The sequence below is a fragment of the Syzygium oleosum genome, unplaced genomic scaffold (assembly GCF_021117445.2).
Source record: "Syzygium oleosum isolate NSW1041296 unplaced genomic scaffold, Sole_v2.1 Sole_v2.40, whole genome shotgun sequence".
NCBI classification, from domain to species: Eukaryota; Viridiplantae; Streptophyta; class Magnoliopsida; order Myrtales; family Myrtaceae; genus Syzygium; species Syzygium oleosum.
In genome coordinates this window covers 721,155-793,243 of record NW_026607524.1, presented here as the reverse complement: position 1 = coordinate 793,243, position 72,089 = coordinate 721,155, and the positions used below count along the sequence as shown (strand labels likewise).

The 72,089-nt window shown below is 37.2% G+C and overlaps 3 protein-coding genes across 5 annotated transcripts; all 3 read right to left on the bottom strand.

Moving 5' to 3' along the window:
• Positions 1–8,674: 8,674 nt before the first annotated feature.
• On the bottom strand, positions 8,675–22,021 carry LOC130134332 (zinc finger CCCH domain-containing protein 48-like). Of its 2 annotated transcripts, none has more exons than XM_056305948.1 (8): positions 21,755–22,021; positions 11,121–11,759; positions 10,740–10,925; positions 10,528–10,629; positions 10,085–10,231; positions 9,702–9,884; positions 9,195–9,292; positions 8,675–9,095 (listed from the first exon to the last, which is right to left on the bottom strand). In XM_056305948.1, exons 2-8 carry the CDS (start codon positions 11,559–11,561, stop codon positions 8,960–8,962), a joined length of 1,293 nt encoding a protein of 430 aa, XP_056161923.1. In that variant the 5' UTR covers positions 11,562–11,759; positions 21,755–22,021; the 3' UTR covers positions 8,675–8,959. The 2 variants fall into 2 exon arrangements, with proteins under 2 accessions (XP_056161923.1, XP_056161924.1); XM_056305949.1 differs by lacking the exon at positions 21,755–22,021 and adding an exon at positions 12,260–12,397 and having other exon boundaries at positions 11,121–11,562.
• Positions 18,588–21,760, bottom strand: LOC130136000 (zinc finger CCCH domain-containing protein 48-like). The gene is made up of 7 exons (XM_056305947.1): positions 21,114–21,760; positions 20,733–20,918; positions 20,519–20,620; positions 20,076–20,222; positions 19,690–19,872; positions 19,173–19,270; positions 18,588–19,073 (listed from the first exon to the last, which is right to left on the bottom strand). Exons 1-7 carry the CDS (start codon positions 21,552–21,554, stop codon positions 18,905–18,907), a joined length of 1,326 nt encoding a protein of 441 aa, XP_056161922.1. The 5' UTR covers positions 21,555–21,760; the 3' UTR covers positions 18,588–18,904.
• A 4,155-nt stretch (positions 22,022–26,176) lies between the features above and the next one.
• Positions 26,177–52,962, bottom strand: LOC130135945 (ABC transporter C family member 2). Of its 2 annotated transcripts, none has more exons than XM_056305848.1 (28): positions 52,685–52,962; positions 50,986–51,439; positions 49,857–50,035; positions 49,494–49,533; positions 48,707–48,863; positions 46,700–46,814; positions 46,540–46,620; positions 41,791–41,815; positions 40,964–41,020; positions 40,546–40,611; positions 40,201–40,275; positions 39,512–39,619; positions 39,247–39,381; positions 37,321–37,427; positions 37,141–37,234; positions 36,337–36,504; positions 34,960–35,100; positions 34,165–34,365; positions 33,836–33,934; positions 33,558–33,710; positions 32,583–32,971; positions 31,706–31,886; positions 31,119–31,442; positions 29,469–30,225; positions 29,217–29,338; positions 27,482–27,727; positions 26,903–27,317; positions 26,177–26,498 (listed from the first exon to the last, which is right to left on the bottom strand). In XM_056305848.1, exons 2-28 carry the CDS (start codon positions 51,316–51,318, stop codon positions 26,401–26,403), a joined length of 4,866 nt encoding a protein of 1,621 aa, XP_056161823.1. In that variant the 5' UTR covers positions 51,319–51,439; positions 52,685–52,962; the 3' UTR covers positions 26,177–26,400. The 2 variants fall into 2 exon arrangements, with proteins under 2 accessions (XP_056161823.1, XP_056161822.1); XM_056305847.1 differs by having other exon boundaries at positions 52,799–52,962.
• Between the last annotated feature and the right edge of the window lie 19,127 nt (positions 52,963–72,089).

Sequence of the window (72,089 nt, the reverse complement as noted above, 5' to 3'; positions counted from 1 at the left end):
CCTAACTGTTAGTATTCTCAAGAATGGCCAATTCCGAGTGAGATATAACAGAAAGTGCATTGATGATAATATCATTTCATAGATCTCGAAAGTGGCTCGAAATTAGAATGTCACACTTCTCCTTCTGATACAAACTTCCTTTTAATGCTTTCTGAGATAACAACCAGGAAATGGATTATCAATATTACTATAAAAATTAATAATGAATTTATTTTAGAAAACAAGAAGGAACATGATCTGTAAATTGCTGTATGGAGATGATGCACCAAGTCTTACCATAGAAAATGCTTGCCAAAGTATGTTCTCCTGAACTTTTGCAAACTAACTTGGCACATAGCCTAGTGGTGAGATAATTGAGTAGCGTGAGGACGTTTAGTTTTGGATATGGAATTCGATTCCTACGCTTTGCAAACATACAAAGTAAAAATCTAAGAGAGATGTGAGAATTAAAGTAGGACAGTTAAAAAAAAAACTCTAATTCCGTAGGTTTTCTCCATCATTTGGTGAAGAACAAGATGAATGAGTGGGGCTCACAGAGATCTTTTCCCTGATTTCTCAATCCCCACCCATCATGCTTCATAGCTTTCCAAACGAGGAGATGAAAAATCTTTCTTTTAGGTTTTCTTTGTTCTTATCTTGACTACTTTTGGATTGGGATATTGTGACATTGCCACGTCTTATTGTCTTCATATATTTGCAATCCTTATGGAATTTGGGTATATTTTCTATACATAAATGTTGCGTTTGCAATCAAATTGAAAACAAGAAAGAACATGATTTGTAAAATTGCTGTATCGAGATGATGCACCAAGTCTTACCATTGAAATACTTGTCAAAGTAACACTACAGAACTTTTAGATTAGAATTTGCTTCAGTAGTGTTGTTATTGATCTATGATGCTTCGCATGCTTGTTTCAAGGGATATTTTTTCGAAGATTCTAAATGAAGATGCAATAACAAGGGCATGGGAGGAATTACTAGCCAATTGCATATTAATTTATTATTTGCGAGTACTAATTTAGTAGCTAAGCTTCTTCGAGCATTTTGCCATCATAGATTAGTCCCAATCTCTTCATCAATATCATGCTTTCTGGCAAAGTTAAAGACAAACTCTTCAGCAGATGATGGCAAAATGATTGTAGAAGCTTAGCCACTGAAGTAGTACTCACAAACAATAAACTACTATGCGATTGGGTAGTAATTCCTCCCATGCCTTTGTTGTTGCATCTTCATCTGAATCTTCGAAAACAATATCCCTTGAAACAAGCATATGAAACATCATAGATCAATTACAATAAGACTAAAGAAATAATAATCTAAAATCTTAGTAGAACATACTTTGGCAAGCATTTTCTATGTTAAGAGTTGGGGCGTCGTCTGCATATAGCAATTTGCAGATCATATTCCTTCTTGATTCATTTTTTATTGTAAAGCAACATCTATGTACAGGACACGTGATACTTTCTCCTGCAGCAATCCTTAGCTTAAGTTTTTCTACAGCAACCTCATCTCTGCGATAGAGCAATTTTGCTACATAGTAGGGATGGTAGAAGTGGCTACAAGTAGCGGAAACACATTGGAAGACCTAACAACGAATTAGTGTCAGAAAACATATTCATATAACTAAGCTATAGAACAACCACAATCGACATATAACATCACTTGAGTAGAATTCTAGAAGCCTTTAGTCAAGTAAGGGGTCCAATGAATCCACGTCAAACCCAGAAAACTTGATGATTTATCATATTTTTGGTGTTAAATTTGCAAGCATGGAGAAGAATGAATGAGGGAGCTTATCTTAGTCACAAGAAAATATTAAGAAAAGCCACATCAGCATTTTTCATTAGCCAAGTTGGACGGAGTTAACAGGAGGACTCTATTACATCTGATGAGTTTTAGGACTTAATAATTTTATAATTCAATTGCACTTTTGTGATAAATTTTAGAACTTCCGTTGCATTTATCCCCTTTTTAAAATACTTTTGTCTGGCAGCGTGAAGACAAAGCATCGAGTCTTAAATTTTTTTGTAGATGAGAGTTATAAGGGGTGGAGTGTTTGCTAATTCTTTGATTTGTAAGGAGGTGTTGAGAATGCATGTTCAAGTCAATATTAAAGTGGTGTTTGTATTATATACTCTTGTGCAGGCTCTTATGTTTTATCACTACACTTTTGCATATACACCCTGCCGTCGAACTTGGACCGCAATTAGGAAAATACTTAGGATGGTGTTGAGAATGATATGACTACGACCGCGAGACTACGTAGTAGAGGTTGTCCTTCTCATCCTCGAACTTTCTTTCTTGGTGTCAAAAGTGTTTATCTCTATCCGCGAGATTTCGTGACAATATGATAACCTTTTGACTGAATTTTAGTACCTGAGATTGCAACTAGTCAGATCGCCCTCTTGATCCCACTTGTTAAGGGTGCGCATGAATACCATTCTGTGCCCGAAAACTATTTCTGAACAGAAATGATTTTTTTTTATTCTGTGCCCGGAAACAATTTCTGAGTATTTGAAGGTGTTTGATAAACTGACCAAAATTTCTATTTCTAGAGTAGAAAAGAACAGAAATGTGTTTGGTAACTACACAAAATTTCTGTTCCTAAATAATATTTTAATAATATTTTGAATCGTTTAATTTTTTTTTTCTTTCTACCCATTTTCTTCTTTGGCCATGGCCGGTCGCCGGCGACCGGCCACAGCCCAGGGCCAGCGAGGGCGTCACGGCCCTCGCCGGCCGTCCGGCGGAGGCGAGCCGCGGCGAGGCGGCCTCGCCCGATCGGGCGAGGCCGAGCCTCGCCGTGGGTCGCGACGGCGAGGTCGGCCTCGCCCGGATCTGCGAGGCCGAGCCTGCGCTTGTCGCGACCCACGGCGAAGCCGACCTCACCGTCGGTCGCGACGGCTAGGCCGGTGAGGCCGAGCCTCGCCGTCGCGACCGACGGCGAGGTCGGCTTCGCCGTGGGTCGCGACGGCGAGGTCGGCCGCCGTGGGTCGCGACGGCGAGGCTCGGCCTCGCCGGATCTGGGCGAGGCCGACCTTGCCGTCGCGATCCGGGCGAGGCCGCCTCGCCCGGCGGCGAGGGTCCATCCTCGCCCTCGCCTCCCGGCGGCGGCCGGCAAGGGCCGTGACGCCTGCCGCCCCGGGCCGTGGCCGATCGCGGCGGCCACCCAAATTTGAGGAAGAACAACACAAAAATAAGAAAAGAAAAAAAAGAAAAAGAAGAAAAAAAACTGATTCTCAAAATTATGCCGAGAAACAAGAAGTAACTTTTTTTTACTTCTTGTTTCTCTTCCAAAACTGTTTCTCGGCACAAATTTTTGCAAAAATGTGCCCGGGAACAAAAAGTTTACCAAACGCATTTCTGTTCCCAAACTATTTCTGGGAACAAAAAAACAGAAATTTTCACTGTTTGGCACGTTGCCAAACGGGCCCTAAGCCTTCTAGTTTTGGCGTCAAGCCTCACTAATTCATGCGCATGTCTATGCCTTGTTATACCGCTACTAACCCATTTTCTCGTGATGTTTATTTTGGCGATTTAATTGTTTTCTTTTGCTTATGCACTCGAACTCTTGATCTCTAAACTGCCCAAGTGGACCCATTTTTGAAAGCCCATTGTTACAAGAATTCTTAAAAATGCATTGGATCTACTCGTCGAGTGCTAGCTTATTTTAAATTGCATTGGGCCTTGACTTGTCATTGGGCCATTTTTCCAATAATACATTAGACCCATTTTTCACAATTAAAAACCAAAATTGCTTTCAAGCTGTCCATAATTTGCTTCTGCTTTGAAAAAATTCATTGGGCCTTTTCATGCAATACACTTGAAATTGCATCCCAGTTGATGTAGAATCTATTTTTTGGCAAAAATTTGAAAATAGCATTTGCACGTGCTTAAAACTAATATAGACTTTTTCATAAAAACTCATTTTTAAAATCGTATTCAAAGTTACATTGGGCCTTTACGCATCTCATGAATGAGTAAGGCCCACACAATTCATTCCATTTGGGTACACTTGGTAGTCGAATAACTTCGTACTGAGACTTCTTTATGGAGGATTAATTATACTTCCATTGTTTCTACATAAAAGATTAATTTATTCACCAAAATGCTTAATTTATGGGATAAATAAATTTTCTTGACGCTTGTGGTTAGTAAACGTAAAAATATTACATCGATAATATACAAGTTTGTGAGCTATCTAAAACCTCATGTGCTTGCACGTGACTTACATGTGAGAGAGGTGTTGAAATATTGTCCAACATCATTTGACAACATGTCATAAATGCTCTTTATATTCATGAAAAATCAATTCATTCTTGTGTGATTATTTACTTGTTTAGCCTCTAAAAAAGGAGTGAACACTCTTATTTCTCTTGTTCGTTCCAACTTTGATCAAATAATATTTGTGACATCGATCATCTCTTACAAGAGTTACGAATATCAATTCACCCCAATATTGTGATAAATGGGGACTTACTTCTTGGACCAATTTGATATTTGTACTGATTTCAGTTTCCTTTATTTCTTTGTTTGGGATTTGTGTAGCCTTTAGGTACAAGAAGGAAAATGGCTCCGTGTTACTCTTTCAGTTTCTAAACTCAATAGCCTAACAGTGGCCGGTTTACTTCTCTTTCTTGTTCTTTTATTCATTGCCACAAGCGGGGGCAATTCGGTCTTGGTCGGCACCATGGTCGGCCAAGATTGGACCGGAACTTCACAACCATTAATAACGCGATCGTGAAGGCTCCGAACAATATCACTAGCATGAAGCGGTACATCATGACACAGGTTTTTTTTTTTTGAGTTAATATTACGAAAAATCCAAAACTGGTATATCTGTGATATATTTACCCCAAACTAATTTTTTGACCACCAAAAATCCCAAACTTGTACATTTGTGACAAATTTACTCTCCATTAGTTTCCATTAAATTGGATTAATACTGCGAAAGAATCGCAAACTGGTACACTATGACAAACGGAGAGGTAAAACCTAGGGGTCTGTCCGGTCCGGTCCCATCCAAGAACCGGGAACCGAACCGGGAGGATCAGTTCCCAGTTTCTGGGACCGGGGACCGGACCGGACTAGTTCCAATGGAACCAATCACTTTTTGGAATGAATTGAAAATCAGTGAGGATCTTCAATTAGTTTCAATTTCTTCGTACAATTGTGAAAAATGTATAGATGTCCACACATGAATGACAAATGCCCCTTCTGAGAATGACAATATCAGAAGAACATTTACTTGCAAAGAAGCAAGAAGTGGGCTTCACCGCACATTCATCCCAGTCTATGAGAACTCCAAGCAAAGATTTGCCAAAACGAGTGACTGCCAAAAATGCCCACACTAACTTGTCAAACTACTGATGTATTGGAAGACACGGTGTCCTCTCCCGGTGCAGATGATACAGCTCAAACTCGTCTTTCATGAGTTCAAAAGGACAACCCAAAACAAAACTTGAGGGTAATCAGCAAAAAGTCATGAAAGCCATCTTCCGAGGGCAATACAGCACCTTGTCATGGAATTGGGGAAACTTGAAAGGCAGATTAATTAGATTAAGGTTTCTATTCTTTTTAAAAATTAAAAAAAATTAAAAATATATATATTTGGTTTGGTCCGGTTCCCACCCTGAAATCAGAAATCAAACCGATACTCCCGATAATCGGACCAAACTGGCCCGTCAAGTCCGGTCTGGGCAATTCCTAATTCGGGCGATCCATCTTGCTCACCCTTAGTACAACCCGAAACTGGTACATCCGTCAACTGTCACGTGTCATCTAACTTAGCAATTTGATGGTAAAATTTAATAGAAACCAACGGAAGGTAAATTTATTAAAGGTATACCAGTTTGGAGCTTTTTGTGATAAAAAAAATTAGTTTGAGGTAAATTTGTCATAGATATACTAGTTTGGGATTTTTTGTGATATTAACCCTTTTTTTTGTCAAAACTTTCGGATATATGTGATCACTGGTGTTGACGAGTATGTGTTAATTGTTGAGAACAAGAAATATCTCATGATGATCGCAGATGGCATCAACTGTACAAAGATTTAATTAATAAAGAAGAGATAATCTCTAACTTAACTTAGCCGTTCAAAGATTGAACAAAAGTGACATTTGAAGAATATGACACCAAAATACGGAATTACCACGTACTCTAAAATAAAACAAAATCAAATTTGTGAAGAAGCTAATAACTTTCAAAATCGCCTTCTTTTTTTAATTTTTTCTTGATACATCCATATAGCAAAACTTTCATTTTAAAACTTTCAAGCTACATATGGTCAGTTCATAACTTTTTTCATCGGCGTTATTTAACATTAAATGATGTTCGACAAAATTTCATAAGCTCTAATGAAGTCCATGTCTCAGTTTCTTCTTGCTAGCTGATTTCCACACATGAAGATGACCAATTTCTGGAGTTTCTATGTCATGTTGTGGCCTCATTCTATTGAAGCGCTCATGGTCGAGCAGTTTCCTTTTCTTGTTCTTCTTTTATTTATGTAATGGATTTGACATTAGTCGGGCTATGCGACGTGAATCTGTTTTCATCAGAGTGAGTATGAAGAATATGCAATTGCATTTCTATTAATGGGACACAAATAGAATTTTGAAGTATTGTTTACTCATCATTGATTTGTATTTGAATTATTGATTTCTATTGGAAATTTGTTAATGAGTGTCAAGGGGCACTTGTATATTTTGACGATTAAACTCTTTTGTAACATGTCTGACCCAAAAAAAAAAAATCTTTTGTAACATGGAAATTTATCTCAAATTTCAATAGGTTTTTGACTTGAAATGATATTTATATTATGACAATTAAACTCAAAAATGATTTTTTTAGTTGATTTGCAACACAAAGCATATAAAAAAGCTACTGATTATTTTTATTGCGAGTTATTCTTCAAATTTTGAAAATAAAAACAATTATTTAAGCGAAAAAAAATCATATAAAAATTTCAAATGTCAATATTTTTCTATTTTGAAAGGTGCCAAGTGCTTCATATTAAATAAAAGACCAAACTATGAATTTCGTAACATTTATAAAAATGAGAAGTAAGCCCTAAACAGCAATTTGTGTGCCGAAGTCATCCATTTGCATGAAGGCAATAGGAGGAAGAGTTTGAATTTCAAATAAACTTTGGTTTATTGATTTGTTTCCTGACTTTCTTCTGTGATTGAGTTTGAACTTCAAATAACAAAACTGTTAAAAAGTAAGCATCTCACATATATTCTCCCATATTTATCTCTTTCAACTTTTTTCTCTCATTGTTTTTAAACTTGAAAAAAAAAATTAAAAAGAGACAAGATATTTTGAAAATTACCATCATTATCCTTTCAAGGGGTTTATCTTTTTCGATTTTTATCTCTAATTAATTTTAAATCTGACAATATGGTATATAAGTATATCGTCATGCATAGTTTATTTTAGTAATTATAGATTTAGTTAGAAGGAGAAGTATATCTTGTTGGATAAATAAGATGCATTTTTTGAAGTATGACATATTTTAACATGTGAATAAATACACAATTTAAAATAATATTAATGTAATTTGAAGGATAGCTTATGTTGTGAAATTTTTATTGAATATTCTCAAACTATAAACATTTAAATAACAATAATTAATCTAAAAAAGAAGTTCAAGATTTTAACTCACTTGAAACATGCATATTGACATTTCATTCGATTTTAGGTCCTCTTGAAATCCACTTGATTTAAATATATCTAAATTCCTCTAAAGCATATCTATTCAGTAAAAGTTAAAAAGTGTATGTAAATTGATGTAAATTCCACGTAATTTGAAATTACTTCAACAAAATAAGAGAGAATTCAATAAGGCTTAATGTATTAGTTTGTTGTTCGATAGATATTTTAAATACAACAACTCAAATGAAATTTAGGTAGTGGACAAAAAGAGAAGATCTCGAGTTTTAATTTAGCAATTCAAAAGATTGAACGAAAATGACATTAACAATACGACGCTAAAATAAGGAAATCTACATACTCCAGACTAACACAAAATTCAATTTGTGAAGAAGAAGCTAATAATTAAAGTTGTTTCCTTTTTCTTTTTTTTCAATACATACGTTTAGCAAATTTTTGAATTTAAACTTTCAAGCCGCTTGGGTCCAATTCATATATTTTTGGTCTGGTTTGTTCTATCCCCGGTGGGTTACAACCCCAAATAATACTAATACATACGTGAAAGTACATTATTAATATATGTTACCTAGTTATTTTCCTTATGTAAATTCTACAAAATTTTCACATTTCTGCATTTCTTTGAAATCGCTTTGCACAGCTTATCTACTCTCATAATTGCTCACTGGGCAGGATAGGGAGACTCCCAGACCTAGTTTGGAATTATACCTCTTGAAGATGGAGCTTATTATTAATTTCATAAGCTTTAATGAAGTCCGGTGTATCAGTTTTGATGTATCAGTTTTTATTCCGCGTTTAAAAGTACATGGAGTGTCATAAGTTCATTCATGATTTATTATTAGCGCTTCTATTTTATTTTGCTTTTTCAGTAATAAGACTTCAACAATCGTACAGAGAAAATGATGACCACAATTCCACTGTAAAATCTCTCAAAAAGAAGAAGGGTTTCCATTAGACGACTTCTATGGTCTACTACAAAGCAGATGGATTTGCAAGTGCCCAAGTTGAATAGCAAAAGGCATATCGATTACTAATGATGAATCATTTACAAGTCCAACCGTTGCTGTCAAAAATATAATGTCTATACAAAAACGATAGAGCCCAAAAATTGGGATTGTGGTGCAGACAGTAGTAGTTACAGCCATCCCGTTTCTTGCTCTAAATCACAATCCCAGTTGCATCGGGGCATAGATGACATTGTCTTGCTTGCAAAATTTGAACTCCAATGTCAATAGCTTGATTGTTTCTTCTTCTTAGCATGACTCCATCGAATGAGGAAGCTGCTCTTTTTAGCTCTTCGGAGAATCCAACCATTTCCAAACGGTCAGCATCCCCGCAGCATCTCCTGTGAAGATTAGGCCTCCGGGAGCCGTCTGAAGAGTCCTCACTTCTCGTCTTGAGAATATCTTGCCCCTTTCAGTGAACCTGGAGTACGATGCACGAAGTCAACCAGGCAGAAGAAGAGAACAGTCTTCAGTGAGAGACAAGGACGTCAAACCGATTAGAGAAATGATTTGAACTTACGATGGGAGCTCGTACAAGCGAACAGTGTTGTCATTGCACGCACAGAGAAGGACCGGCTTACCACGTGCATCCATCAACCCTGACAGTGCAAGAATACCCTGTGCAGGACAAAATGATATTTGCAACATCAACATATGATATAACATCACTTCCATTTGACTAGGAACTGACAAAGCACCGACAGGTTGAAGATGAAATTTTATGTCTTCTCCACATAGAGCAAGCACATGGAAGGTACTTGACAGTATGGCTCTATTACAAAGATTCAATCCACAATATTCATATAGTCATTTTTAGCTGAGGAAATAAAACCGAAAAGCTATAAGACGCATCTTTGAGATCTAAGATAGAAAAATAGGTCCATCCACTTGGCGCATATGAAGTCAATAAAAGAAAACACAGTTTCACCCTTATTGTCTACCCTTTTTCCTATAGTACCATCATCAACCACAAATTACCATAATCCACACAAGTGCAAAAAAAAAAAAAATTTAGTGAGCAACATACATGGTCCTCATGATGTGTATAGGCAACTTCCAAGCTGCCTCCTTCAGTGGGAACCCCCCAGACCTTAACTGTCTGATCCAACGAACAGGATATCAAGTACTCGTCCCAGCAAATAAGTGACATCACCACATCAGTGTGTCCAACAAGTTCCTGAACACACTCCAGTGTGTGCAAGTCCCACACCTGCGGAGGAGAAAAAAAGTAAGATGTGAGGGGTCAGGACGATTACTACAGTGGAGCGGGGCACAAAAATACAGAGAGGACGTAGCAAACAAATAGAAGTGATGCAAAAGAGAACATAAACTACAAGGGCCAAGTCATGCCTCCCAACACACACAACTAGATAAAATCAGGGTGAGAGCATCTAAGACAAACCACCATACCCTTATGGTCCGGTCGATGGAACCTGAATACAACCGGTCACGCCCAATAGTTAATGATACCACACCCCGAGTGTGACCCAAGAGAGGTGCAGCCATCTGAAAAGGATCAGCTTCACTATCTCCTTTCCACACCAAGATAGCGCCATCCTAGAAGCAAAGTTTGTTCAGTTTAATCATTGAAAGCCAATATAATTCATCACAAGTAGCAACAGAATGAGGCAGTACGTGATCATATGAATGTTGACTTAGGTGGGCCACACTTAAAGAAGAAGAGAAGAATTTCAGGTCTAAACCAAAAATCCACCCTCACACTGAGCTTCAACTTTTATATCACTTATGCTGCTAATTCACGGAGGAACGAGATACAAAAGAAACAGACTAGACAAAATTCCAGCAGATAAACCACCTAAATTGACATTAAATTCTTTCTAATAATGAATTACCTGGGCTCCGGCAAAAAGCATGTTCTTAGAAACTTCCATAGCATGGACCTGTCCAACTGGTCCACTGATATCGTAGCAAGCACCATTCTGGGTATTCCATGCCTACAAGAGATACAAGAGAAAGCACTAAATTAAAAGCTCAGCAGCTCACTAATTCAAGAATTGCCAAAAAAATAATAACGAAGGACAAAGGAGACCAGCCAACCGCTCACCTTAATAGCATTAGGCATGCCAACAAACACCCAAGGACCTTCACAAGTAAAACACCCAACTTCTCCTCCAAGGTTGATCACTTGATTGCATTTACCAGTGTGACAGTCCCAGATTCGTGCTGTTCCATCTTTGCTTCCGGAGTAGAGCTTAGTAGATCCAGAAGGAAGTGCTATTCCAGAAACACCCTATCATAAAAAGCATCAGGTGAGTCCAGACCTACCTTTATGCCTGACAGGCAATGATATTTCTAAATCTTAATTAGTACAGGACGGGAACAAATTGGAGTTTCATAATACAAGCGATGCTACTAAATTTTCTACGGCTATAGTCTTGGATATAAGAGAGAACACAGAAGGTAAAAACTAATCTAAAAAGAGTACCTTTTTATGCCCGTCGAGCTTAGCCAGCATGGAAAAATCAACACCGTGATACCATGAATGCAAGAAAGGACATGTATCGCCTTTCACACAGTTGCCCGACATCCAGTAGTGGCACACTTTTTCTCCGGGCTTATGAGGGTTTTTATCTTTTGACGAATCACCTCTCTCTCTAGAAGTTGAACTCGCCGAATTCACCAGGCTAGATTCAGGGCCCTTCCCATGGCAATCCTCAGGCATGTAACTCGACTGCTTTGCAGCTCGATGGTAAACATTGCGTGTTAGAGATGCGTCATGCAAAAACCTGCAGGGATTCCGGTTGCACCTCCCTTCCAACCAGTAACTGCAAACTTTGCCGCTTGTCGGTGCTGTCGGAAGCTGATTATAGTGAGCAGCTGATTTTTGCGGCCAACCCGCAGTAGTCCTTGCTGTCTTAATATCCATGCTATTATTATACAGAAAGACGGACAATCAATGACCGAACTGAATAACCTATCCAAAGTTAACTCAAAGTATCAGAACTCGTTCTTGCAAGAAGATCCCTTGCAGAAAACCCAAGGTCCCACTGTAGCCAAGCAATCCCAAGAGTTCCAGTTCCTCTTAGCACCAACAATACGGACAGAATAAAGAACAATCCACGACCTATAAGATAATGCATAACCATCTCGATCCATCATGATTCCCCATCTCTTTCGGTTCCAACCAAATCAAATTCACCCAGAAGCAGAATAGCTGAAAACCTAGAACACGAACTAGAGACTAAAGGAAATTCGTACAAGAATGTCGCATTGTCCGAGCCTCTTCACCAAAAATTCCAGTCATCAAACCTAATGTCCAAAAACTCAAATCAAGGCAACAAATCCCAGATCCTTTCAGTCGGAAGAAAACCCCCCGATTCCTTCGGGGTTACGAAACCTGACAATCCCGGCGAATGGCTACCAAACGCAGGCCCGACGGCCATCGTCGTCGTCACCGGCGGACACCCACCATCTAGAAAACCCTCCCAAGGCCAGCGGGAGATCGTCATCGTCGAAAGAAGAAGAGGAAACCCTAACGGGAACTTCATGGCTATATACTTGGGCTAGAAACTGCTACGGAGAGAGGGCGTCGAGAAGAGAGAAGCAAAGCAAAGCAAAGCAAACCTGAGGAAACCCGCCAAGCGACGATCGCCCCTCGAATCGAAGTCACGAAGATCGTCGGCTGCGGTGGCGATCGAGAAGAACCGAAGCGATGATCGATCGATCGATCGATCGAGAAAGAGAGAGAGAGAGATGTCGAAGGAGACGAAGCCTTTGGTTCTGTTTCTTGGATAGGAAGTTTGCGCCTGGTCTTCTTCTGCTTCTTTGAATATATGAAGGAAGCCAAAGCGCGTTCACCTCACGCGGGGTGGAAGTTACCGTTGAGATTTTCTTGATTTTATTATACTGGAAAAAGAGAGAAAATAAAAGGAGTAAAAGAACATTAAATACCATGTAGAGGATAAATTGCTCGAAGATTTTAGTCTATTTAGGAAAGACCGATCAATATCAGAAATGTTTCAAATTTCGATTACAATCTCTTAGAAGATAATGAAAATAATTTTCATTATCGGTAAAACCTATGCCGGGCATTTTTGTTGGTAATCAAAATATTCTCCATTAACTCAATTTTCTAAACAACGTAAAAGATCAATGTCAGGAATTTTTTTTTTTCGAATTATTGACTTCCCGCGAAACCAACTTTCTTGCCTTTCACTCTGCAAATTATAGACCTTCAAGTCATTCGTTGCAGCCATCTTCAAAATGATTGGCAAACCGAGTTGCTCAACTCCAATTTTATAAACTAACTGTGGCACATAGCCCAGTGATAAGATAATTGAGTAGGGTGAGGGCATTTAATTTTGGGTGTGGGATTCGATTCCTATACTTTGCAAACATACAGAGTAAAAATCTAAAAGAGGTGTGAGAATTAGAGTAGGACAGTTAAAAAAAAACTCTAATTCTATAGGTTTTCTCCATCATTTGGTGAAGAACAAGATGAATGAGTGGGGCTCACAGAGATCTCATCCCTGATTTCTCAATCCCCACCCATCATGCTTCATAGCTTCCCAAACAAGGAGATGAAAAATCTTTCTTTTAGGTTTTCTTTGTTCTTATCTTGACTACTTTTGGATTGGGATATTGTGACATTGCCACGTCTTATTGTCTTCATATATTTGCAATCCTTATGGAATTTGGGTATATTTTCTATACATAAATGTTGCGTTTGCAATCAAATTGAAAACAAGAAAGAACATGATTTGCAAAATCGCTGTATCGAGATGATGCACCAAGTCTTACCATTGAAATACTCGTCAAAGTAACACTACAGAACTTTTAGATTAGAATTTGCTTCAGTAGTGTTGTTAATTGATCTATGATGCTTCACATGCTTGTTTCAAGGGATATTTTTTCGAAGATTCTAAATGAACATGCAATAACAAGGGCATGGGAGGAATTTCTAGCCAATTGCATATTAATTTATGTTTGTGAGTACTACTTTAGTAGCTAAGCTTCTTCGAACATTTATCCATCATTGAATTGTCCCAATCTCTTCATCAATATAATACTTTCTGGCAAAGTTAAAGACAACTCTTTAGTAGATGATGGCAAAATGCTTGTAGAACCTTATCCACTGAAGTAGTACTCACAAACAATAAACTACTATGCGATTGGGTAGTAGTTACTCCCATGCCTTTGTTATTGCCTCTTCATCTGAATCTTTGAAAACAATATCCCTTGAAACAAGCATATGAAGCATCATAGATCAATTTACGACGAGAATAAAAAGCAATAATAATCTAAAAGTTTAGTATAACATATTTTGGCAAGCATTTTCTATGGTAAGACTTGGGGCGTCATCTGCATATATCAATTTGCAGATCATGATCCTTTTTTGTCCTATTTGAAAGTAAATGCAGCATCTATGTACAGGACACGTGAAACTTTCTCCTGCAACAATCCTTACCGTAAGTTTTTCTAACCTCGTTTCTGCAATGGAGCAATTTTGCTACATAGTGGGGATGCTAGAAGTGGCCGCAAGTAGCAGAAACACATCGGAAGACCTAACAAGGAATTAGTGTCAGAAAACATATCCATAAAACTAAGCTATTGAGCATCCACAATCGACATATAACAGCACTTGAATAGAATTCTAGAAGCCTTGAATCAAGTAAGGGGTCCAAGAATCCACGTCAAACCTAGAAAACTTGATGATTATCATATTTTTGGTGTTAAATTTGCAAGCAGGGAGGAGAAGGAACGAGGGAGCTTATCTTAGTCACAAGAAAATATTAAGAAAAGCTACGTCAACATTTTTCGTTAGCCAAATTGAACGGAGTTAACATAAGAGCTCGATTACACCAATTTGACAAGTTTCAGGAGAGTTATGAATATCAATTCACCCCAATATAGTGATAAAGGGGGACTTACTTCTTGGACCAATTTGATACTTGTACTGATTTCAGTTTCCTTTTTTTCTTTGTTTGGGATTTGTGTAGCCTTTAGGAACAAGAAGGAAGATGGCTCCGTATATTACTCTTTCAGTTTCTAAACTCACTAGCCCTAACAATGGCCGGTTTACTTCTCTTTCTTGTTCTTCTATTCATTGCCTCAAGCGGGGACCATTTGGTCTTGGTCGGCACCCTGGTGGTCGTGAGCCAAGACGGACCGGAACTTGACAACCATTAACAACGCGATTGTGAAGGCAGCCTTCACAATATCGGCAGCACGAAGGGGAACTTCATGATATAGTTTTTTTTTTTCTTTGTTAATGCCACAAAAAACCTTAAACTGGTACACCTATAATAAATTTACTCTAAACTAAGTTTTTTTAACACCAAAAACCCTAAGCTGGTACACCTATGATAAATTTACCCGAAACTAATTTTTTGACCACCAAAAATCTCAAACTGGTACATTTGTGACAAATTACCCTCCGTTAGTTTCCATTAAATTAGATTAATATCACCAAAGAACCACAACTGATAAACGTGTGACAAACGGTGGATAAAACCTCAAACTAGTATATTCATCAACTGTCATGTGTCACCTAACTCAGAAATTTGACGATAAAATTTAATGAAAACTAGGGCTATGTTCATTTGCGGAAAAATATTTTTCCGGAAAATATTTTCCGCGTTTTCCGGTGTTCGGGGGCGGAAAATGTTTTCCGTGGGAAAATATTTTCCTTCCCCACCCCCAAATCCGTCATTGTTTTGAGGAAATCATTTTCCCCCAAATTGAAGGCAAAATTGCCCATGGGAGAGAAAATATTTTCCGTGGGAGAGGAAGTTGATCGCCGGTCACCACCGTTGGCCGCCGGTCGCCCGCCGCCGCCGCCGCCGCCGCCGGTCGCCGGTGAAAAATATTTTCCGAAACTTTTTCATATTGGTCGCCGAACACCGGAAAATTATGTTCCGGGAAAACATTTTCCAGGAAAATGACTTCCGAGAAAATATTTTCCAAAAGGAGAATATTTTCCGCCAAACGAACGGAGCCTAACAGAAAATAAATTTGTCACAGGCGTATCGATTTGGGATTTTTTGTGGTCAAAAAATTAGTTTGTGGTAAATTTATCACAGGTGTACTAGTTTGGGGTTTTTCGTGGTATTAACCCCTTTTTTTTTTGTTAGAACTTCCGGATATATGTGACCACCGATGTTTACGAGTATGTGTTCATTGTTGACAACAAGAAATATCTCATGATGATCGGAGATGGCATCAAGTGTTCAAAGATTTAATCAATAAAGAAGAGATAATCTCTAACTTAACTTAGCTGTTCAAAGATTGAACGAAAGTGACATCCGAAGAATATGACACCAAAATACGGAATTTCCACATACTCTAAAATAAAACAAAATCAAATTTGTGAGGAAGCTAATAACATTCAAAATCGCCTTCTTTTTTTAATTTTTTTCTCGATACATCCATATAGCAAAACTTTCAGTTTAATGGGACACAAATAGAATTTTGAAGTATTTTTTACTCATGATTGATTTCTATTTGAATTATTGATTTCCATTAGAAATTTATTAATGAGTGTCAAGGGGCACTTGTATATTTTCACGATTAGACTCTTTTGTAACATGTCTCACCAAAAAACAAACTCTTTTGTAGGAAGTTTATCTCAAATTTCAATAGGTTTTTAACTTGAAATGATATTTATATTTTGACAATAAAATTCAAAAATGATTTCTTTAGTTGACTTGCAATACAAAGCATATAAAAAAGCTTCTTATTATTCTTATTTCGAACTATTCTTCGAATTTTGAAAATAAAAACAATAATTTAAGTGTAAAAAATCATATACAAATTTCAAATGTCAATATTTTTCTATTTTGAAAGGTGTCCGGTGTTTCATATTATATAAAAAACCAAAATATGAATTTTATAACAATTAGTGGTAAGACCCTAAACAGCAATTTGTGTGAGGAAGTGGTCCATTTGCATGAAGGCACACTAGGAGGAAGAGTTCATGAGTTCACTCATCTTCTCATATTTTCATCCTTCCATAGGGTCTCTAATAAACATTAGGTTAAATCGAGGAAAGTATTTGCTCCTATGATCGCCATGCGGCAATTCACTTTGTCTCTGTGCCTTGCCATCCAATAAACATTGGTTTATTGATTATTATCTCCGTACTTTTTATCTTCTTATTGAGTTGAATTTCAACGGATAAAACGAAATGAAGAGAAAGTATCTCAAATGTATTCTCCAATTTCAATCTCTTTCAATTAAATAGTTTGTTGATACTTCACTTTAATTCTATGATCATTTTGTGGCAATAGCATAGGGCATAGTTTTGCCACGTGTCTCATGCTCGACCAATAAACTTCGGTTTATTGATTTGTTTTCTCCTTACTTTTTTCTTTGATTGAGCTTGAATTTCAAATAACAAAATTGTTAAAAAGTAAGCATCTCAAATATATTCTCCTGTATTTATCTCTTTCAACTTTTTTTCTCTCGTTGTTTTTAAACTTGAAAAAAAAAATTAAAAAGAAACAAGTTATTTTGAAAAGTACTATCATTATCCTTTTGAGAGGTTTATCTTTTTCGATTTTTATCTCTAATTAATTTTAAATTTGACAATATGGTATATAAGTATATTGTCATACATAATTTATTTTAGTAATTATAGATTTAGTTAGAAGGAGAAGTATATCTTGTTGGATAAATAAGATGTATATTTCGAAGTATAATATATTTTAACATGTGATAAATACACAATTTAAAATAATATTAATGTAATTCGAAGGATAGCTTATGTTATGAAATTTTTATTGAATATTCTCTATCTATAACAGTTAAATAATAATAATTTATCAGAAAAAGAAGTTCAAGTTAACTTACTTGAAACATGAATATTGAAATTTCATTCGATTTTGGGTCCTCTTGAAATCCACTTGATTTAAATATATCTAACATCCTTTAAAGCAAATCCATTCAGCAAAAAATAAAAAGTGTATGTAAATTGATTTAAAGTACACGTAATTTGAAATTTATTCAACAAAATTAGAGAGAACTCAATAAGGTTTAATGTATAAGTTTGTCGTTCGATATATATTTTAAATACAGAAACTCAAGTGAAATTTACTTAATGGACAAAAAGAGATGATCTCGAGTTTTAATTTAGCAATTCAAAAGATTGAACAAAAAATGACGTTTAAACAATACAGCACTTAAATAAGGAAATCGACATACTCTATACTTAAACAAAATTAAATTTGTGAAGAAGAAGCTGATAATTACAATCTTGTTTTCTAAATTTTTTCAAGTTGAGCAAATTTTTAAATTTAAACTTTCAAGCCGTTTGTGTCCAATTCATAAATTTTTTGTCTGGTTTGTTCTATCCCCAATGGGTTACAACCCCAAATAATACTAATAGTCTAATAGATACGCGAAAATACATGTAGAAGTACATTATCAGAATACGTTACCTAGTTATTTTCCTTATGTGAATTCCACAAAATTTTCACATTTCTGCATTTCTTTGAAATCGCTTTGCAGAGCTTATCTACTCTCATACTTGCTCAGTGGACAGGATCGGGAGACTCTCAGACCTAGTTTGGATTGATACCGTTGAAGATGGAGCTCATTATTAGTTTCATATGCTTTAATGAAGTCCCGTGTATCAGTTTTGATTTGTAAAATCTATTCATTTGAATTGCAGTATGTAGTGTATCAGTTTTTGTTCCACGTCCAGAAGTACATGGAGTGTAATAAGCTTATGAAGTCCATCTATCAGTTTCTCATTGAACAATTTTCATCCATACAGTAGTGAGCCTATGCATTGTGAATTTGTTTTCATCGGACTGAGAAGAATATGCAACAATTTTGAAGTGCCGTTTATTCATGATTTATTATTAGCGCTTCTTTTTTATTCCGCTTTTTCAGTAATAAGACTTGAACAATCGTACAGAGAAAATGAAGACCTTAATTCCACTGTAAAAACTCTCTCAAAAAGAAGAAGGGTTTCCATTAGACAACTTCTATGGTCTACTACAAAGCAGATGGATTTGCCCAAGTGCCCAAGTTGAATAGCAAAAGGCACATCAATTACTAATGATGAATCATTTACAAGTCCAACCGTCGCTGTCGAAAAATTAATGTCTACACAAAAACTGGGACTGTGGCGCAGACAGTAGTAGTTACAGCCATCCCGCTCATTGCTCTAAATCACAATCCCAGTTGGGTCGGGGCATAGATGACACAGTCTTCCTTGTGAAATTTGAACTCCAATGTCAATAGCTTGATTCTCTCTCCTACTTATCATGACTCCATCGAATGAGGAAGATGCTCTGTTTGGCTCTTCGGAGAATCCAACCATTTCCAAACGGTCAGCATCCCCGCAGCATCTCCCGTGAAGAATAAGCCTCCGGGAGCTGTCTGAAGAGTCCTCACTTCTCGTCTTGAGAATATCTTGCCCCTTTCAGTGAACCTGGAGTACGATGCACGAAGTCAGCCAAGCAGAAGAAGACAGCAGTCTTCACTGAGAGACGAGGATGTCAAACCAATTAGAGAAATGATTTGGACTTACGATGGGAGCTCGTACAAGCGAACAGTGTTGTCATTGCATGCACAGAGAAGGACCGGCTTACCCCGTGCATCCATCAGCCCTGACAGTGCAAGAATACCCTGTGCAGGACAAAATGATATTTGTAACATCAACATATGATATTACTGTCACTTCCGTGAGACTAGGAGCACAGTAAGAAACTAACAAAGCACTGACAGGTGGAAGAAAAAAAATTCATGTCTTCTCCACATAGAGCAAGCACATGGAAGGTACTTGACAGTATGGCTATAATAGCTTCAATCCACATTATTCATATAGTTATTTTTAGTGGCGGAAATAAAACCGAAAAGCAATAAGACTCATCTCTGCGATCTAAGACTGTAAACCAGGTCCATGCACTTCGCACATTTGCAGTCAATAAAAGAAAACACAATTACACCCTTATAGTCTACACTTTTTCCTATAGTACTACAATCATCAACCACATATTACCATAATCCACACAGGTGCAAAAAAAAAAATTTAGCAAGCAACATACATGGTCCTCCTGATGTGTATAGGCAACTTCCAAGCTGCCTCCTTCAGTGGGAACCCCCCAGACCTTAGCTGTCTGATCCAACGAACAGGATATCAAGTACTCGTCCCAGCAAAGAAGTGACATCACCACATCAGTGTGTCCAACAAGTTCCTGAACACACTCCAGAGTGTGCAAGTCCCACACCTGCGGAGGAGAGAAAAAGAAAGATGTGGTGGGGTCAGGAGGATACTATGGTGGAGCGGGGCAGAAAAAATACAGAGAGACGTAGCAAACCAATCGAAGTGATCCAAAAGAACAAGACAAACTACAAGGGCCAAGTCATGCCTTCCCAGGACACACGACTAGATATAATCAGGGGGAGAGACATCTAAGATAAACCAGCTTACCCTTATGGTCCGGTCGATGGAACCTGAATACAACCGGTCCCGCCCAATAGTTAATGATACAACGCCCCGAGTGTGACCCATGAGAGGCGCAGCCATCTGAAAAGGATCAGCCTCACTACCTCCTTTCCACACCAAGATAGTGCCATCCTAGAAGCAAAGTTCGTTCAGTATAATCATCGAAAGCCAATATAATTCATCACAAGTATCAACAGAATGAGGCAGAACGTGATCATATGAAGGTTGACCTAGGTGGGCCACACTTAGAGAAGCAGAGAAAAATTTCAGGTGTAAACCAAAAATCCACTCTCACACTCAGCACAAACTTTTATATCACTTATGCTGCTAATTCACAAAGGAACAAGATTCTAAAGAAACAGACTAGACAAAATTCCAGCAGATAAACCACCTAAATAGACGTTAAATTCTTTCTAATAATAGATTACCTGGGCTCCGGCAAAAAGCATGGTCTTAGAAACTTCCATAGCATGGACCTGTCCAACTGGTCCACTGATATCGTAGCTAGCACCATTCTGGATATTCCATGCCTAAAAGAGATACAAGAGAAAGCAATGAATTAAAGCTCAGCAGCTCACTGATTCAAGAATTGCCCAAAACAAATAATAACAAAGGACAAAGTAGACCCAGCCAACCACTCACCTTAATAGTATTAGGCATGCCAATAAACACCCAAGGACCTTCACAAGTAAAACACCCAATTTCTCCTCCAAGGTTGATCACTTGATCACATTTACCAGTGTGACAGTCCCAGATTCGTGCTGTTCCATCTTTGCTTCCGGAGTAGAGCTTAGTAGATCCAGAAGGAAGTGCTATTCCAAAAACACCCTATCATAAAAAGCATCAGGTGAGTCCAGACCTACTTTTATGCCAGACAGGCAATGATATTTCGACATCGTAATTATTACAGGACGGAAACAAATTGGAGTTTAATAAAACAAGCAATGCAACAAAATTTTATGCAGCTATAGTCTTGGATACGAGAGAGAACACAAAAGGCAAAAACCAATCTATAAACAGTACCTTTTTATGCCCGTCGAGCTTAGCCAGCATGGCAAAATCAACACCGTAATACCATGAATGCAAGAAAGGACATGCATCGCCTTTCACGCAGTTGCCCGACATCCAGTAGTGGCATACTTTTTCTCCGGGCTTATGAGGGTTTTTATCGTTTGACAAATCGCCTCTCTCTCCAGAAGTTGAACTCGCTGAATTCACCGGGCTAGATTCAGGGCCCTTCCCATGGCAATTCTCAGGCATATAACTCGACTGCTTTGCAGCTCGATAGTAAACATTGCGTGGAAGAGATGCATCGTGCAAAAACCGGCAGGGATTCCGGTTGCACCTCCCTTCTAACCAGTAACTGCAAACTTTGCGGCTTGTCGGTGCTGTTGGAAGCTGATTATAGCGAGCAGCTGATTTTTGCGGCCAACCCGCGGTAGTCCTTGCTGTCTTAATACCCATTCTATTATACAGAAAGACGGACAATCAATCACTGAACTGAATAACCTAACCAAAGTTAACTCGAAGCATCAGAACTCGTTCTTGCAAGAAGATCCGCTGCTAGAAAAACCAAGGTCCACTGTAGTCAGCAATCCCAAGAGTTTCAGTTCCTCTCAGCACCAACCAACAATACGGACATAAAAAAAAGAACAATCCACGACCTACAAGAGAATGCATGACCATCTCGATCCATCATGATTCCCATCTCTCTCGGTTCCAACCCAATCGAATTCACCCAGAAGCAGAATAACGGAAAACACAGAACACGAACTGGAGACTAAATTCGGACAACATTGATGTCGCATTGTCGGAGCCCCTTCACGAAAAAGATTCCAAGTCATCAAACCTAAGTTCCAAACTCGCCATCACCGCAACGACAGCCCCCCTCAAATCAAGGCAATAAACCCCAGATCCTTTCAGGAGGAAGAAAAGCCCCCGCCCGATTCCTTCGGGATTAAGAAACCTGACAATGCCCGGCGAATGGCTACCAAACGCAGGCCCGACGGCCGCCGTCGTCGGCGGACACCCACCATCTAGAAAACCCTCCCAAGGCCAGCGGGAGATCGTCATCGTCGAAAGAAGAAGAGGAAACCCTAACGGGAACTTCATGGCTATATACTTGGGCTAGAAACTGCTACGGAGAGAGGGCGTCGAGAAGAGAGAAGCAAAGCAAAGCAAAGCAAACCTGAGGAAACCCGCCAAGCGACGATCGCCCCTCGAATCGAAGTCACGAAGATCGTCGGCTGCGGTGGCGATCGAGAAGAACCGAAGCGATGATCGATCGATCGATCGATCGAGAAAGAGAGAGAGAGAGATGTCGAAGGAGACGAAGCCTTTGGTTCTGTTTCTTGGATAGGAAGTTTGCGCCTGGTCTTCTTCTGCTTCTTTGAATATATGAAGGAAGCCAAAGCGCGTTCACCTCACGCGGGGTGGAAGTTACCGTTGAGATTTTCTTGATTTTATTATACTGGAAAAAGAGAGAAAATAAAAAGAGTAAAAGAACATTAAATACCATATAGAGGATAAATTGCTCGAAGATTTTAGTCTATTTAGGAAAGACCGATCAATATCAGAAATGTTTCAAATTTCGATTACAATCTCTTAGAAGATAATGAAAATAATTTTCATTATCGGTAAAACCTATGCCGGGCATTTTTGTTGGTAATCAAAATATTCTCCGTTAATTCAATTTTCTAAACAACGTAAAAAGATCAATGTCAGGAATTTTTTTTTTCGAATTATACAATAAATATGGTATAAACATAAATTTCTCAAAGATTTCAGTCGATTTAAGAAAAAGCGATAAATATCAGAGATGTTCATTAAATTTCGATTCGAAGGTGTTAGAGAGATTTTACGGTGTGCTTTTTTTTTTTTTTAGAAGAGCTTTAGAGGGCGGAGGAAATGTTGAGGGTTGAGAAAAAACGAGGTGGAAAAAGGAGGAGAGAGGGGAATTATTTTTCGTTATCCTTATTTAAAAAGGGGCGAAAATTACTTCCGATCGTATATTTCTCATAAATATCGAGTCGAATCCAAAATATAAATGTAGGAAAACGAGGTGGAAAAAGAGGAGGCAAGCTAAAATGAGTAAACAATAGATCCATTTATAAATAAATAAATAAAAACATGTTTGAAATCAACATAGGAACATGAATCATTTTTCCTGAAAAATATTTTCGTAATGTTCATTAGTAAAGATATTGGAATCGCAGAAAATCAACAATTCAGAAAATGCTTTCCTAGTTTTGATTGTTCTCGTCGCTTAAAAAAATAAATTAATGAAAATTATTTTCATTATGGATAAAACCTATGCCAAGCATTTTGGTTGGTAATTAAAATATTTTCTATTAACTCAATTTTCCAAACAACATAAAGATCAAAGTTAGGAAAAAAAAAATTTCAAATTATTGATTTTTCACAAACCAACTTTCTCGCCTTTCACTTTGCAAATTTCATGTCATGCGTTGCAGCCATTTTCAAAATGATTGGTATATTGAGTTGCTTAACCCAAATTATGTAGGTTTTATCCATCATTTTGCGAAGAACAAAATCAATGAGCGCGCTCATAGAGATCGTTTCCCCGATTTCTCGGAATAATTGTCCAAAAAGTCCTAAACTTATTGTACGGCAATCAATTCAGTCATAAACCTTTCAATTGTGCTAATTTAGCCCTAAATATTTTAACGATTTGTCAATTTAGTCCTAAACCTTTTGAAAAATTGCCAATTTTGTCCTAAACCTATTATTTGAATATTCGTCAAAAGGTTTAGAACTAAATTGATAAATCATAAAAAAGGTTTGGGACTAAATTGACATAATTAAAAAAAATTTAGGACTAAATTAGACTTCCTAAAGTAAGTTTAGGATTTTATGGACAATTTTCTTCCGAATTCTCAATCCCCAACCCATCATGCTTCATAGCTTCCCAGGCAAGGAGATCAAAAATCTTTCTTTAGGTTTTCTTTGTTCTTATCTTGACTACTTTTGGATTGGGATATTGTGACATTGTCAATCGTCTGATTGTCTTAATAATATTTGCATTCCTATGGAATTATGGGTAAAAAAATTTGGAAGTTAAAACGACTTTTGGATTAGATTAACAGTTACTAACCATAATGGGAGATTATTGGTTTCACAAAATAGTATATAACTCAGTTTTCTATGTAAAGATACTAAATGTAGCATAAAAGTTATCCGTTACAAATAAAACTTGTTATTTCGTGATTCCGCTTGTTCAGACGAACCCATCTATAAAAAAACCCTTTGATGTTGTCTAAGGTCGTGTTTGCTATGATCGGTCTTCCGAGCTGATAAAGGTGTCTATCAATAACTCAATTCACAATATATTCATAAATCACATAGCAAACTAAGTTCATGAAGCGTTATTCCTCGACCTATTTTGCAAAACCATTTCACGCATCTGTGTCACGGATTTTCGAGTCATTGGTAGTTCATGGCATCGGCCGATAAGGCTTCCATGCTATGCTATGCTATGCTGCAGAAAGAACAGAGAATTCTTGAATTCTCTCCTGCCGATGGGAAAGAATTTCTTCTTCAATTCAAGTTCATTTCAAAATACTTCAATTGGTACTCGCCAAAATATTTCAATCGGTACTCGCAAGAAATAGGCCATTTTTCAAATTCCCATGTTTTCGGATCCGTGGAAGAGATGGGTATCGAAGTACCACTTCCATAGTTAATTGTTCCGTCACAACCAACAACCTTAACGCAACACCACAACCACTACCTTCTCCACTTTCTTCACCACAAGTATCACCGCCGCTAGGGGTGTCAATGGATCGGGTCGGGTCGGATTTTCATGATACCTGACCCGATCCTAAACCTATAGGGTCGCGTTTGACCCGACCCGACCAGACCCGAGACCCTATTCATCATATACCCCAAGAGACGGGTCGAGTCGGATCGGGTCGGTCCGGATTGGGTTTCGGGTTGAGAGAGGAGCGAGAGGGAGATGTTCTCTTTGCCGCTCGCGAAGTACAGAGCCCCCCACCCGGGGATCCGATTGAGGGACATCGACAGGGAGAGCGACCAGAAGGACCCGTCCTCAACGGCGGCGGCAGTCGTCATCGAGAGAGGCGCGCCGGAGTAGGGTCGAAACACTCTCGAGCCTCAGCAAATCCGTAATAACTACGGTGGAGGCTCAGCAGGAAGGGGAAGAAGGGGACGGGTGGGCAGCAAATCTCCGACTCGCCAGGACACAGCCGCTAGTGCGATGGCAGCGTTGGCAGCAGCTCGGAGGTTTCACGCGCCGGAGCAAGATCTCACCATGCGTGGATCTGAGAGGCGCAAGCGCAAAGAGGGAGAGGGAGAGATTTGGTTGCAAGCGGATCTTGAATGTGAGGATGGAGGGGGAGGGACTTGGAGGAGAGAGAGGACAAAGCCGTGACGAGAGCCATTGGAGAAGGAGAGGGGAGCAGACCCGAGGAAACGTGGGGGAGAGAGGACGAAGCCGTGACGAGAGCCATTGGAGAAGGAAAGGGGAGCGGACCCGAGGAAACGTTGGAGGTTTCGGGGGAGAAGAAGTGAATGATACGGGCAGAGAGATATTCCACAAGTCAAACTCCTAGATAGGATTGTCAAAAAAGCCCATGCCGGCCTGGCCCGGCTCAACCCAATCATAACTTGACAATACCTATACCTTAAAACCCTACCCCAAAAAAATTAAGGCCCGACCCCAAAATATCCAAAATTTTAGAATAGGGTCGGGCCGGCGTGAGCTTTATTGACACCCTTGGCCGCCGCCGCCACACCTCCAACTTCTCCACCATTGCCGCTGCCTGTACAACTTGTTGTCAAAGTGATGGTGGCGGTGCTAGATGGTTGTGGCAATGGTGGTGGAGATCGAGCGGAGGTGGTGGCCAGTTGATGGTCATGGTGGCAACAGTGAAGGGTGGTAGAACAGGAATATGAAGTTGACTTACGACGTCGGAACAACAAGAAATTAAGATCATATCTTTTATTGCCTAATTTGATAAAGACCAAAGCAACAACTACGAGAATCCGGCTGCTTCTCAGCCAACACCGAGTGAGCAAAAATTCGAAAACAGAAATACATTCCAATCTAGATGAAAACTCTGTCGAAATAGTTACAGTTCTGAGTTCTTCAATTGTCGTCTTCATATTATCAAAGACCGGCAGTTATGTTGATCCTAGGCCACAGTGACAAGTCAAAATGCACAAAGAAAGAGGTCCAGGCGTTTTGCTGCCATAGCCATCTCATAATTCAGGTCTTTTGTAGAAAAACTAGACACTACTTCAAAATATACGTACAGAATCATGCTGTTCTCTACATCTCAACTTGGTCCCAGTCAAACCTTCCCTCTTCAAAACCATATTCCGATCGGTGAAGTCTATTTCTCGACAACTTGCTCATCATGGCAAGACCTAATTGCAGAAACATAGAAGAAAGATATCGTCAGGTCCTGTATGAGCATAAGAAAGCCACCGCATATAAATTTGTGAAGTTATCATTACTCTGCCTTCACTTAAGAGGTTAAGTAAATCAGGTAAAATGATTAGAAAGACAAACATCCAAAACTGTATTCACAATAGCCAAACTAGTAAAGCATGGAGTGATATATTCGAGTTGTCAGATGCATTGAAGGCTTTTCTTGGTGGCAGGATAATGTAAAAGCACAAAGGACTTTCAGTCATTTAATCACATCTAATCACATTAAATCAGATGCACTGACATCTCTTCTATGAAAAAAAATTGGATTTCTGTAGTAACTTCTGTCCTACATATAATGACAGTTAATTTTGACAGCAACACAGTTAGACAAGTTTACCTTCAACCATTCGGTAGAGAGCCGACCACCAGCCTTCGCTAGAGATCTGATACTGATTTAGGGATTCCTCAATTATTTGATCATGCTTCCCTTCCAAAACTCCCCGCAGAGTTATGACCGCGTCCTTGGTCGCCTTCAGAATGTTGTTCTCATCCTCAATTTCCAACTTTTGAAGATCATTTTGAGAAGAAGTGAGACTGACAGCCAGAGCAAACTTAGCAGCATCGTTCCAACGTGATGAAGCGAGCCATCTCCTCTGTCCATCCAACCGCTTGTTCTCTTCTCTGCCAGATCTGCTTTCCTCAACTAACTTGCGTAAATACTGAGCATTAGCTTCCCCTGTACTTTGTACCATCTTAGAGAAGGCGCTTCCTTCTCTAGACAACAATTCCTCCGGGGGATCGTATTCCAAAACCTAAAACACAAGCCAGAGAAATTAATGCATGACCTGGGATAACATAGAAAAACTGTCGTCCAGCTTAAACAAGCTCGTGTCGGTGAATTTCCAAAGCATGTAATACTCTTAGATGCAGGTTTGATGATATGGAATCACACATGGTGGAAAGAGGATATTATTACCCGGCCAGAATCAAGGAGAAGGATGCGGTCACAATCAATTATCGTATTTAGCCGATGAGCAATGATGAGCATTGTACACGACTTAAACTCCTCTCTGATAGTTTTCTGGATTAAAGCATCCGTTCTAACATCAACAGCTGCGGTTGCTTCATCGAGAACCAGTATTTTTGATCTTCGCAACAACGCTCGAGCAAGACTTAAAAGCTGCCTTTGTCCAACACTGAAATTCTCTCCAGCTTCTGAAACCTGGAAACGGTATAGAAAATGTTGCTACTAAGTGAAGTTACACTTTTCTTGATCACAAAAATCAAAATCTATAAATAATAAGAAAAGTGGGAAGAATGAGCTATTTGGTTGAGTCACATCATCAGGAAACTCCATTCCCTCCCACTTCTCTTATGTTAATTATCCTTTACATTGATGAGATTAAAAAAAAAAAAAAAGCTTAATAAGTCCACTTAATATGCCCCATTAATGTTCCAATAAAACATGATCTAACATAAATCTGTACAAATTATTCTGGATGTAATGTGAGATAATTTCACATAATAGTCAACAAAGCTAAAATCATCAAGAGAGATCATCTTTTTTGAGTTTATAACGATGCTTTTGCCAAATGATTATGGAGGTGATTGCCAAAAAATAATCTTCTAATAATATAATGATAAAAAATATAAATCTATGTTCCTTATATGCATATTAGAGGCATTAGAAAGGCCTGATCATATCACCTTGCATTGAGAACGGTTGAGAATTGAAAGGCCAAATCACACATTAGATATCTGACTTACCACAAAAATTAGTGCACATATGGTGGCTTTCTTTGTTTTCAATTGAATTTATATACCTAATTCTAAGAGGATATTAGAGATTTCCTACTTTGACTTAGAGTAGTACTTTTTTTTTATCATTATAATTCTTTCTTGCCATTAGAGGTGATATATCATTGAATTTAGCAAGTATTTGCTTTGGGATTGTGTGATGCAATTCTTCTCTTAGGTGTGATGCTTAAGAAACCCTGGATGTGATGCTTAGGAAGCTTTGGTTGTGAAGCCTAAAGATTTATGCTTTCTTGTGGAACTCATCGTCCGACGTCAGAAAGCATGACATAAATCATTCTAAGGTCATGTCCAACAATGTTAGCAGACATGCTGGTAAAACAAAGAATTTTGTCACGGAAAATTTCAGGCAACAGAATGAAAAAGGAAGTGGACATGGATATGGAGCAGGACAAAGTAAAACTGCAGATCCTCAACTATCTACTTCAACCTCAAAATGAAGAGACTGACGAGTAAATTACCTTGCGGCTAAGTGGTGATATTTTACTACCAGCAAATTCTTAATATCCATGTTAATAGAAGCAGAAACATCAGGGTTGAAGAAATGGTATAAAAGAAATTCACTTCATGAATGCAGAGAAATCAGTACCCCTATTTGAGCATGGAACTCATTCTAAGTACACTATGCAGAGTTAATATCAATGTCAACCACTGTTGGTGATCAGACTCAACAAGAGTGTTCTTGTCACCCCAGATTTCATTCGCAGGTGAATAGGAATCCAAATCCCTATTATATCGCTTCAGGGAAAGCCAATTTAAGGAAATCTACTACATGAGGTAACTTTATGCACGTGACAATGCACTTAAGTGGAATCAATTGCACTTGCTTTATCATGCTAGTTGATCAGTTGCAACAGCCTGAATCGTTAGAAAATAGGAAGAAACAAAATATGTACCTCTGCATCAAGGCCTAAAGAGTTCCTACGAATGGCATCCTTCAAATGTGCCCTCTCCAAAGCCTCCCAAAGGTCAGCATCATTATGTTCACTGAAAGGATCAAGATTGAATCTCACGGATCCTGGACAAAAAGGGAACAGATTCAGTCACAAGGAAAATTATCCAAATTATCAAAGAAAGGCTATTGCCATCCTGGTAAAGTGAACTCTATTATATTAAGATTAATTAACAATATATTACATACGGTTCACCTGAAAAGAGCACGGGTGTCTGTGGTATTATTCCAAGAACTTTGCGTAAATCCATCAGCCCAAACTTTCCAATGTCATAATCATCAATCAAGATTCTTCCTCTTTCTAGTTCAACAATCCTAAACAAAGCATTAATCATGCTAGATTTCCCTGCACCAGTTCTTCCGACTATTCCAACCTTGTCGCTTGGAAAAACAGTGAAAGATAGCCCATGCAGTACTGGAGGAAGTTCTGGACGATAACGTAGGACAACATCTTCAAACTTTATGGATCCAGATGACGGCCAACCCGGAGGGGGGCGGTTGCTCTCAACAATAGGTGGAGCCTCTGAAGGCAATTCTATATATGTGCCTACCCTCTCAACAGCATTTAGACTATTTTCAGCGAGACTTGCAAGCCTCAGCACTCCAGTCAACAATCCTGTAATGTTTAAGGCATAACTAAGAAGGAGACCCATAGTGGATGCAAAAGCCTGCTGATTCTCTGCTCTTCCATTTTGCATGACTGCAAATGTTGCCGTAAACCATATCATAAGGCCACCCAAAAATTCGAGACGAATTCCAAGCCAACGGTTTCCACTCATGTTCACAAGAGTGTATCTAATGTTGTTATCCATAGACTTTCCATTTATTTCGGCCATACGATCATAAGCTTTGTATGCCCGGATAGTTGATAGACCATTCAGCGCTTCTCCAAATTGTGCATAAACAGGGGACCTTGTTATGGAATCTAAACGTTTCACTTCACGAGCTGTGCTCTACATGAAAAGAACAGATGACTTTTATTGAAAAAAAAAACATCAGTCTAAAATTACTATGCATAGCAGTGGAAGGCTGAAGAATTTGGATCAACGTGCAGCAACCTGAATGCTGACTAGTAATTCAGCGGTCATTCCAACCAAAGGCGTTGAAGAACTCAGAGTTGAAAAATAGCAACCAATTACTTCTAAAACGAAAAATATTGAATGGAAATATGACGTAAGCAATTTAAATTACTAAAGTGCTGAATATTTGGGAAATCATTGGTAGCAACAATTTCCAATCTTTAATTTACTCGTCTACAATTTTTTTTAAGTGCACATAGTTAATACTTGAAGTAGCTTGCCACAACTTTCACAAAAAAATGTCGAAACTTTAAGTCAGGAATCAGGATAACAAAAAGTAGCAATCGCATGAGAATAATAAATAGCCACAAAATGTGGAAAAGTATCGGACATTATCAGTTTTTGCTACAAACCAAGAAAAAGCAACAACAAATCTGCATTTTTTAGCAACTGACAAAAGCCTAAAAAGGAAGGCAAAAGACTTGATCCATCGTTTTCCTTTGTGGCTTCATTGTGATTTTATTTATGTCCAACCAAACCTAAAGATGAGGTCAAAGGAAGCAGTCATAAATTTCAAAAGCAAAAGAGTCATGGCACTTGATCACAGAAGTTTCTGAACTTTTAATAAAACAGGTTCGATTTTCTCTGCATTGAGTGCTAAAATCCATTTTAATCTTTTAAAATTGTCAGACTATAATCAATTCATCATGCCAAATAATATTAGACATTTCATAAACTAAACTATCCAAAGTACTAAACAACAAAGTATCAGCTTCTATTACTCCACAAACAAAAGTGGGAAAACATTCACAGAAGGATGGACATACCTGATAGTATAAATAGGCTCCATAGAACAAGACCAGAAGTGGCATTATAGCCCACAAGGACATTGTACTCACAATCCCTATCAAAGCAAAAGTAGAAAGAAGCTGCGACACCATACCCAGAAACATATTAACTAATTGAGCGACAAAGCGATCAATGTCTCCAAGATCCTTGGCAAACCGATTAATGAGACGGCCAAGAGGATTCGTGTGAAAGAAAACCATCGGAGCTCTTAAGATAGAATTAAGCATAGCATCATGCAATCTTTTTGCTGCATACAGACTTGATATGATCAACCAGTATGAATTTGCCAGAGCCACTAAAACCTGAAAATGAATCCACGGATCGTCAGTACAGAGATTTCAGGAGATACTTTCTCATCTTTCCAATAAACTAATGATCTTGTCAATGTAGTCCATGCATAATAGCAGCAGGCAAACGAAGCAAACATATTTGTTTAATAAAAAAGTCCTTTCTAGTTTTTCTTTAGGTCATAGTTACTAGAGAAAGTAGCATATGCACATGGATTCCTGCAGAAAAGAAAAGTCTGCAAAAATTGTCAAATAACTGCATCCATCTTGCATTATACCTGACCAAATGATAGAAGTGCATATATCAGATTGTAGAAGCCCGGGTTGTAACCCACTTGGGTACCTTGATCTGTCCAATAACTCAACCATGTGCTGCTTGAAACTCTTAAAACTTCAGTAAGGATATAACATGAAAAGAGGATCATAACCACCCACATGCCTCCCAGTGCATTTTTATATCTGAGAAGGAAGACATGCAACATTAATTACGATGCAAAAGAAAATTAACAAAAATTCGACAAAGAATTATTTTCCGAACATTTTCTCATAAATATTGTTGCTGTAAAGCCATCCAATCCTAAAGATGTTTCTAGCCTTATTGCTTTTCGATAGGAAAAAGTTAAGTACATAGATTCTACCCTCATCTGTTTATTCTCCTTAATTTATATTTCCCAAACTTTCTCTCTCCATCTTAGTTCCCAGCCTACCTCTCCCATCTGAACAAAACTGTAAATAGAATTATAATAAGCTCTATCATCCTCCATAGAATTGAGAGGCATGCATAAGAAAATATCAAGCTCGAGCTTCTACTAACGGAACAGTTTCCTGCTATTTCAATTTTCTACCACATTTGTTACCAAAGAAGAAACCTAGCTGTAAAGACATGAATAATAAAGCTTCTTCCTCAAATTTCTTTGTGTCAAAAACTCCTAGAAATTTAAAAGGATGTGAATTAGACTACCAAAGATCTCTAATATCATCAAGTTCCTCCTGTGACTGTAGCTACCTTCAGTGGAAAAATACTTTATACACCGGTACTTTGAAGCCCTTGGATATTAGAAGAATCAATTGGGCATACTTTTACTTCTAATTGAGCCATTATCAAGAATTTGTACTACGTTTTAGTTCTGGAGTACCTAAAGAAAATATTATTACCTGGCCAATACTTTCAAACTAATAACACCCGTTTCCCTTTCTTCCTGCTTAATAAGCACTGACTTGGTTTCCTTCTTCTTACTTGGGTTGCTTGAGTTGTTGGGTACATCATTAGCAACCCCATTAGCAACAGGATTTGACGAACTCTTCTCATCAACTAAATCACTATTTTCCTTCTCCTCCACATATTCCTCTATTTTACCCGCATTTTCCATCAACTTCTGAAATCGCTTGCCACTGCAAGAGAGCTCATCAAATGTTCCTTCCTCTTCCACCTTACCGTCATGTACCAGGATTATCCTATCTACTTGTGATAGAAAATGAAGCTGATTTGTGACAAGCACTCTGGTTTTCTTGCTTAGTTCTCCCTTGATGCACTTATCAAATACCTGGAGATGAACCATGGAGAATCAGCCAGAATAAACTAGATAGCATCTAGTGCATATACTAGACAAGCTAAAATCACACAATGACAGAGCTAAGATATGAAGCCAGGGAAAGTGGAAGCAAAATCTGCATCCAAGTTGCAACGCATCCTTATCTGTCTGCACACGCACTCATATAATAACATTCACACAGTACTCTTTTGCTTCTGAATCATGAACTCTTTAGTTTTCAGAACTTCTGTACATCTACGGATAACTATCATGGAATATATTAATAAGTTGCAAAGAGAAGTTAAATAACCAAGATGTGCTTTGGTAGATCACATATACGCGCGCAACTTAGCTTGCATCTCAAAATCAGTTGCTTTACAAATTCAGATGGTGAAAGACAGGTAAAAACAATCTTACAAAGCTCAGGAAATTGCAAGACTACAAGACAAAGGATCTGATAACAGCAGGTAGAAAATTATAGCTTTGTATGTTCAAGCCACCCTTGACATGATAAAAGAGCGAAAGTAAATATTTTTTCAACAAAACTAAAATTAGAAACAATGAATGCAGAGCAAACTTATCTAGGAGGATTAAGTACCTGTCGAGCAACGTGTGCATCTAGAGCACTCAGTGGGTCATCAAATATGTAGACATCTGAGTTTGAGTACACAGCCCGTGCCATAGAAACTCTCTGCTTTTGTCCACCACTTATATTCACCCCTCTTTCACCTATCTCAGTTAGATCACCACCCTGGTGATTATTCATGTCAGAATGCTGAAGATTTTGGCAAAGAACATTGAACAGCATGGAATTGCTAGCACAATGCAAGTCCACAAGAACTACATTAAAGATACAATTATCAGAACTAAACTTACAGGTAGCAAGTCAAGGTCATGCTGCAATGCAGTCACATCTATTGCCTTCTCGTATCTTCTTGATTCAAAAGGAGATCCAAATAAAATGTTATCACGAACCTGCAAGAGATCATTTATGTACATGCTGAATATAATGATTTCGAGGAATGAAAGGTTTAGTTGGGTATGAATAATCCAAGAGGTCCTTATTGATATTAATATTAGAGTGCAGAAAAGCACACTCCAGTAGTAAAATTCAGTATGTTCAGATAGTAAAGTGAATGTTCACAGGACAGTAATATAAGCAAAAAGAAATTCATGAGAGAATTAGGAAAGGCTTTAATACTCACAGTTGCATTAAAAATCCACGAAACCTGAGGAACATAAGCAACTGTTCCTCTAACAACCACATTTGCATCTCCAATTGCAGGAAGCTCCCCAAGCATTGCCGATATCAGTGATGTCTTTCCTTCTCCAGTACTACCAACAATCGCAACCAAATTGCCTACTGGAACATCCAAGTTTACATCCGACAGTGTGGGCCTCTCTGCCTGAAGTACAAGATCATGCACTTCAATGGTGTATCTAAGCAATTGCAAAAAAACAGACAATTGCATTTGCAAGAGTATTTCGCCTTTTGCATTAGACAGAGTACATGACAAGGTAAGTCACTAAGTTGTCAATTGCTATAGATTGCCTCTAGCTATAAAACATCCTAACTGTACATATTGACAAGCAGAAAATGGTAGTCTCTTGCTTATTTAAGGAGCCTGTTACAAATGCTTATGAGTGAGCATGTAAAAGGATATCCATAAAATGAATGAGTTTACAATCAGAAATAGTTAAGCAACTAATAATTAAGACAGATCTCAGCTCTTTTTCATTATATCTCCTCTTCCTCTTCTATAATCAATGATTTCAATTTATCTATATGTTTGCTTTCTCCAGGAAACAGCTAATCAATATGGAGTGAAAAACTGCATTTCTAAGGCTCAAAGCACAGAGTGCTTTTTACAATTGTACCCTAGTATTTGCATGCACACAGTTCTGCCATCTGCAAGGACCAATTGCTATAAAAGCGATGCTTGTACTCATATGCATGCATACACACGAAAATACAGGAACTTCCAAGTTAAAAACAAGACCTTCGCATCCCAAGAAAAGTTTCCATTCTTGATGGTTATCGCTGGTAGTCCGGGATCAAGAGGGGGATTAGGCAAAAGAATTCTTTCCTCAGCTAACAGAAGCTCCTCCAGTCGCTTCAAGGATACATTTGCATTTACAGTCTGCTCATGTAAAACAGCATTAGAAGCTTGAAAACATTATGGAAACATTAAGAGCTGGTTAATCATGTATTGCATCTAGCAGAAGACAATATCAGCGACAACAATGAAGTGCTCGACATGAAAGACAATGTACAAACTACATTAAAAATAGATTGCAAGATCAATAAAATGGGGTAAAATGGAAATGAAACTCAACAATCTTACACATTTTACTGTTTTTTTACCATCAAAGTTCTTTTGCATTTAAGACTTCCATTCGGTCAGTAGTATGCCACACAAGTAATAAGCAGGGGTTCATGGACAAAAATGAAATCGATACTAAATGCTTCCAGAAAATTAAGTGGACCAAAATTCTCTGGCATGGGATCATGCCACTGAATTCTTGTACTTTACATCACAGTTAACAGTTACACATACCAATGATTTCCACCTCCTTCTCACCAATACCATTGCCTTAATAATCAACTAGTGGTACTGTCGCCACCCATTACCACCAATCATTGCCATTGCCATATTAAAACTTCAGTTATCTCTAGAAAATACAAATATACTCCGAACAATTTTCTGACAGAATGAAAATCTTTTCCAAGCTAAAGACAGTTGACTAGAAACAACCCAAACCCTAGAGAAAACTGGGACAAGATCAATTAAGGAGAAAACTAAACCATAGAACTCATATATATGTCAACGATAATGTTTTCTTCAAAAAGGGTAATTCTACTGATAAAATGAGAAAGTCAACTCAAAATTTCATTTGAGCGAAAAAAAAAACTCAGCATTTCATCAAATTATCGCATGTATGAAACATTTTCAAATAATATTGAGGCACAAGAATTTCCCATCTCTTCAAAGCACATATAAGTTAGAATTACATCATAATAAACACATCCAAGAAATAAACAAGAGATTTGAGCAAGCAGCAATTTTCTAAAGAATGATTAAACAGTTAAAACTCCAAACTTAGAGAACTTCTTCAACTGAATGAAGGGAACCTGAGAAAAGAAGGAAAATACAAGCTGCCATCCTCTTCTTAAGACACGATAAATGAGAAAATGTTTCTCTTAACCTTTTCTAGCAGAGAACATGTAAAAGATAGAAGACAACTTTAATATCGGACAGGTTGTAAGCACTCAAAAGTCATAACACCTATATCAGAGACATCAATGCTTTAAGTGCACTCTGCAAAATAGAAGCAAAGACGAGAGCAGTTTCATTATAAACAGAACTTCAAAATACCTGAGTTATTATATTAGGGAGCATGAACAGTGGAAACCGGAGAACAGCAAAGAGAGAAAGAGATGTAAATGCCCTTGCTGGTGTCAGATCTCCGCCAAGCAAAGTGAACATTCCAAAAGAAATAACAGTCACCACAACCGGAGTGCTATTCAGTATGAAACTATTTAACTGTGGAAAAAGACAATAAATCAGTACTTAAAATAACAACCTTATGGTCATCAAAATTTCTACCAATGATAAACCATTGTCACATAATATTTAAACCAGAGCTGGGCACCATATAAGAAACATTTCTTGGTAATCATGATATTTACTTAGTTTTTTAATCCAAGCAAAACAAGTTGTCAGCTTTTTAATCACCAAGAAGGAAGCTGAGCAAAGTTAGCCCCATCCTAATTTGTGTTTTCATTAAGGCTTAGTGTGTTTATTCGCATTTTTGAGAAACCAGTTAATTTATCTAACGCTATTTTCAGGCTCCAACAATCCGCTGTCCTTTAACAACCGGTAAAATCTATTAGCTGTCCCCTGAGTGAAGTCCATAGGAAAATCTAAGCATAACAGCACACTTTCCTTTCCTTTCCAGTAAAATCAATACGAGTTTGTGGAAAGAGAAGTGAAAACCATGCTGAGACGTCAAGAATGTTGCTTTCCTCCCTCGACTAGATACATGACACAGTATAAACTAAACCGTACTACGAGATATGAAACAGTAATACTCAACCTCTTTAAAGGTACAAACAGGAATCTCCATGCTCCAAGTTTAAATAAAGTTGGTATTACAGAAATTATATTATAGCACTATACCGCTCCTAATGTTTGAGCCTTTTGGAACCATGACAATTCATCAGTCCGAATGCTTTGAACTTTGCGTTGGAAACTACTCTCCCATGCATAACATCTGAAGCATATTAAGCCCAAAAAAAGTGTCAAATGCTTAATTTTCATGATGACTCAAAAAGAGCTGTTCTAAAGATGAAATCATACTTCACAGTGTCCATTGCAGCCAAAATTTCATTCATGAGGCCAATTCTCTTGTCTGTTCGTTGCAGCCCCTCCTTGGAAAATTTCTGCATTCTGCTTATAACAAAAGTCTGTTTCCAGTAAAATTAAAAGAAGCTATTAGATGAAGAAATTCACAGAGACAGTGAAGGCTAATTGACAGTTTGCAGAACCCTAAAGTGTATTTATTACTAACATTCTCAAGTAAAATTATTTAAAAAATAAAATGAATCAATAAGAATATACTAAGACCAAGGATATCACCTAAATAATATTCTAATTTTCAGTTTACTAGACACACACTTCATTTGGCATATCTGCAATTTTGCATGCAAGACATAAAAGCTATTAACGGAAAAGGATTATAGAAATATGGAAAAAATTTTGTCCCATAATCCCTCTCAAACTCTTTTTATAGCAGGACAGTAGCATTCCAAGACACCTCCTCAAATGAAGAGAAATTTGCCCGCATTTTCATCAATGTAATCTAGCGCTTCTAAAGATGGCAAATCACAAATGTTGAACGGGCAGCCTCTCTTTTTACCACAGGAGTTAATTAAATGTCCGCTTTCTGTGCAAGCAGACAAGGATAAATTCATTAACAAAAAATTGCTCATTTAAAACATCTGTTTGCAACATTATTATTCCTCACACATGAAGCAAAAGCTCAAGGCTTCCGCCTTTATCCCCACTATCAGGTTTAGGTAAGTGACCATCTCTTCCTACTCTTCAATCTAATCACCAAACTGTGTAAACCAAAAAAAAAAATTCAAGAAGTATATCTCAAGTATAGATCGAGAACCTGTTTGCTACCAGCTTAAGCTCTATGAAAAACAGATGGTCAACATGGTATTAGATAACAAGCCAAGGCTTCAACTCTTGGCATTCCGTCTGCCAGTCAATCTACATTTTTCTTGTCATAGTGCTCTAGTCTCCAATTTTCCCGATAATGTAATGATGTCCAGATGTTGTGTTTCACACAGAAGGTCTGGATTAAATATGAGGGGACTGTTAAAAGAAATTGCTAGATACACGTTGTGAGCCCTTTTCCTAAGGGCTTATACTTTTGAGAAAGACAATTGTTCACAACAAATTAGCGACCCAAATTATGCTTTTCAAATTATTTGGCATAGATCTAGAAGGCAAATCAGCCTCAGTGCACTTCACAGAGTATAAATGATGATCCTAGCAGAGGAATTTGCAACTTCACCTTGTAATCATGCATTCTTCATCCTAATTTGAATAAAGTGACTTCCAAACCAGAACTAGGGTGAAGTATACCATACAGATCAAATTGCCTACCATAGTGCTCAAGAAAGCTATATCACAAGCTGTCGCGACCGACCTTCACTAGCACATGTTAACTTTATCCATGTAGTTATCCAAAATAAAGCGGCTACGTGCATTTAAAATGTCGTGCACCATCCTTTTATAACACCAGAGGAAACATGACAAATCAGAGCTAAGACTTTTGACCTAGTCCAATGACTAGAATTATCACTTAGCATTACAGAAAAAAGTAAACTTAGTCAAGGGTCAATGCTTCATCAGCTTGTAGTTCCTTCAAAGGTCAGGATGCTTTTTCAACAAAGCATTATTCAAAACAATGGAGAGTTGTTTATTTATTCCAGATATTTTAGCTATCTTTATCACTTTAAAAAGAAAAACACTATAACCACTGGCGCTGAACATGCATAATGTCAGTTTAAGAGGACAATAAGATACACGAGATATAGGAGACAAGTTTCACAATTTCCAATCATTAAACTTGATTTGATGTACAATCAACATTAACCTTTATCGCACTATTAGCATTATTACCTAGTATGCTGCAGATTTACCTCATAGACAGACAAAAATCAGGTATAACAGAACTTAATATAAAATAAACAGAATAAAAAACTGGGGTACCTGTGTAGGGAATAAAAGAACAAGCATGAGAGCACCAAGCAGTGAAGCAACCCCAAGTTGCTGGTATAAAAGCACCATTGCTATAACTATACGAAATGGAGCTGACCACAGAGTATGGAGGGATTGACATATTTGCTGTTGGAAAAAGGAACAATTATAACAATAGCAATTACAACTTCCAGATAAGACTGCTAAATCAAAATGCGACTCAGCTATGACTAGCTACAAGTAGGTATGTTTACTCGTAAATGAATATGACACATGCCTGAAGTGCTTCAGCATCAGTTGTCATCAAGTTGGTGATTTTTCCAGACGCAAACTTTTTTCGAGATTCATGAGTTAGCCTCAAGGATTTGCGGAAGACAGCAGCAACCTACAAACAGTGAAGTCAGCAATACAGGTAACTATGATGAAGCTTCGGCACAGGCAGGAATATAAAAAGAACTAAAAAAAAAATAAAAAGAGAGAGAAGTATTTATCTAAGTGTTCTACAGAGGAAAATTAGGCCAGGCACAAAACAGGGACACAATTCAAAAAATTAGTCAGCACAAGGAGCAGTTTGATTGTTGTTATATAGGGATTCGATTATGATATCATTAGTTCATGTTCTAAAGAGAAACAGATCATACAAGAAGCTGCACATGCAGAGGGAAGATATCTTAAATTTTAATTAACAATGGAATTTTAGGGTCACTGACATCATACTCTTAAATTTCATCTGAAGCTATGTGTAAGTACAAATGCATTTCATTATGTACATGCTCCCAAGTGCACGCACTGTCATATATGCAGTTGTCTTTCAAATGAGAATGGAGGAAAGAAAACAAAACAAAAGGGATGTCTAAAAACAGAACTTGATAGAAAAAATTTGGATTGAAAAATAGAAAAATTTTGGATGAGAAGAATATCAGTTCCTACTTTAGTAACAGCTAGGAGAAAGGGAAGGAAATTTACCAAAGTAGATCTCAGGCGGTAACCAACACGCATGACATTTTGAAAATACTGAGCTTCACATAACACGCCCCCCACCTGGACCAAATCATTCAAAATCAATAATCTCAGATTCAAGAATATAAATTAAATTTCAAGGTTCATTACATCAATAGCATAATGATTAACCTCAGATAACCAACATGACAATCTAAGAGAAAGAACTATCAATTGCAAATTGGAATATTACCATATGCAACGCGGAAAAAAAAAATTACTAGAAGCAAATCAACTAAATTTGAAGCACTTAATGAGACAAACAATCAATTGATACTTGATAGTAAGAGAAAAGGAGAATTAATGTCATACCACGCCAACAAATATTGAAAACGCATATATGTAACCTATCCATGCTGGATCCCCACGTTGCATAGACTGCAGATAATTCATCGAAAACAATGAGAAAGTTCAGAAAAAACATAACACTACATAACGTGCATATGATGGAAAAACAAGTCATAGGCTTGCGTTAACATTCTATAAAGCCAGTTTAAACTAGGAAAAGAAAAGCTAATCAGAGGGCATAAAAAGAAATGGCACAACAAGAAGCAACCACCAACTTCTTTCACCAAAGAGGACAAAACTGGTGGGTAATAACATACCGAATTTCCATTTCGCTATGTCAGTCAATGTGTGTGCATGTGTCTGTTCACACACGCACACAGAGATTTCTCTTCGGGGTATCTAAAAAGAAATGCTACAAAAATCATCAAAAATTGAAACTAACCTGTAGAAGGCTGTTGAGGATGAGTGGCCCCACAAATTGTGAAACATCATTCCCAATCTATACACAATTCAGCAGATCACAACAAATTGTTAGCAATGGATGAGATATATAAGTAATAACAACTTAGTGACTATCTATAGAGTACAAAATTTAAAATTCAGAACAAAAATTAGCCTCTAGCAGTAGTCAGCAGCAAGTATAAGGACAAAAATGTAACTTTGTAATAAAGAGCGGGGAATGTTTCACAAAAAATTATGGATAACATTTTCGCAACAATGATTGTTTGTATCATCTAAAAAAATAAGTCAACGGAAAATATTTTCATGATCAACAACAATTTATGCCTAAACATTTTTGTTGATGATGAAAATATATTTCCGTAACTCATTTATGTGAGTTATTCAAGCGATCATTTTTAGGAAAATATTTTCCAAAATGTTCATTTCCGTTAAACAAACGCACCCTTTCATTTTTGTGGATTTTGCTCGCCAAAATTTTAAAATGATATTCTATTTTAAATTTATGTAAAATTTATACACCGATTTACTTGTCAACATTCGTATCTTTAGAAAGGTTTCACGTACTTCACGTTAAATAAAATTCAAAGTGCATGAGCCGCAAAATCTAAACAAGGTAACAAAAAAAAATTAAAAGTCATCCCAAACAAACATACAAGAACAAGTGTAGAGAAATATTATGAAGTACGGCAAAGATTTTCAACTCTATTTGGACCAATTATCATGCATGCAAATTGGAGTTCCATAAAGCTAGCTGATCAAATGCAAATATAACATGCAAGTATAATGTCAAGTGTATTAGTTCTATACCTTCCAGAATCCACCCCACCAAAACCTACAAAATGAAGAAAAATGCAGTAAGAATAGTATTAACCAGCCAACTACTAGTCTAAAGAAGCAATCGACAATAGATAACTACAAACATGATGCCACAAAAGGATGTTTCGGAGAAAAAGGATCTTTTCTTCATTTAGAAAAGATAGAAAAGAAAGCATTCGTAAGCATAGATTATGGCATGGTAGCAGCATAGCCAGACTCCTGGCTCTTTAAAAGCTGCAAGTGCGCTTACACTTTCTCCTAAAACCCCTACTCAACCACCACGAGCAGAATTCAAGGTTAAAAGTGGGGTTGCTCCCTCGGCAAAACTGGGATAAAGTTTAGGCAAAAGATCCCAATTCAAGATAAATTCATGAGGAAGAGAGATCTCTATATAAAATATAAAAAAGTGTAAGAAGTTTCTCTCCATATAGCAGCAAGCTGCCAAATCGGAAAACTTGGGTGCTATAATATAGCTTTGTATCAACTAAGTTCACGAGTTAGAGATTAGCGGACTCAAACAGCTGACAATGAATATGTTGGAAGCAGAGTGGGAGCTAGTCAGTTAGCAAGCGAAAAGTCATAATGCTATCTTCGAAAGGCTTGAGCATGGAGCCACCCGTTAATAGTGATGGAACTCCACGCAAAGTTTCCACCCGTGATATAAGTTACCACTCCCTGCCTTGTCAAAGAAGCAATTTAGCTATCTGTAACAGCCTTTGCTGTGAAATTCGATCCCTTTCATTTCTTGTTATTTTCTTTCTTCATATTCGATTTTTTCACTCTTGTCCCTGTAATTCACAGCTTCTATTAATTTGAAAGCCCGATGTCAATACAGAGTAAATCATGTAAGACAATAATTTGTCTTGATATGTATAAGACCTGGAAATACAGTAGCTGACAATCTCACAAGTTCTTGCTACCAAATACACCAAATATTGCTCATATCTTGCTCAAACAGCTTCACTCCCAGCATATTTCAGCTGTTTATACTGAATAATCTCACTTGTATACATAAATAATATACGATAAAACAGTTGTCTGACCGTGTTCCACCGCCGGAACGTTTATCAATCTATGCAATTACCTTCACAACAAACTTTCATCCAGAAGTCAACTACCACAAAGGTCAGTTTAGAGACAACCATTCTCAGAAAGGCCATTTATGAGTTATGACCTTGCTAATAGCTTTACATTTCTCAGCCTGCAGTGTCACTCTAAGAATTCTAATTAGAGTTCTCCATCTGATTAATGTCTATGCATAAAATTCACTGATGCATTGTTTAAATAGACCGAGGAAACAAGTTTTCATTAGCCAAAAAGAAATGACATGAGATTACACATAAAGATAGCCAACCATATAACTGAAACTCTTTTTTTCCAGGGAAGGGTACTGAAACTCTTCGATGTATCAAGTTAGGAAAGAACAGGGAAAGCCCATCCTCAAGGCATAAAAAGTAGTTCATGTCATCATGACTGTAGTATGCATCTTAAGTGTCTTGTGCCTAGATCAGTTTCAAAACATTGCCATGTAGACACGACTAATAAGAAAAGGAAATACCCCTCGCATGGAGACCTATACAGGAGGACCCAATGTCCCTATTATTAGAACACAAAAATATGTGATTGTCCTCGCTTAAGAAGACTGACAGCAACAAACCAAACATTAACAGCTTCGCATATTGATCTTCTGAAAAGCATATTCAACCCCCTGAAACATAATTCTATTTATGTAATGACATATAGTCCACATGAATTCTATTTATCTAATGACATAGAGTTCACATGAAGGGGATAACCAAAAACCAGAATTTGCCCGAATGGAAATACTGCAACTGTCTCAAGCAAGTCATCAACTCCCTTATTTTGCCAAAGTTGAACCATGATTATCTGCTAATTCACACACAGCCAGCACTAAAGATGCTAATATTACCTTTGGAAGTAACAGCAAAACAGATAATTTCCCTACAAAGAAGCATGGCCAACTGCAGACTAATTCACCTAGGCCAACATTTTCTTCAATCCGAAATTTCTTCCAACCATGCAATTTGATTGGTAGGTTACAAGTAATAGATATCACCCACATGTAAACTTAACTAAAATCAAATGAAATTGATGTCCATCTAGTAACCCACCAATCAAAGGAAGCCATGGTTGCATGAAGTTTCCTCCAACCAAGGATGAAGGAAAACACGGCGCATTCAACTCTTTCTCAAGTTGTCCATGGTTATAGATATTTTCCCATGTCACAGACCAAAGGAATAAGGTACTCTGTGCTGCACAAGTCCAAATCTCTTTCTAATGGAAGAAACCTCTATCCTTTTATGCACCTTTCCTAGAAAGAGTGGAATAACCGGCAATCTCGATAATCAGGTTTGTTGAAGTATTATCCCACATCGATTGACAACGAGTAGTAAATGGTCTTTATATTCATGAGGTCTCCCTCCACCTAATAGCTTAAACTTTTGAGTTGGACTTTCTAACATGGTATCAGAGCCAATACTATCCCTTTCGTGAATGTGCGTGGCAAAAATTCCACGTGAACATACATAGTCAAAATTTCACATGCTGCTCGTAATCCGGATTGCACGTGAGTGGGGGTGTTGAAGTATTATCCCACATCGATTGACAACGGGTCCTAAATGGTCTTTATATTCATGAGGTCTCCCTCCACCTAATAGCTTAAACTTTTGGGTTGGACTTTCTAACATGGTATCAAAGCCAATACTATCCCTTTCGTGAATGTGCGTGGCAAAAATTCCACGTGAACATACATAGTCAAAATTTCACATGCTGCTCCTAATCCGGATTGCACGTGAGTGGGGGTGTTGAAGTATTATCCCACATCGATTGACAACGGGTCCTAAATGCTCTTTATATTCATGTGGTCTCCCTTCACCTAATAACTTAAGCTTTTGGGTTGGACTTTCTAACAAGGTTCCACTTCAACTTTTTTTTTTTTTTGGGTCAACAGGTTCTCCTTCAACTTATACACAATTTTTATCATCTAATTACTAATGAAGTCCTACAAAAGAGCTCAAACAGAACACAAACTGTCTCTCGCAATTTTACTGGCTTATAAGTATTTAACACTTCAAGGGAATTTATGAGAGAAGTCTACTTTTAAGCAGCTAGGAGAGATCCAGAAACCAATAACTCAGCTCATCTATCAAGATCAACACTCTAACACATCAGATTAACGACTGTCAAAGGAAGCCAGTCATTACAGTGTTTAAGAAAAGTTTTAGAGGGCAAAGAAAATGTAAGTAGAAAAATGAGGTGGAGAAAGAGAAGGCAAAGGAAATTATTTTACTTATCATTGTTTGGAAAGGGTGGAAAGAAGAGGGTGGAAAGAAGAGGTGAAGAAGTGGTTAAATTAACATTTTATTATGATTAGAAAGAGAGAGAAAATGAGTGGAAATTACTTTTTTGACCTTCCAGTCATCTATTGTATCTATTTTCAAATTAAAGAAGGGGATATTTTGGTATATTGAGTTGCTTAAATATTAACTTCATAGGTTTCTTCATCATTTGGTGAAGAACAAAACGAGTAGGGCCCACAGACATCTTCTCCCTGAAATTTCAATCTTTACCCACATTCCTCAAAAGTTCTCCAAATAGGGTTATCTAAATCTTTCTTTAGGTTTTCTTTCTACTCCTATTCTTTCCCTCCTTCCCAAACTAAGTGTTAGAGATGAATTTTCATAGACTTAGCCAAAGAAACCCTCCAATCTCCTGTTACAAAAGGTTGGATTATAAGTATTTTGATGCTTCAAGTACATTAAAGTGTGAAGCTTCCTTCTAAGAAGCCATGAGAGTTCAGAAATCATGAGGAATAATGATCCTCTTGTCTATCAAGAGGAGTTGTTCATTTCATCTATTCATATCCAACTTCATGTCTCCAACGACAGATGCAGCCCTTAGAGATAAATTTTGAGACATGTAGCCAAACAAATTCAATCCCCGGTAACGAATTATTGCTCTCACCAACATAATACACCAACACAACTCTGCAAAAATTTTTGTGGTTTTTGGATAACCTCCAAATTTTGATAGATGACAACAAATATCTATTGCCCAAGCAACCAAATTCATTAGGAGAACGGCCCTTACTCATATTCAGCAGATTACACTTACAGTCTGTCAAAGTTTTCCTATTTGAATATCTAACCAACAAACACATGGCCACCATTACATGCATATCCTTGATAATTGATCCACATAAATGCATTGCCATACTAAGTCAATAGCATCTGAGTAGTAAGACACAAAGACAAATAGCTTTTGAGAACTACTCCATTGTGGAAATATCCCACATAAATAAACTATTTATTTAGCACTCAAAGGAAATTTACGAGAGAAGAAGTCAAAAAGATAAATAGTTGGTACTAATGCAATAAATTCAGAAGAGTCGGCAGATTCTCCCACGTAGTGCTGAGGTTACAACTTTGAGTTAACCAGCTAATATTTTTGTGGAATTATGAAAAGTACCTAATACATGAGTGTTACAAAGATTTGTTCAATTTCATCAGTTTACATTTTCAGTAATTCAAGCAATGGTCTGCAATTCTTTGTTTCTCGTCTAAAAGTTCAAGTGATAAAATTTATAGGACTTGTTTTTTTTTTTTCATTTTCCAAATTATGAAATGACTAATTTTGCTACAAGGCAGAGTCAACATTTAAGGACTTGATGTGGATAGTTCACAGAGTGACAAAGATTATACACAGAACCTCTAAGCTTACCTTCCCCCCAAACTCCTATTCAAAGCTCTTAAAAGCCATGGTTTGGGCCTCCGGGATTCCTCAGCCCAACACCTCTGGAACCTACAAAATTAGCAGACTTTAACTAGGACTCATACAGATCATATAGATTGCAACAATTTAGAACTGGGAGTATTCATACTTGCTGTTCAGTGTTTCTGTTCGATCCCATGTATCTAATTTCCAGATATCCTTCTCAGTTAGAGGTTTTCGATAACCCAGCTTCATCAGTGTACCCATCCATGAAAAAAGTACTCCTAGAAATGCACAGGAGAGCAAAATGAATTGTATCAAAACATGCTAAGGTCCTCAAATATATTCTTGAGAAGATACATAGTCTATAACATCTCTCTGAAGTATTACAAAGCAAGCAAACAAAAGGATAGATCCAACTGATATGGCGCAGTAATTAGGTATTGAAGGACTGATTATTGCAAACAGAATGAGATTTCTGACCCACAATGTCCAGAGTCCATACTTTTCATACAAGGGAACAACAGCAACAACTTGGACGTACAAAGAGGATAACTGCCAATTAACCAATTTATGAAAAATAATATACTTTTGATTCTGCCAAAGTTCAATGTGCTCTTCCTTATGATAATAATCTGTTCTTCCTCTGTGAAAACAGTACCCCATTTGTAGCTGTCAAGAACTATTTGTTTTAGAGGAAGTGTAAAGCAATTGGAAACCACATTAAGGAGCAACATAATCATGGGTAAATTCCATAGTTAAAGATTAGTCAATCTTGAGGAAAAATAGTAAGCATAGCTATTAAGACTGAAGAACTTTTACCATATTCATAACAGCCAAAGAAAATAAAATCAAATAAAAACTGTTTTCTCTGTGCCCCTGGGATAGGCGCTGTTAGGAAATGTGCAGGAAGAAGGTCAACTACGAATTAATTTTTCATTGTTTTCCTTTGATCATTGTCTCATTGTTGAGAAGATACAAGAGAAAACTTCATATAGGGAACTTTTCTAGTCAAAACAAAATTCTGAAGAATAAGGTCATCCTAGGTCTCGTCTTTCAAATCTATTTTCACATAAGGGTGTACTGACCTATTTTCCAAACTGAAAAAGATTCATCGCCATCAATCAAAAGCAGGTATTTCAGAAAAGTACTAAAACAAAAACATCCAGATGACTGACTTTTTCTTTAAGCATATAAGTGCTCTATCGCCTCAAAAGTATCAAATAAAGAGACGCATTTGCAAATAAGTTTAGAAATTTTCAGCAAAGTCAGTAAATAAGTTTTAACTCAATCTGTTCTGATGTTGCTTTCAGTTCTCCAAATAGCTCTTAATTACCAAAAGCAAGACAAGAAATGGAAAAAAAATGATGCTCAAGTGAAGAAATTGTCTATACCCATGCAAAATAAAGACTAGGTTCAATCATTAAAACATTCAGAGTAACCTACAACTCATTCTAAGTAAATTCAGGTATGGCTAGTTAGGTTAGAATCTAGACAATTAGACTGTGAAAAGCTGGCTACTTTATTATGTCAGCCCTTGAACTCATGGCCACAATGTGGAGCCTGTCCACATTCCCTTATGTATTAGAGGTGCTATGAGAGTGTTGTACAGGGATCATGGATATGATAGTGTTGTGGGATATGCAAATGCAGATAGGGCTGGTTTCGACCTCGATGCTGATGCAAGGTATCTTAAGAATGTTGGAATCAAAGACAGTCCTTAGCAGAGCATGACAGGTTTATTACTGCAAACATACATGGACAACCTACTAAGCATATAATTTTGTTAGAACATGTGACATTTAAAAATTGAACTGCACCTCCATACATCAACTTAAGCTTTTAGATAAATTAGTGGTGGTTTCAGTCTCTACACAAAAGCAAAGCAATAAAACTTGTGTTTTAATCTCTCTAGACCCCTGATTTGCCTTTCCAATCATAATCAATTATGCTTTATCTTAGACCAATCCCAACCTACCACGAGGGAGAGTCCTAAAGCATTTAAATCAGACACCGGGCCTTCATGTGAAGGCTAAAGCTCCTAAATAAGTTGGTACATGCTTTACAACTTACAGTAGCTCCCTATCCTTTTAAGAAGAACTTACTTTTAGCAGCAAAATGCAACATGACATTCGCAAGCATCATACGATAGGCATGCTATGGAAGATAAACATACTTGAAAAAATATTGACATGCCTCTCTGGACATATCATCTCTGACCCAGGAAGTTCTTCATATTCAGTTTCTTGGACTGATTCAGTCCGCACAGGGGTGTAGCCAGGATAAGGATCCAAAGTGGGCATATAAAACACCATCAGCATCCCAAACAAAAGCTACACCAGAACAACAATACAACATGATTAGCCAAAGTAGACATTTATTGAGCATTCAGATCTAGATAGGTACTATACTAGTATTTTCTTTCCATCGGACATATACAGAAAATAGTAATTGGCCATGCCAACCTAATGACACGAAATTCAGATACATGAACATTGCGAACATTGACATCTGATTTTAAGAATAATTATGATCAGTTCATACTTCCAACATTTTCCAAGATTATAAAAAGGTGTAACCTTATAGAACATAAACAACTCTCCTCCCTATTAATTTAAGCTGAAACACTAATAAGCACGGCCCTTATAAACCTGAACTAGACTTTCACTTGTACAACACACAATGGCAAAATTTTTCCGTGGGTAGCAATAAAATTATCATTGGCTAACACTAAAGAAAGAATTACATCATTCTCAAAAGAACCAAAAACCTATAAAAACATTTTTGGGCGCCAACCATATAGTTTAAACTATATCTAAGATCATGCATTAACTATATGTAGCTCTCTCCCCAAGCCTTATGGTGCAGAATTTTCGTTTATTGTCAGAGCAAGATACAACATTATCAGCATCAAAATTATGTTGTGAAAGTGACAGGAATTAGGAAGTAGCAGAAGGGCATACCTGAACAGCAACCTCGCTGATGTACAAATACAGTATAGAACTGCAAAACAACAAAAAGCACATGATTCAGCATGCTGTAACAGATTAGGAGCATGCTGTAATTTGTTCACAGCATATTATGGAACTCAAGTTACAAATTTGCTAGCAAGGCCTCACAAGGTAACATATACATGTCCCAAGGTACGTGTCAGCTAGAATTCTACTGAAATTAACAATTTCGGCCTGTTTTTTGATGGACACCAAAAGGACGAGATGTATGGACTGCCATGTGGGAGGACATTATGGACCGTGCAACTAAAACAAAGAACAAGTACTGTACACCATAAGAAGTGGTGCAAGTAAACAATAGTGTAAAGTTCGAACCTGTTGTAGAAATCCTTCATAGAGAAAACAAGGTTGAACATCACAGCATCCCCTATCAAGGCATAAATGACTCCAAACCTCACAAACCAGCGAAATTCACAGACATATACTTTAGTTTCCAAACCAATCATGACCAGCATGGAGCACCAAGTAAGCGCTTCAATCATTAGGGAGACAATCTGGAAAAGAAGGATCGGGATTAAATGTCAAGCATACAAAAGTAAGTCTAAATGAAGTAAACTATAGGCATTTTGATAATGACAAGATGTTTCTCATTATCTATGAAAATCTATTAAGCACAGTTTCATTGACTACAAATATCAGCAGCTAGAAGCAGGAAGCTGCAAAATATGTAGGTTCCAACAACCAACTTGGACAAATAAACTCAGAACTAATTTGAAAGAATATATGTGGGTATTGGCCAGTCAACTTTAGCTCAAGAAGATCCTAGTACGCAGTTCTTTGTACAAGCATCATTTCATCTTTACTTAAAATACCATAAATTCATGATTTAGACCTATTGCTACATGCATCTACAATTAGAACCATTACCATTTCATACAAAGGAACCTAAAAGTAAAAAGGCAGCATGTGATATAAAATTGATGATGATAATACTCAAGGATGTAGAACATGCAGTGACCTTCCATGCCATAAGGCAAGGAACAGTGAGAAACATCGAGAGTAAGATACAGAGCTATTAAAGTTGTTTATCCAGTAGAATAAACCAATTTGAAATCAATATGACCAACTTCAGAAGATAGAATAGAGGGCATCAAAGGATATGAAGAGCATCTCAGAAGTGTAATCCTAATCCTAATTTTATCAAATTCTAACTCCTAAACTTTCTCCTATGCTAGAGTACAGAACAGTAGCAGAAGTTATCAAATGCCCATTGATACACGTCTTGTCAAAATGCCATGCACTTATCACATGTTCGAACTGAGACAAATGCCCTTCAATCGACTTAATTAACGATGCACCACTGCATGCCAAAGCAGTGGCAGCATCGGAAAGTGAATACAACAGATCGCCAGGAGCCCATAAGAGACTTACTTCACTTGGCAGCAATAGAAGAGGGAAAAGGGAAAATAAAAAAAAACAACAAAAACAGAAGAAGAAAACCCACCTCAAATGGGGCTAGGCCTTTCTGTCCATCTAAGTTGAAGACTGAAACTCCCATAATCAATCTGAATAATGGTTCCGCAGTACAGTAGGCAGCCAGCACCCCCAAAATATAATTGTACAACTTTGACCTCAAGCAGAACCTCTTCACTTCGAAATCCTTCTTTGTCCGCCATACTCGATATAAGCAGAGGCCGAGAAGGACCAGATGAGAAACAGTCACCACCAGAGAGTCGACTGCACATGGAGTGTACACGCCAAAGGCATTTTGGACAACCTTCCCCCACACCCCATAAGCCACTGGCCTACAGTACCAAACAATCGGCTCAAAAGCCATCGTTGCTCCCTCTATCAAGATTCTTCACTTCAAGAGCATAATCTTCACTTTTCGATCCCGATAAAAATTGCTTCTAGAGCCAGGAATGAGTCTGCCACCGTTGTTCAACGCAAGCCTACTCCTGCAAAAGCATCAAATATCTCACATACAGATATAAGGTATTAAATCACATGGAAGAAGGAGAATGAAGCATTGAAGCACTGCACAGACGGAAAAGGACTAAAACGTTTTTCACTAGTACATGACCTTTTTAACGGCAATCCATCCAAGAAATTAACCCATCTTCACAAACATATATTCAAAGCCGCTCCACTCCACAATATCATCAACAGTAGCAATGGCTAAAACAATCAAGCCATTAAAGACATTCCAGAACATTCTTAAGATAAAATTTTATTCCCCATGAGAAATCATTCATTTCAGACAAGTTAAATGCAAGCAGAAAGAGGAATTATGGAAAGTATATTACCATAAGAAAAAGTAGAGCCAAAATGAAAAAAGTTAAACCACTCAAAAAGGCACCCCGATCTTGGCTCTCTCTCTCTGACACAAAAGTTTAAAAAGCTAAAAACAAGATCATGTGCAATATCTGATGACCAGATACAGGAAGGGAACAATTGCCCAGAACGAACAAGAACACGAAACTAGCAGTACGGTGAAAACACAGAAGCAACAATTTTTTCAGAAAGCCAACAGCTTCGAAGTGGAAATTTGAAGAGAAATGATCAACAGCCCATTTCGCAAAACAAAAAAGAAGAACATATAATATACTTTCACCGACTGACAGATTAAGCTTCATAAATCCTCGGAGAAGCTATGATCATAAGAAACCGAAAGAACTAAATTAGTTCAGCTTTAATTTATAAAAGCTTTTGATTTTCACTTATTCGTAGAAGCTAAAGCAGCGACTTACCCTCGCAAAATGGGAGCAAAAAGTAGAACCACTCAAAAAGCAACCCAATCTTGCCTTTCTCTCTCTCTCTCTCTCGCACCCAAATGTCAGAAAAGCTTTAAAAGAATCGTATGCAATCTCCAATGACCAAAACAGGAAGAGGACAATCGACCCGAACGAACAAAAACACCAAACTAGCAGTCCCGATGAAAACCCAGAGGCAACAATCTTCACGGAAAGCCAACAGGTCGGTTCCGGAACAACATCATTGCTTCTTCGTATTGGAAATTTGAAGAGAATCATGTTCAACAGCCCATTACGCAGAACAAGATCTCATCATCAGAAAATCAAAAACCCACCCATCCCCGAGGTAACCCAAGAAAAGAGAAGAAAAAGTCCGCAGCTTCCCGCGTTGACCCAACAACAACAAAAGAAAAACGCAACAAAGGAGGAAAAGCGAAAAACAGAGCTCACGAGGTCGGTGTTGCCGCGAGCTCAACGCGAACGAGAGCTGCACACCCGAGCAGACCCAGAAGAAAAGATGACGACTTTTGACGATGACGAGATTGTACACGGGAGAATCAGAACCTGTATCGCCCAACTGCAGCGCAATGCGATTGATTGGCGAATATGGAGCACCTGTCCTCCGCACCCAGATCCTTCAATGCATCTCCACTTCATTCATTCATTCATTCATTCATCCCCTCCCTCTCTCTCTCTCTCCCTCTCTCTCTGTCTCTGTCTCTGTATATCTGCGAACCGGGGCTGTGGAGAACTCGGAGAAGGACAACGTTGGTGTCTCTCTCTGCTCCGCTATAGAGGCCAAGAAAACAGGGAGAGGGAGGGAGAGAGATAAAAAGAGATGGGGAGCTCTTGCTGAGGTGCGGACGGTGCAATACGTATACGCTGACGTCAAAACTTGGAGGGACCGAATCCTGCGGGCTCGAATTACGACGTCGGCAGAGGGAGGGGGGCCAAAAATAAGAACAAAAATGGGGGAAGTTCGGAGAATTATTATGTGGGAGGATACAAAGCGTGTGGCCCGGTGAATTTGGAGCCCTGTTCATGATGATGATCGAGTCATGGGAGTCGGTGGGGGTTTGATAAGGGTGATAAATTCGTGGAGGTGGGTAGGTACAGGACAAATTTGGCACGTTTTGTTTAGTATTTTAACGTGATGGTATTCGCACGCCTAATTCCCGTTAATCTCCCTGAATCTGTATCTTCCTCAAAAAGAGGCAATACTCTCTGTGGCTGTGTTCGGTAGTCGGGATATAATTCCGAATGGGATAAGATTTATCATATCTAGTGTTTATTGCCTGCCCAAAATAGGATAAAGTCGGATGTAAGAAGCATATAGCAAGGATAAAATTATCCCATAAGAGAGGTGGGATAAAGGTGTATAGGACTTTTAATACCCATAAAAAATGTAAAAGAGTTAATACCACAAAAAATCCAAAAATGATACATTTACCCTAAATTTTTCCTTGTGACATAAAAAAACCCAAATTTGTGCATATGTGATATATTTACCCTTTGTCAGGGTCCACTAGATGTACTAGTTTGGGATTTTTGGTGTTCAAAAAATTAGTTTTTGCTAAATTTGTTACAGATGTACCGGTTTGGGGTTTTTTGTGATATTAACTCAAGTGTAAAAGCCACCAAAAATTCTAAACTACAATTATTACGACATATTTACTCTAAACTTTTTTCAATGATATCAAAAATCGTTGCTCAAAATTTGGCACATTTGTTCATTATGAGAAGGGCAAAAGCCACTGAAAATCCTAAACTATGCTCACCGTGATACATTTACCATAAACTTTTTTAAGACATCAAAAATGGTGTGACATATACCCTCCGTCAAAATTCTGTCAATTCTGCCTATATGGACAACAGAAAGCAAGCAGTATTGGCATTAAACACACGTGGCTTAATTAAAATAAAAATATATATTGTTTTGGCTGAAAAAAATCATCTAGCGGACCCTGACGAAAGACAAATGTGTCACATAGATACAAGTTTGAGGTTTTTTATGTCACGAGAAAAAGTTTAGAGTAAATGTGTCACAGTAGGTATAGTTTCAGATTTTTGATGTCACAAAAAAAATGTTCAGGATAAATATGTCATTGTGGGCATAGTTTTGGAGTTTTTTCTCGCAAGATTTACTTAGCAAAAATTATAGTATTACATGCGACCAATTATGCTAGTGTTGAATTGTTTGCTACCATAAACATAACACAGACTTCGTGTACTTATAGCATTTTTTATCTTGGTTTGCGGATATTAGCTAGTGTAATTTGTTTTGCTAAGTAAATATTAACTAGCGTTGGGCTCCCTTTATTTGGTAGAAAATGAATTATTAGGAAAATATTTTTCTTAAAATGATCACTTGTGTCGATTACAAAAGTGGATGAATAAAAAATATTTTCATTGTCCACGATAATATTTAGACATAAATTATTGTCAATAATAAAAAAATTTCCATTGACTAATCATTTCAAAAGATACAAGCGATTATTTTCAGGAAAATATCTTCTAAATTATTCATTTTTCGTGAAACAAACGACGTCTTAAGATATTCATTTGGATGCATAATGATTATATTGTGGAGGTACACTATTTTTTGTTAAAGTTCCATGCTTATACTATTTTAAGAGTCTAAGAATAGTTATTGGTTATTATCAACAAACACGATTTATTTTTCATGTCGAGTCCACCCTTCTTAAGATAAACTTTGAACGTCCGAAGTACTCCATCATATTCATATATCAGATAAGACGCAAACCTAAATTTATACGAGTAATTCAAGTATAAAATTACATTTAATTGATAATCTTGGAAACGAACATGCATTGTCACTCTAATCAACAAATCCATTTCCATTCCGGGTTAATCACCAAAGACACTTTTTGCCTTTCGCTTTTGCCTCTTCCGGATGGTCGTTTTTTTACGGGTTTCCTCTTTTTTGGAAAACTCTGTTTGATCAATTTTAGCTTTTTACCTTGCGAATGTACACTGGCCAAAAAAGGAACACAACTCACGCGTGTACGCATCTTTGTAAGACCTTCACGAAAAATGAATGATTTAGAAAATATTTTTCTAAAAACAATTAAGGCTCCGCAAAGCATTCCGCCAAGGTCGCACAATCCCAAGCGAAAGCCAATGGACCAGTGGCAAGTTTCGCCATCACCACCCAAGCGAGATCCACCACTACTAGTCCACCACTCATCCACCTCCTTTTTTTTCTCAACTGGGTCTCATGACCCCGATAAAAGGTCTTGCCCAAGTTGCATGACCCTGACAAGATTTGTCTCGCCTAGGTCGGTTGACCTCGACAGATGGCTCACCTGGGGTCATATGGCCTTAGGGAGACCTCGTCGAAACATGGTAGTGGCAAGGACCATTGGGGGAAGTATCATAGTTTTTCAGGATAATGACACAATTCAATGCGATCCATGAATTTTTACTTTATTCAATATGATCCCTGAACTTTTGATATATGTTCAATGTAGTCCCTGAATTATATGAAAATGTTCAATGTAATCCTTCCATTAATTCAAGTTCATGGACTACATTAAATATTTTCATATAATTCGAGGACTAAATTGAATATATACAAAAAATTCATAGACAACATTGAACAAATAAAAAGTTGAGGGACCACATTACATATTGGGTCAAAATTCAATTATTTGTGTCACTTTCCCTAGAGTATTCATACCTTTATAATTGAGAGATCTAAGAGGAGACCCATAACTTGAGCCCACTGAAATTGTTGAGTTATGAGTCAACTAGGTCTCCGTTGCTTCTCTTAGCTCCAAACATCCCATGTGAGACTTCTTCCTTTCACCACCATTCAAATGTGCGCTCAACATTACCCTCTTCACATGCAAGTCTCTGTATATTATATGAAATCTGAAGCAGATGGGAGCAACATTAGAATTATATCCCCATCACATTTTTTTCCGTTTTGCTTATACTTTGATATCATTTTAGACTTATCGTTTCACTCAAAAACTGAGTTAGCATTGTATGTACAACTATTTACTTGACGATAATTATATGTCAATTGAATGAGTCAAATTACTTTGTCAACAATTGACGGTACATTTTTTTTACTAATTTTTCTTTACCGGTTTTTTTACTAATTAGCTAGAGACATTTTATAAAAGGATTGATACCACGAAAAATCCCAAATTGATACACCGATGACAAAATTACAAAAAACTAATTTTTTGACTATCAAAAACTCCAAACTGGTACACATGTGACAAATCTATCACAAACTAATTTTTGACCACCAAAAATCCCAAACAAGTACACTTGTAACAAATTTACCCTCCATTAAATTGGATTAATATAACGAAAAACCACAAAATAATAAATATGTGACAAACTGAGGGGTAAAATTCTAAATCTGTAACAAGTGTACTAATTTGAGATTTTTTGTGGTTAAAAAATTAATTTGGGGTAAATTTGTCATAAGTGTATTAATTTATGATTTTTTTGTGGTATTAACCCTTTATAAAATCACTGGTCAACGCTGGACGATCAAAAAGACTAACCGATCGTTCGAGGCCACGATCAACAATTTGCTTGTGTGCGGTCCTTGCGCTCGGGGGAAATTTTTTATGCTATAAAGAAAAAAAAAAACAGGACTAATCCCTCTTGCTGGTCAACGGCGGCTGAATCAGAGTCAAAAGGTGCATTTTATTTATTTACAGATTAATAATTCTTTGGGTGACAAAGTTGGTGTCTCCTTCTTATGGGAAAAAATTATTGAGAAACTTCTTTAAAAAATAAGGAAATGAAAAGCACAAAATTTACTTGAAGAACAAGATTTGGGGGTGGGTGGGAAATCGTCATCGCTGATGTTTGTGCAAATGCATGTGCATCATATGAATATGAGCTCTTCTATATATATATATATATATATATATATATATATATATATATATATGTGTGTGTGTGTGTGTACGCACTTATATATAACACATAACATATAAAATTTCGCATAGGGATACATATGACGTCTCGCATTGAAGTCCCTTTGTTTGCATTGGGTGGGGGATTCCTAAACTTCTTTTTTTATTTGACTTGCATCTTAAATCCCGTTTTAGGGAGACATGCTAGCGGCACCTTCATGAGCTAAAATACTCGTATGGACCTAGGTTCATGAATAATGTACAACGGCCATACATCTTTGTGGGATTTAATCAACGGTTGCGATTTACTTTGATCCATGTGGACCGGGTCTCCTCTGTAACCGTATTACTTGTATCGTCGATTTGATTGGCGATAACATCTTAATTTACTTATATCCTTGATTATGGAGTAAATTTTCAGATTAATATCACAAAAAAATCCCAAACTTATACATTTGTGATAAATTTACCAAAAACTAATTTTTTGACTACAAAAAACATCAAACTGATATATATGTGACAATTTTACCTTTCGTTAGTTTATTTTACAGTTAAATTTCTGAGTTGGATGACTCGTGGCAGTTGACGAATGTACCAATTTGAGGTTTACCCTCCGTTTGTCATAGGTGCACCGGTTTGTGATTTTTCATGGTATTAATCTGATTTAATAGTATTAATTTGGGGTTTTTAATGGTCAAAAAATTAATCTAGGGTAAATTTGTCACATGCAAACCAGTTCGGGATTTTTTGTGGTTAAAAAATTAGTTTGTGATAAATTTATCACATATGTACTAATTTGAAATTTTTTGCGGTATTAATCATAAATTTTATTATGTGACTTTTACATATCGTGCAAATTTTGCAAAAAAAAACCAATCTAACATAATATATTCCTAATAAAATAAATAAATCTTCCTATTTAATAAAGTCTTGTCTTGTCTCCTCAGCCACTATTCACAAGGCTAGCACGAGTAACTTAAGATTGACACAACTTTTTACCTATCTTGACGTGGGCTCATGAATCGAGCAAAATATATAAAATTTTGATGGCGACCGGAACCCATACAAACTACCGACATGCATATAATCACATGACACGTATCATCAACTTTCGCCATTCACGTCTAGCAAAATGTTGGGATTTGATAACTTTCGAAAAATGAAATGTCATTGTCATTAACGATTTATATTTGTAATCTTTAGAAAGTTATATGTATGCATTTCAGGATCATTCCATCTTTTCTTTCTCATCATCAAAGATGTTGTCTCCTATTGACTTCATGATATATCACTCGCGCGAAAAGAGACCGTTAGGTCTGACTCCTAGGGCTGACCGTCAGAAAGTTGTCGTATTCAATCACCATCCCAAGACAAACTCAAGAAATAAAATATTGACAAGTCTAATCAATCAAATGCGCTACTTGAGAACTTTTGGGAAGAGTTTCATATGTTGTGTATTACTCCAGCCAATGAAAGGATAGATTTATGACATGATGACTCACGAATTTTACCTTTTTTTTTTCTTTATCATAACTCATCTATCACATCCACTCTTTTCTTTAACTTTACATGTCGTTTTTTTGCAGTAATTTTGTCATGTTTTTTTTTTCTGAATTTTGTACTTATCAATACGCGAGTTCTCTTAATAGTTATTTTCATTATGAAAAGGGTATTTGTCTGCTGTTGGCAAATTGCGGATCAAGAATAGGGAAATGTTCGATCGAAGGATGCTAATTTAGCTCGCGCACCACCGTCCACTGCCGCGAGGCCGTGCTCCTTGCCCCCACCGCGATGCGTGTTGGAAGCTCAATAAGGATGATGGACCTAAGCCCAAGCCCCTCCTTCGCAGATTAGTCAAGATTTCTTGAGATCAAAGAAAGACTGAGGAAATGAAATCGGTAACTTTGGCTTGCAAGCCTAGTCCTTGACTACTTGAACAACCATTGCGGTGGTGGAGTTCTTGTAGTAAATAACTAATTGGCCCCTTTGTTTACAATTACTCAAAAGAAACAATGCCCCCACAAATAAAAAATATCATCTAAATTTTTAAAAAAACGAGAAAAACTCATATGTGAATTTAAGTGTCAACCGTTGTAGCTAATAATCCAATCTAGAGGGGGTGAATAGGTTGATTTATAAAAACTAAACAATTTTTATGGAATAAGACAAGTTAAGTTTGATATAAATCGAACTAATTTGATATATGTAGGATTATCAAGTGCAAGATGTTTCTATATAGGACAAGATACATAAAAAGATGGAAGACGATGCGCACAAACCTTATAATGGTTTGGCTTATGATGAAGCATACGTCCACTCTCCCAGATTAACAGCCACCAAAAAGTTGGAATCCATTAGTAATCTGTTGAATGGTTATAACTTAGCACATGATGATTATACTTGAAGTTGATAGCTCATGCTATCAATAATTCGGCACTGCTCACACACTTGTTGTGACATCTAGATTTTTCATAATAATATTTGTGTGACATTAGAAATTTTTGGTGTCCAATAATAATATTTAGGCTATAAAGTTAAGTATTATCTAGCCTAGAAATTAGGTGGACACGTAAAAATCTTAGTTGGATTGTTAATTTTACAAAGTACAGAAAACGCGAAGAATAATTTTTCCGCATCCCGAGTTCGAAAATAAATTGAGAAACGTTGACGTATACAATGATGATTAGAGTGATGTTAATTGTCAATGGGCATGGATATTTCGAAATTATATGATTATCGAGTTTGAATTTACTAAACCGAGATTTACTTAGCATTCGGTATAATTTTGGTAAATTCAAGTGTCATGAGTTACATTATTTATTTTTAATCCTAGTTAACCAATAATAATCACAATTTACTTACATCAATAGAGACCCACTTATTTGGCCATGGGAGAACTTCTCACAATATTATCTTTTAATCATTCTTAGTAAGCCCCTTGTTTTCCTTAGATAGCGTGAGAGCCACTTGTATTATCTTTGCGTGTCAAGACTCTTTTAATCTTGACACATAATACTCACATGCCCTTCTAAGGATATAGGCAAAGCCATATGTCTCTTCCAAGGTGAGACTCATGCTTACTTGACACCTAAAGACTAAGGCTCCGTTTGTTTCGTGGAAAATGTTAAATTTCTGAAAAACATTTTCCAGAAAGTCATTTTCTAGGAATATGACAATATTTTTCGGTGTTCGGCTAAAACGTGAAAAAGATCCGGAAAATATTTTCCATCATTTGATAAGGAAAATATTTTCCGGACTTCAACACCTGGGCATGCACTTGCCTTTAAGGCCACAAGGTAAACTTGCTTGGCTTCTCTATTCCTTCACCATCGCCAAACACTCATCCCTTCCTCTATGGATTTTTTACTTCTCTTACAAAGCAACAATCTTGAACAAATGATCTTGATAGGATAAGATTTCATACATAGGAAAGATATCATAACACTACCAATCTTACCAAAATGAGGTATTAGACATTCTTCAGAAGCCAAAAATTGATTAGCTAGACATCAGGAAGGGAGCAAGTTCACAACTTCAGATCCAACAAACAGCAAGGGATCACTTCAGAACAAAGGGAAAGCATTCTTTAAATTGAAATGCAGAGTCCACACTGAGATCACTCGTAACGGAAAGGCCAATACAGAACAACCTTACAACAACCTTAATCTCTCAGAGTACTAAGGGTGCATTTGGTTTAGCATTCCCAAAGGGCTTTCGAGGCCGAAAGCCCCTTGGGAATGCTGAACTGTATGGCAAACATTTTCAAAGGGCTTTCGGCCAAAAGCTAGCATTGGGAATGGTCAAAATTCAAAAGCTGGTCCGGACCAGCTTTGGGTTTTCACCATTTTGGCAAATATCGAAACTAATTTTTTTTGTTCCCAAACTACCATCACTTATTCTTTAATATTCCGATTTTGCCCCTCATTATTACTGTTCATCTTCTTTGCGTGAGGGCCGACAACACTAGATTGGGATGGCAAAGGGCCGGCGAAAGGTCGATAAGGCGCGACCCAGGCCGACGGCGCCTGAGCGATCGCGGCGACCTAGGCGATGATGGCCTGAGGTCGTGCGACCTAGGTGACCTTTGAACCTAAGTCGTGCGACTCCAGGCGACATCGCCTAAAGTTGCGCGACCCTCGCTGGGGGTCGCCTGACCTCAGGTAACGGTTGCCGACACTAGATCTAGCTCGATAGGGGTCGTCCGACCTCGGGCAACGGCCACCGGCACTAGATTTGGTTCGCCGGCGACTGTAGCTCTTCGCCGAAGCTTCTTTTTTAATTAAAAAAAAATCCCAAAGCCCTTTGCAAAAAAACCTTCACCAAACACTACTTGAATCAAATTAGCTTCACAAAGGAATTTTTACCAAATGCCATTTGCATTTCTCCAATGAGCTTTAATCTAAAGATATTTACATTCCCCCAAAGCCTCTTGGGAATGCTGGACCAAACGCATCCTAACACTAACAATATAAAAAGAAAGAATACATGAGTCTTTTGATAACAAAGCTTTATAAAATGTATCACTGTTCTCCTTTGGCTATAAATTTATCAATCCACACTTTCTTAAGAGTTGCACTCTTCACCATGAATGCTTTTCCAATTTTTTCATTCTCAACTAGATAGTCAAAATCCGATCCAAGGGAAACTTCATCATATCCATCCACCTTTATTACCTCGTTGTAGAGTTGAGAGTAATCGACGCCGCTTTGACCCAACAATTTAATAGCCGATGCTATCTCTCCAAGTTGTTTTAAAAGTGGAGCATACTTATCATCATTGTTGAAACATCTTCGTCTTTTGTGGGACCTCTTTTCCAAAGGCACAGTGGACGAAGATGTTTGTGATCCCTTCATCAACTCATCGAAGTCATCGCCTAAATCAATAGGTGAGGAGTCAACTTATGTCACATCAATATCTTCGAGTTGCTTAGCAAAGCTTCTAGTAGCCATATCTCTCCTGACCACCAAAGACATCTTATCATACATATCAATCATCTTATTTAGATACTTCTCATGAGAAGGAAGAACTTGTCAATTCAATGTAAATAATCCATAAAAAGTCAAACGAAACAATTTAGATCATCGTAATATACACAATATTCATTCAGTTATTATAAGTGGCATTGCATGAAGCTGCTGTAAATACCAACACTGCAACTTAATCTAAACTCTCATCAGTACTGGAGTTAAAAAGTTCAGCTGATAATTTTAGGATTTCCAGTAAAGAAAAGAAACCTCAACAGCTTTCCATCTCTATTCCATAAAAAGTAGGTAATATCATGTCGCCAGGAGATATTAATCATTACAGTGACAAAGCTAATTTGTTTGCAAAACTAGTTCAAACTAGAGGACTTCACCGAGAAATTGAAAGCACAGATGCGTTCATAAGCTAACACTCCTTGACAATTCAGAGACATCAATAGAGAAACCAAGATGCTGCCACTATAAAGGACATAAAGCACTTCCAGCTAAATCAGGAAATCAACACAATCCATAAGCAAAAACTAGCTCTACCTCAAATCCTAAACCTTACCGGCAGTAGTGTCCAAACACGTGAATTAGAGAGAATTTGAGCTATTTTGAATAGGCAAACAAAATAGAGATTCAGTTTGTCCCGCCACCAAGCTTCTTATGCCCCAATTATTCAAACAGATGAAAAGTCACGAGAAAAATTACCATCACATATTGATCAAATTCTTTTTCCCAGCTATGATCATCTTCAACTTGTCGTCACAATTGAATCCACTTTTGTCACGTACAATTTGAATTGTCTTCCAATTGTTTTTGATTGTCGTCAAATGGTTCTCAACATGTTCGGGCTCACAATGAACACTAAACCTCTCATTTATTGTATCGACAACTCGAGCAATTGAAGAGGGTTTGAATGCACTTGAAGGCTTGTTTCCTTTACTTGCTTCATCGGCAAGAATTTCAAGTAGAACACATTCCATAGGCTTAGACCATCTAAATTGCTTGATCTTCTCATCATTTGCCTTACTTTTACTCATCATGATAATTACGTAACAATTTTAAATAGCAAAATAAGAAAAAATACGATGAAGAGGGATGCATAGTAAATATTTAAAGATGATTAACATTAAAGGAATGGAAACCACATGTTCTAAATGAAACACTCAAAAGAAACAAAAGGAAAACTATTGGCTTCTTCTAATATTATGATAACTAATTCACATTGCATGCGTAATCCTATCCCTTTTCGATGCCCATATCTATTTTCCTCTCTTTGCGAAAGTTGGATTTTCTCTATGAGATTCCATTTGTCTATTCATCTCTTCCATAATAGAGTCATTGGGATCAAATCTCATTATAAAATTGTGAATGATACAACAAGCTAAGACAACATTGACTTGTGTTCCAAATAACCAAAGAGGTACAGAATCCAAAACTCGAAAACGCTTCTTTAAAACTCCAAATGCTCTTTCGACAATAGTTCTGAGAGATGAATGACGGAGATTGAATAGCTTCTTCTCATTTTCAGGTGGGCGATCACTGAACTCTTTCAAATGGTATCTAACACCACGATAGGGAGAGATGATGCCATTTTGCATATCATAACCAGCATCGGCAAGATAATATTTTCCTACAAGTTATAAATAAGTTTATTACTAAGATACTAAGCTCAATTCAAATATTGTATATAAATTCCATTTTCTTACCTCTAGAAATGTTCAATCCATCCAGTTTTGAAAGTACATTAGATAAAATACGTGAATCATGTGTAGTGCTCTCCCAACCAGCTAAGACATAAGAAAATCTCAAGTCAAATGTAACAGTAGCTAACACATTTTGTGCTGTTTCATCCTTCCGACCACGAATTCTTCCTTGAATTTCAAGAGGAACTGATGCACGTAAATAAGTTCCATCTATTGCTCCGATACAATCCTAAAATAATCAATATAGTTACCAACCAAATACTAATGAAACTTCTCAAGCAGTGTATAAAGACCTTTTTTTTTTCCAAATTTCATACATTAAAATATGGATAAAACCTTTTACTGCTACTTATCTCAGAAGGAGTGGAATTGCTTGGTTATTTCACCACATGCTTGTATAATTTCAAAATCGCTTGCAGGACGATTTTGAAATACCTATGCACGGTGTCTATTGATATATGGAATATTCCCCCAATGACTTTAAACCTCACATTATCTCCAATGATATGACAAAATACTAGAACTTTCTCCCTAATAGAAATATTTACCATAGAACGCAACAAGTTACTTGCACTGAGTACCTTACAAAGCTCTAAAAAAGCATTTGGTGTCATCTGTATTTGATTTTTACAATGAGTATCAACAATGTATAACACGCGATTCATATACAACACTCTCTTGTAATCTCAATTCACATGAGGCTCTCTCGGTATGTGGTTCTCACAATGATTAGAATCATCCATAACTAGTGTGATAACTATTATAACTGCTGCACCTGCACCCATTACCGCCACTTGGATTTTGTTATCATCCATCTATATCGGAGCACACTGATCATAAAACACAAAATGTAGGTGAAATACTATAAGGGCAATACTAGAAGAGCCAGAATGCATGGGACAACACAAGCTGCTCCAAAGACAACACAAGCTGCTTTTCAATGTATGTATTCACATACATTAGGTATGCAAATGCTCATGCATCAATTTCGGTCATATTTCTACGTGAACAAATAACTAGGTATCTTCTTGATTCAAATCCGTTATAGACAACATACTCCTAATAACCCAAACTTCATCCTAAGCTAGAACGATGTTATCCTAAAACCAAATCCCCAATGCAGTAAATATTATGAAGCTCCTTGATAATCACTAGTAGGGTACTCAGAGAGAGCGAGAGAGAGTTCACTAATTAGAACAAAGTAAAAGAGAACAATAGCTTTTAGTAGTAAAAGTAATGCACAAAAATGGGAAAATAGAAGCTGTAAGCAAGGAGATAGTCTAAGATAAATCCCCAATATCTTATTGATGATTAAATCCTTTCTGCAGCAACCAGGGGACAGAGCCCGACTCTGTTTATACAAGGTTCAATGATTTTTCAGACACCAACAAAACAAAAGCAGCTCTGTTTATACAAGCATAACGAAACCGAGGCATCTTCTATCTGCCCTGAACCCTTTAGCTCAAAATACCCATAGTTTATCTACACTTGATCCACCACCTTCGCTGATTATAGCCATCACACCAAAAGGCTCCGTTTCATATTAATAGCATGGGACAGCAGAAGCTGCTCCAAAAATGCGAAAATAATGAAGAGACCAATACCTATATTCAAAAAACGAAAGAATCGCACAATGTTCGTCAAGACGAGGACCAACAACCCGAAAACACAAATAGACGAAGACCCAACAACTAAATGCGCCAAATGGAAAGACATTGCTATTAGACTAAACTCGAAAAGTTGGTTTCCGCACTTTTCTTTGAATCGATTATTGAGCAAAGAGATCGATTTATAGAAATCAGAGCTAATGACAATGATTACCTCAAGAATCGCGTCTCTATGGGACAAGAAGAGGGACCAAACGAAGCGCGAGGCAACAACGGATGAGGCACGAGACGAAGAAGGCTTGAGAAAGAAGGGGAAATGGAGTAGCTCTGGAGAGAGGAGGAGAGGACGCGTGAGAAGAGGGGAAAACGAAGAGAGGAGGTGCGGGCGCGATGCGAGGGCGAGAGCGCGACACGAGGAGGTGAGAGCAAGAGGGCAACGCGAGAGCAAGAGAGCAACAGAGTGAGAGAGCAAGCGAGAAAGATTGGAAAATGATTTCCTTTCTTGAAAGAAAGGAAAACAATTTCCCCAGTTTTAGAAGGATATTTTCCGTCCACTAGAAAATATTTTCCTTGATCACTTATTTTCTGCCCCTGAACACCGGCAAAATGGACGGAGCGTAAATGTCATCACCATAAGGCATTAGTCATCAAATTCTTCTCTCATTTGGCCATCAACGAAGTGAGACATGGCCACATGTGATTTACATGCAACTTTCCATATGATAATTACCCATGGTGATCGTTTTAATCTGGGTAACATCAGACTCAAATGGTACCCAGCCGTATCACACTATTTTTCCATTTTCAAAAGCAGATTCTCCTTTGATCTTGTCTTTCACTAGTTAGAAGACAGTTGAAGCATCCGATTATTCAAGATTTTATTCAAGAGGTAAATGAAGACTATAGATGTTAATTTAGTTCAATCTACTTAACACCTTTAAGCTTGGTTGTTTGAGATACGCCAATTTGATGTGCTATAATATTGTGAATATGGTGATTGTTGGATTCGTTTTGCTAGTTTCATACATGTTGAAAAGGTGTGTGATTGGCTTTCTTAAAGTGTGGTATATTTGGTAGGTGAAAATGATAAATCTGAACCTGAGTAGATTTATTCTTGGAATCGAGTAGATTTTACTTTCTGAGTCTGAATATATTTACTTCTGAACATGAGTAGATTTTACCCTCTGAATATGAATTTATTTACTTTTGAATCCAAGTAGATTTTACTTTTTGAATCTAAATATATTTACTTTTGCACCCAAGTAGATTTTAATTTTTGAATTTGAATAGATTTACTTCATGACTCGAGTAGATTTTACTTTCTGAATCTAAATATATTTATTCCAGGAACTAAGTAGATTTTACTTTCTTAATCTAAATAGATTTATTTAAGGACTCGAGTAGATTTTACTTTCTGAATTTGAATATCTTCACTTTTGCACATGAGTAGATTTTACTTTCTGAATCTGAATAGATTTACTTATGGACTCGAATAATTTTTACTTTCTAAATCTGAATAGATTTACTTCTAGATCCGAGTATATTTACATTCCGAGTCTGAGTATAATTACTTTCTAAACTTGAGTATGTTTACTTTCTGAACTTGAGTAGTTTAATTTTCGAATTCGAAAGTACTCACTTTGCATAAGAGACTTAACACATGTTGCAGGACATAGGGTGACGAGAAAGTTATGAACTCTGATATAGTCACATTAACTCTATGTCACAAGCGTGATTTTATTCACTTGTGTCCTACTTTGTTGAGAGTTGTCATTACTCATTGTAAATCTTGCTTTGAGAAGTGTACTGGTGTGACGCCCTATAACTTCACGCGCAACACATGTCCTTCCCAATTTTATCTTTTAATTTATTAATAGCACGTGGAAGCACAACTAAATTTTTCATCATCTCTAACAAGAAATCGCACGAGTTTAATAATATACATATGCATCTTCCTTATAATAACTTCAGTAGCTACTAACTTGTTACAACATTTAAGTAAAACATAACGAAATTCATAGTCCTGGGTAGAGGACGGGTCAACTAGTATCACTACTCCCACATTAGCCCAAAAGCAAGCTACCATCCAACTCGAGGGTTGATAGCCTCATACATCATCTTGTCCCCTCTTATATCCTATCTAGGGGACCATCCTACAAACTAAAAAATAAAGCCGAAACCTATTAAATGAAATCTCTAGTTTTAAGTTAGAAGAATTATCTTACCACTTCACTTGATATCAACAAACAACGAGTGCATCAGAAAAACCAATAACATTTCACAAAATTATTCACTCAAATGCAAACAAATGACACATTATTTCATGATGCATAGATGCCACATAGTAGATCCCCATACACACATGTGAAATCATACTTGTTACTGGCCAGAACCATTTCGATTCACAAGGCATCTTGACTAATGAGGAATCATCACCACCAACTTATGGGAAGCGGAATTAGTCATACTCTTTGCCACGCCTTAGCCCATTCATCACTAGTGTTCTCTACATTAGCGAGGATAAATACACCACTGTGCATCCACATGATAATAGCTATTTCTTAATATCATACTATGACTACAAGAGCCATGTCATACCATGACTATACGAGTCATGTCATACTTTGGCTACAAACGCCAAGTCATATCATGACTATAAAAGTCATGTCATAATAGGATTTCATGTCGTCTCAACCTTATAGAGAACCATCATACATGGTAGAACATCTTGCTAACTCCAAAGTCTTACCCACATACTCATACAAAGGAATTCGCTCGATGGCGAATTCGTGATAAAGGTCTTAATTATACCATTCACATGCAATTCATAACAATCGCCATGTTCATCATAATAATCTGCCATTTCTCATGCAAATAAAGATTAACAATCATTTACATGCACTTCAATCTATAGACTCTTCTTCTCTCATTATTTGATCACATATTTACCAACATAATGAAGTACTTAGTCACTTAATTAATTAAAGAAACAACATGTGGTCGTACTCAATAAATGGATATACTTTGTCCTCAAACTAGCTGTTGAACAATTTTTCATAAAATTAATTTGCCGTTGGAAATGATAGACACAATCATCGAATTTCAAGTTGTCCATACAATCAAATCTTCCTAGTGATAGTGAGGTTTCCCCAAAATAGAGTTGGCTATACTTGGCAATATTCCATTCTTCCAAATCGATAACAATCAATTCTGTTCTACTTCGGATATTCCTTCTGGATTTCCAATCCTAATACTATTTGTAAATTTCCTTTTGACTTGCGGTATAAGTCCAAGGAAATATATGGGTCTTCTTATTTAGATTACATAAATCATGTGAAGAATATCTTTACATGTCTGATATAGTGAGCTACTTCTATCAGCTTCTCGTAAAATCTATCCAAGCTTCCCGCTAGTAATTGACAACGTGATGCCATCCATTTTGTTCTCTCCTTAGTGCATTAGTGTTTGAAACTTTACTAAGTTGTTCATCTTGTTGGAGTACCTTCAAATCTTCACGAACTTCCCGTTCTCCTTGACTTGTTCACCCTCTATGATAGTCTATTAAGCATAAGGTAATATTCTCACTTTATATTTCAGATTCCATCAATGGCGATATAGTATCCTTTATATCAACATTACTTGAAATAAAGTTGCATATGCAATTATCAAATAATAATGAAAAATATAAGATTTTGTCACCTTCAAAATATCATTAGATGTTTTCCCAACATCAACCTTTGTATATTCTGAAAGTTTAAGATTTGTTGGATTAAATTCAATTCAAAATGCTTGAGCTGCAAGATTTTGATTAAATAAAAGTAAAATGTAAAATGTAAAAGTCAATACAAACACACTCTAAAATCACAATCCTATTTAAAACAATTTTGACTTGAGAGTTCGAACAATAACATGCTGGAAGCCCTTCAATCACATTTTGCAACCCAAATATACTCCTAAATACATAACCACCAAGTCTTGAGTGTTTATTTCTCAAATGTTGCGATAAAATATATAAAACACACAAATTTTCTAGGGAAAAAATCACAAAAAATCATAAACTATACCCACTGTGACACATTTACCACAAACTTTTTTCTTTGACACAAAAAATTTCAAACTTGTACTTGTAAGACACATTACCCTCACTCAAAGTTCTATCGATGAGAACCATTAAAAATCTGCATACATGGACGCCGGAAAGAACATAATGTTGACGTAGCATCCACGTGACTTAAATGAATTAAAAACGACGTTGTTTTGACTGAAAAATCATCTAACGGAACCTTGACAGAGGGTAATGTGTCACATAAGTACAAGTTTGGGTGTTTTTATGTCACAAATAAAAGTTTAGGTAAATGAGTCACAGTATGCATAGTTTGGATTTTTTATGTTACTAAAAAAGTTTAGGGTGAATGTGTCATAATTAAGGGTGTGCAAAAGAATCGCGAGATCGAACCGGTGTTTCCCATGGGGACCAATCTAGTTTCTGGTTCCAGATTGTAACCACCCACCCGGACCGGTACACACACGCAAACACATATATAATTTCAAACTTTTCGGCTCTCTCACTCCTCACTCTTCAATCCTTGTCCTCACGCACTTGTCAAAGAAACCCTAGCGGCCGTGGTCCTCTCAACTCTCTCCATCTCTTGCTCTCATCTCGCTCTCGTCTGCGGTCCTCAGTCACCTCAGTCCACCTCCTTAGCCCTCTCAACCCTCTCCGTCTCTCATTCGCGTCCGTGGTCGCTCCATCTATCACTGTGGCTTTTCACACCAGCTGAGCTCTCTTTTCACCTCTCGGTCCATGGTCACCTCGCCTCTCAGTGAGTTAGCTAAGCTCTCTCGCCTCTCGGTGTACAGTCGCCTCGCCTTTCAGCAAGTCTGGAATTTTTTTTTTTGGGTTGTTTCATTTGATTGTTGCTCAGATTTCGCTGAATTAATTGTTTTTTTAATGCGCTAGATCCTGTGTTTGTCTCATGCTTTTAGGATCTGTTAATGCATATGAACTTGAAATGGAGTAGTTATTATGAACATTTTAATGCTTAGATTTCGCCATGTATATTTTGCTTAGGGCTACAGCATCTTTAGTCCACCAACGGTTTTGTGCAGTATCTTCAGAGGATTAGCAAAATAACCAATTCTACGGAATCATTTAGCGGTTTCCGGTTCTCATTTTGTGGAACTGAATCCTGTGGGCGATTCCCAATTAGAGGGTGGGAACCGTCCACCCTAAATCTGGTCATCCCTAGTCATAGTAAGTATAATTTAGGGGGTTTTTTGTCGCTTTTTCCCTATTCTCTAATCAATTAGTTTATGAATAAATATATTACACATTCAACGCAAAAAAAAAATTCAAAGTATACACGTATTAATATAAGGGATTGACTAATATATCTAGCATTATTCATTAGAAAATATTAGTTGTCCCTGCCTCCATCTCATTAGCAAAAGTACACGCTTGTTCCGTATATGCAAGAAGTTGATATTTAAAGGTTTTTCCATAATTGACTTAGTTGACAATATCCTAAGTATTAATTAATGGAAAGAGTTTATTGACACAACATGAAGAGATTACACATATACGTAGAAGGAGAAAAGTATTTTAAGATTTGAACTTTTTTTATAACGTTGTTCTAGTTCATAAGTTAAAAAGGAACTCAAATTTTAAAATTAGAATATGCGAGAGACATAATAAATTTATTTTACATATTTTCCCATTCATAGAATATTTACAAAATAATTCATTTCTAACAATTTTTTGAAGGAAAAAAGTAATGATTCCGGTATCCTTAGATAGGAGGTCCTCTTCAAGATTCATGCTTTGCAAGTGCAATAATTCTTCTGCAAAGTAAAAAGATCCTTTCATAAAAACGGCGAATGCATCACGACAAAACAAAAAGATATCAACTAAGATTCTATTCGAGAGCCACGACAACACAAAAAGAGATGCTCGTATACTTGTCGCTGTTGCCGAGGGAGAGATCGCTTTTGGTGTTTCCCACTATTTTCAAATTTAATTTTTAACCAATTTTAATTTTAATGAAAAGGTCAATAAAAATCTCAAATCTTTAATTACCTCCACCTCCTTCCCTCCTGAACTTTTATTTTGCGTGGTAATTGTCATTCCTAAAGTTTAGGTTCGGTCATCGCTGGTCGTCCTACGTTTGGCGATTTCCAGCGAAAATTGATCGGAAGAACTACATTAAAATTCTGCACAAATGTTTATAACTAAATTGATAAAATCATAAAGTTTAGAACTATATTAATACCCATATAATAGGTATAAGATTGATTGGATAATTTTTTCAAATTTTCACGAATAAGCTATTTAATGGCATATCTTTTGTTGTAATGTTCATAATAGTACTATTTAACGGAATCTCTCGATTTTGTTGGTCTTATTCCTTATTCCTTAATCTTTTGGAATTGACAAGTAGGACAAAATATGATGTTTTCCTCCAATCCTTTTCTTCGATTATATTTTCAATTTGTGGATTACAAATATGAACATCACCTATATAAAAGGTTGAAAGAAACTATCTTCAACTTTATTGCGGAATTATAAATATGGTCAAGGTAAGACCTAACAGGTGAGCCATACTAGGAGTCGCAAGTAGCCCAAATACGGAGTTTTCCACCTGATGGTGTGAAGAGTTCAAACATCTGTATTG

What these genes read in the sequence shown, in the direction of transcription:
- LOC130134332 (XM_056305948.1), bottom strand. Translation starts at nt 11,561, where the DNA reads ATGGATATTAAGACAGCAAGGACTACTGCGGGTTGGCCGCAAAAATCA. An exon ending in TGCTTTTTGCCGGAGCCCAG is followed by an intron (nt 10,232 to 10,527) that starts GTAATTCATTAT and finishes CTTTGCTTCTAG; the next exon opens with GATGGCGCTATCTTGGTGTG. An exon ending in CCATCGACCGGACCATAAGG is followed by an intron (nt 9,885 to 10,084) that starts GTATGGTGGTTT and finishes TCTCCTCCGCAG; the next exon opens with GTGTGGGACTTGCACACACT.
- LOC130135945 (XM_056305848.1), bottom strand. Translation starts at nt 51,318, where the DNA reads ATGGCTTTTGAGCCGATTGTTTGGTACTGTAGGCCAGTGGCTTATGGG. An exon ending in ATGAAGGATTTCTACAACAG is followed by an intron (nt 49,534 to 49,856) that starts GTTCGAACTTTA and finishes GTTGTTTTGCAG; the next exon opens with TTCTATACTGTATTTGTACA. An exon ending in ATGACCTTGACTTGCTACCT is followed by an intron (nt 33,711 to 33,835) that starts GTAAGTTTAGTT and finishes AATAATCACCAG; the next exon opens with GGTGGTGATCTAACTGAGAT.
- LOC130136000 (XM_056305947.1), bottom strand. Translation starts at nt 21,554, where the DNA reads ATGGGTATTAAGACAGCAAGGACTACCGCGGGTTGGCCGCAAAAATCA. An exon ending in GCATGCCTAATACTATTAAG is followed by an intron (nt 20,621 to 20,732) that starts GTGAGTGGTTGG and finishes TATCTCTTTTAG; the next exon opens with GCATGGAATATCCAGAATGG. An exon ending in ATACACATCAGGAGGACCAT is followed by an intron (nt 19,271 to 19,689) that starts GTATGTTGCTTG and finishes TGTCCTGCACAG; the next exon opens with GGTATTCTTGCACTGTCAGG.